Below are 72089 nucleotides of genomic sequence, written 5' to 3' on the forward strand. Positions count from 1 at the left end.
TCACACGCATTTATTTTACTAAAAATAGCAAAAACTGGTAGAACAAGCAAATGGGTTCCAAACAAAAAGAGAGGAAAAAAAAGGACAACATTTATGAATCTGCACGTTATGTGTGATTTAAAATTATTAAAATGGAACTCTTCCTTAACATATCTTAATATCTTTACTTCCAAATTTAAGTGAAGTACTTGTAGTTGATAGAAAATTGCCAAAAATAGCACTTTATTTCAAAAATAAACACAGAGATTTATTCATAACAAGCTCATTTGTATGATGTATACACAAGAATAGTTCTATGAAACAGGTCTAAACAACATGTCTAACCAAACAACAAAAACCCCACTTAACGAAAAAAGAGCTAAGAACTAATAATGGCAATGCAAATAGTTTTTTTTTTTTTGGAAAAAAAAGAACATAAAATCAACAAAAAAGGACACCCAACAACAACAGCAACAACAACCACAACCCAGTGAGTTCCCACAAGTGGGTTCGGAGAGGTAGAGTCTACGCAAACCTTACTCCTACCCAGAGGGCAGAGTAGAGGGACTATTTCGAAAGAACCTCGGCTCAAGAAAAAAAAGACACAACCGTGAACGATAAATGAGCTAAAATTTTAAGAAAGGTAATAAAAATGGAATTCTTGGAAATCAGAAAACTCAAAAAAAAGCTACCTTTAGAGAAAGAAGAAGAAGAAGCTGTTCCGTACACTTAATTTGTGGGTGTTTTTGAAAACTCACAGATTCAAGAAAAAACACACAAATTTAAAAAAGAAGAATATTGAAACTGATCAAGATACAACAAACCCCAGTTAACAAAAAAATGAGCTAACAACATATAGGAATCATGACAATGTGGAAATGAAGTTTTTGAAAGAAACAGCAAAAAAAACGAAAACCCATAAACAAAAATTAGCTAAAAAAGAGGAATGTAAATATGCAGTTCTTGTAAATAAAAAAAAAAACTACCTTTTTCAGACGGAGAAGAGTGATATTCAGTTCCGTACACTTTTATGGGGCTGTTTTTTAAAACTTACAGTCAAGAAAAGCAACAATAAATAAATAAAAACACAACCCCATAAACAAAAAATGAGCTAAAACCTGGAATGTCGTAATAAAAATGCAGTTCTTGGAAATCAAAAAGAACTTTAAAAGAGCTACCTTTTTCAGAAGAACTGAAGAAGATTGATATTCTGTTCCGTACACTTTATGTTTTTTTTTTTTCTTTTCAAAACTCACTCTCTCAACCAAATAGGTATGACAATATGATAATTGAGTTTTTAAGAAACAACATAAAATTTTTAGGTAAACAACATCTCATAAACAAAAAATGAGCTAAAAAATGGGAATGTAGTGATAAAAATGCAGTTCTTGAAAACAAAATAAAAACCCTCAAAAACAAAAAAAACTAGTACCTTTTTCAGAAGGAGAAGAAGAAGTGGGTGTGTATGATGATTGAAGAAGGTTTTTCAGAGTGAAATTCAGTTCCGTACACTTTTATGGGGCTGTTTTTTTTTTTTTTTGTGAAAAATTATTACACTGAAGAAAGAAAAGCAACAAAAGAAAAACTCTGAAAATGAAATCTGTAATATTATGGGTAACAGCTGGGTCAGGATTTTGATTCTTTTGTTCAGTACTGCTACTCATCAATGGGGTGTGTGTGTGTGTGTAGGTGCGAAAGGCGTGAGACTGAAAATATTGTTATTTGCTTTTTGTATTTCGGTTTCACATAATAATAATACATCCAAAAATAGGACTGCTGATAAGGACGGTTACGTTCTGGAGCTGACCTCATCTTAAAACAGAAAGGGATCAGTTTTATTGGTCTTCTTTTTCCACTCTTTTTCTCTCTCACTTGCAGTTATTTTCCTATGCAACAACAACAATACAACAACAATCGAGTATAATCTTACTTAGTGGGATCTGGGGAGGGTAGTGTGTACACAGACCTTACTCATCTCACTTAGTGGGGTCTGGGGAGGGTAGTGTGTACGCAGACCTTACCCCTACCCTGAGGTAGAGAGGCTGTTTCCAAATAGACCCCCGGTAGGCTGTTTCCAAATAAACCCCCGGCATCCTTCCCTCCAAGAACTTCTCACATTGCTCTAGAGAGGCTTTTTCCAAATAGAAACCCGACGTCCTTCCCTCCAAGAACTTCTCACTTTGCTCTTAGGGAGACTCGAACTCACAACCTCTTGGTTGGAAGTGGAGGTTGCTTATCATCATAGCAACCCCTCTTGTCTAGTTATTTTCCTATGCATAGACTTATTATTATTAGTGGTCATTTGGACATAAGAATTGTAAAATTACAGGAAAAAATAAAAATGGTATTTGAAAATTAGAATTGTATTTGAATATAAATACAATTTTGGGTTGTTTTTGAATGTTTGTGAGTAATTTGAAGTGAAATCTTTGAAAACAACTTTTTGGAGTGAAACTTCTAAGATTTTATGGCAAAATATTGATTTCGGAAAAAAATACTCCCTCCGTTTCAATTTATGTGAACTTGTTTGACTGGGCACGGAGTTTAAGAAAAAAATGAAGACTTTTGGAATTTGTGGTCCTAAACAAGTCCAAATGGGGCCCAGAGTATTTGTGTGGTTATAAAAGCTTTTCATTAAGGGTAGAGTTGTAAGTTTAAGCTAAATTGTTACCAAATTTAGAAAGGGTTCATTCTTTTTGGAACGGACCAAAAAAGAAATAGGTTCACATAAACTGGAATAGAGGGAGTAATTTTTTTTTTGATAAAAAGTGAAAAAATGTGTATGGCCAAACGACCCATAATTATTATCATTTGTTTGGGAAGTAGCCAAGTAGGGAGAGGAATGGAAATATACAAGTTTTTTCTTATCTTGTGTGTGGTTTTGCATTAGAAATAAAGTTGGAATTACTTTTCTGTTCACCAAACTTATTACTACTAATATGGTCTAGCAATATTTGGCCAAAGTAGGAAAAAAAAAAGTATTTACGATCAAGGGACGTGGTGGGCGGATAAAACTTCTCTCCCCGTAATTATAGGTCTTGAGATAGAATTAGGGATGGCAATGGAGCGGTGCGTATTTGAAGCTGAGGCAGGGCGGGCTGGGGGAGCTCTAATGCGGGGCAAGTTGGAATATGAAGAATGTTAAGTGGGGCGAGGGCGGGGCGGGACGGGACGGGTCAAAGATTTCAATCTTTTTTGGGTATTCATGAGCTCATTGTTTTTCGTATCTAATGAAGCCAGCCATGTATTATCTCCATTAAACTGATTTTTTAGTTCCTTACACTTTGTCTAATAATATTGTCACATAAGCAGAGGCGGACCTATATTGTGGGTTGAGGGATCACGGGACCCCGTTACTTTCGGTAAAAATATTTTATATATATGTCCATATATATGGGACCCGTTAAATATTTAAGTTGTGCTCCCAAACATAAGAAGGCGGATAGAGAAGTGGTTTCGTTGGTCATTTAAGTTCGCTCCTTGCCTAGATGTCGTGGGTTCGAAACCACTTCTGTCTTTATATATATATATATATATATATATATATATATATATATATATATATATATATACTAGTATCTATAAACGTGCGAATGCGCGGACACTAATCATGTCAAATATTTAAGTTATTTGGATTGTATGTAAATAATCTTAAAATTTACACTTTCTCAGTATATATAGTTAATCATTGGATGTTAAGTACATAAAAAAAATTAATCATTTCTTTTATTTCTTTTTATACCATTCTTGCTGGTATCATTGGATGCTAAAAATAGTCAGGAAGCAAAATAATAACTCATATTTATGGAAAAACAATCAAATGTTGAGACAGTGAATGATTCTTTTGATAAGACTTAACTCTTTTACTACTACTTAAACTCTATTTGGTGTGTTGATATCTCTTAAAAAATATTTCTTTCTTAAAATTTCAGTTTCTAAAATATTATTTTTCAATAATAGTTATTTTTATAATAATGTAATTGAAAATATTATTCTTAATTCAAAACTCATTTTAATTGGCTATCTAAAAATATAAAAAATTCTTTAGCTAGTGAATTTTTTTTACTCCATTTTGATATTTGACATTAACCATATTAAATATCTGAGTTATTTGAATTATATGTAAATAACCTTACCATTTAAACCTTCTAAATAATTATAAATAATCATCACATATTAATTAAGAAATACTACATGAAAAAAAGGCTAACATTTTCTCAATTCTCGTAATGATAATTTTATTTTTGCACTATTCTCATAGGTGTCTTTGAAACCTAAAAATAGTCACAAAGTGAAATAATAACTTATATTTATGGCAAAGTACAAAGGTTGACACGATATAAACGATTATTTGATTACGACGTGACTCTTATGCTATGACTTGAACTCTTATTTGTTATGATATTATCTTTCAAAAAATATTGCTTTTTTGAAATTTTAATTTCTAAAATTTTATATATATTATAATAATGATTATCTTTATAATGATGCAAGTGAAAATATTATCCTTAATTTAAAATTCACTTTAATCGGCTATCTAAAATTTAAATGATTCTTTGGCGGGATTTATTTCAGTATAACTCCACTTTAAGTTTATTGATATCTCTAGCTCCAGAATTTGAATTTTTAATACCCTATATATACAAAAATTTTGTTCTTTGAATCATTAAATGTTAAATTAGTTGATTATATTATAAAATATTGCATATATTGTCTTAAAATTATCAAGTAGTTTATTTTTCGACATCGTGCTTGGCTTAACCTCAATGCAAACTACTCAAATTGCATTCCAATTCAAATTCGAATATCATATCAGTTTGTTAGTAATAGTGATTTTTTAAAAAAGACACATAATGTAAATTAAAAAAAATATTCTAAGATATCCTTATCTTATAATCTATGTATTTGAGTTGAAAAATATATATTTGAAATCAATGCGATTAACTTTCAAATTTTTTATACTCAACAAAGATGAAACATAAGAAGAAATTTGTTGTCATCTTTTATTTCTGGTTTTTAGATCTTTCTAATATTTTTTTTAACATTTATTTTCTTTTATTTTATTTTTTATGTCATTATTTATTTTGTTACAAAAAATTAATTTATTTCACTATAAAAGGATGAGCTTTAATAAAAATTGTCTACATATGAACTTTAATTATATTTTTAGTCTTTGGTTGAAATTATTTCATATTTTTCTTTTGGCTTTATCTAATCAGCCTAAATAGGTGCTCACCCGACCTCCTAAATTAAAAAAATTAAATGATGTGTAATTTATATATAATCTATATATAATATGTGTATAACCGTGTGTTGTCGGTATATCATCTATTTATATTAGCTATAAAAAGTAAACAATAAATATGGCCGGAAATTATGTAAATATTCCATAAGATTTCGATTTTTTGAGTTTATACATGATATAACTTCTATTATAATAATTTTAAAACCCTCTACTAATGTTCAAAAATATCTTTATCTTTTTATTATCTTTGAATTAAAAAAGTAAAGAGTTTTTTCGAAATAATTTTTTTACATTTAAAAAAAAAATATTTCACGTCATACGAATATTATCTTTATATATACTTTTTGTTACACTTAAAAGTCACTATTGAAACTATTAATTAGAAACTAATTTCCCTCTTGTTGAGTTTGAAAAAAAAAACCTTTCACACAATCTAATGATTCAAAACTAATATTCTTCAATGAAAAAAATATTAAACCCTTGCAATATTGGTTTGACTATAGCTAAATGAAGGGGTTTCAGCTTATACCCTTCAATTTCTTGAATGTGCTAAATTGAAATTAATGATAGCAATTATATAACCAAAGTTTTGTTATTTGTTTGATGTCCATTGTGCAAATTAAGGACTTCGACTATATATAGCCAAGGAAGGCTTTATGTCAAAGGGGGGGATTTCTCCCTTCTCTCGAAAAGAGGAAGACACAAGAGTTCATTTCTTGTACCCAAAAATCAAAAGGAAACATTGTAATTCTCTTTCCTCGTCTATTGACGAGGAAGACCATGTTGAATCTTAATAAGATTGTTCATACTTCCTTCATCCCATATGCAATCATCACTATTAAATTTTTCGGTCTGGATTTAATTAAGTTTGACTACGATTTACCCTTTCATCTTTGATTGAGTTGTTCAAAAGGGTTTTAACATCTTTTGAGTCAAACATTAACTTCATATGTATTTCATTTTTCCCCCTTGAAACAGAAAAATAAAACCGCGCAAGATACTAAAATTTGAAACATGTTAAATTTGCTTGTTTTGATAAATAACAAAGTGAAAAGAAAAAAAAAACTTATGTGGTGCGATGTAGGGCGGGGCAGAGGAGGTCAAAAATTTTGTGGGTAAGCTCAACCCGCCCCGCACCTGCCCCATTGCCACTCCTAGATAGAGTCTCGGGATTAATGGAGAAATTTTTGATACAGAATAATCTCTTTTTAATGCCTTATACGGAGCGAATTCGAATTAGTTGAACCAATGAATATTAGACATAGGATGATAAGCCAAAAAAAAAATGAAGTTAAACATTGAAAAATTACTATTAGTAGTATTTATTTGAGATAGTTTTGTTTGGAATATAGTTTTGTTTGGAATATGTTGAAAAGAGAGGAAAATAATACTTTAGCATGAAAACTTAAGGAAGAAATAAGTTGTTTCTTTCATTGTTTGGTTTGAGTCAAAAATGAAGTGGAAATAAAAAATTATTTTGAAAGGATAAAAGTGTAAGAAGTTTGGAATTGTTTTTTTATGGCTAATAACTCTGTGTTCAATATTTGTAATTATTAATCATCTTCAATGATCAAACAGGAGTTTAATTATGATTAGCTGAGGCATGCTATGATTATTAATTTATTACTTAGATAACTGTAAGAATTAAGATTATGTTGATCTCATAAAAACTGTAACGGAATCAGATCATTAAACAAAAAGATTAGTGTAATAGAATCATATCACAAAAGAACATAACATTTTTTCAGGCACAATTCGTAAAAATAACAGTATCAAGTCTCGACAATTATTAGAACAAAATATTTAAAATAAGGATTTTCTTTTTAATACTTTCTGCATTTTTCTTCTTCACTAATGTTCCTAGCCAATTTCGAAGCCAAGGAAAATTAGGGAAAATGATATTGTATAGCTGCTGTAAGAATAATAGCCGAAAAACTGTATAAATTTTATATATATATATATATATACACAACACACACAAAAATTATACAAGTTTTATACACTTTTTCGGCTACCAAATGTAAATAGTTTCTGGCGCGGGCTAAAAGTGATAATACCCTAAGAAATTATACAAGGCGATTCAACAACATAAATATACCAAAAAATTTGTTTTTTTAATCTATTTACACAATATACTCCCTCTGTTCACTTTTACTTGGCACGTTTTGATTTTTCATGCCCCTTAAGAAATAATAAATGAAGTGCATAATTTACCATGATACTCATATTAATTGATGCATATTTTATTGGATTTGAGAAAATAATTTAAAATGACTAATAAATATTGTGGGTATAACAATAAAAAAAAAATTGTTTTCTCGTGATATGCGTAAAGTGACAAGTAAAAATGAAAATCTATTTTTAGTATACATGCCAAGTAAAAGTGAAAGGAGGGATTAATTTCTTTTTGATACAAATATATAGTCTAAAACTACCTATACAAATCAATTAATTCAAGTTGAATGCCTAAGGTTTATTTTCTGAATATCTTAAGTACTGTCTAAGACAGATCTTCACTATATGCAACAAAACTTTCTTTAGAAGAAAAAGAAGAAATTTATATTAAGCATACAATTGAAGTTTGTATTATATGAATAAAAACAGATTTTTCAATGCCTACTACTTTCAATACTATTTCATTTCCTCTGATTCTTTGAAAAGAATCTAAGGACAATATAAAACAGAACCCTGTAAAAAACAGCCCATCCCAACATTACATATATTTTTTCCCATTTCTTGCTTGAATCTTGTGAAATATTAAGTGATTTCAAGATTCCAAAACCAGTTACATCTCTTCCAAAAGGATCTTTTCCGAACGAATCTATCGTTTGATATTGATTCATGAGTAGCCCTTCATATGGATAAGTCATTGTTGAAATGTAATTCATCCATTTCCAGTATTGTGGCATGTCATGGCTATTCAAGAAATAGCCACAAAACAAGAAGAATAGCGCGGTGAAAGCAATAACAGCTGCATATCCTAATATGTAGTTTGGTACCACTGAGCTCACGAATATAACGAATGAGTTCGTGGAGAGTAGTGACATGAATAGAACTATCAAGAAATAGATGAATGGCCCTCGGAGCGATAGAGCAAACCAGACAATCACTGCATAAACTGCAGCCTGGAGAGCTAGGAATGGAAGGTAAGTAATTAGACCTGCAACATTATGTACAAAACTTATTAGGACTAAGTTTTACTTGATTCATAACAAAAGACATGTACTTATAATTAGTAACATGAGATAAGAGGGGGTTGCTCAGACGATCATCACCCTCCACCTATAACCCCAGGGTTGTGGGTTCGAGTCACCAAAGGAGCAGTTGCTCAATTGCTCATTTGGTAACTCGAAGGGGAGGGGAATCAAGAAAAATAAAACACTAATTACTAACATGGAGTAATAAGATCAAGAAAAGATTTTAGACCTGCAATTGTGTAGGAAGAGGCCCTATACTTATTGTGAGAGGTCTCGCGAATGAAGACAAATCGTTCTTGAATGAAAGCAGGAACAGCATCATTGGACGAGAAGAAAAAGAGTGTACATGTAAAGATGAAGAAACTGAGGCGACTTGTGATCCCTTGAATGTTGTCTTTAGGATGCAGAAACATAGTGGCCATCATTATTCCCATAGCTGTTAGCACGACGAGCCTGGAGAGGAATAGTTCAGGGGTACGCCTGATGTTTATAAAGTTGCGTCTCATTAGAATCCATGTCTCTGAGAAGAAGGAATTCGCAAACTTTGGCCCGAGATCATGGATAGAATGATTGTTATGGGGTGTAAGATCATTGGGTGTTAAATAGTCATTTTCATTGACAGTGTAGTCACTACTATGAGGAGTTGGAGTACTCTGAACAATCTCAACAGAATAAGCATAGCATCCTGGAGAAGAACTGCACAAACATTCAAATGGTCAGTCGGATTTAACAATGAAATTTTTCTTTTAAGAATTTCATGTATTTTAACCTGTTGTACTATGTTATTTTTCTTCAGGGGCGAAGCTACATTGTCTGTCAATCGACCACTCTTTGTCGAAAAAATTACAATGTATATATAGGTAAAAATATAAGGTTTTATGAGTATATAACATATATTGAATACCCTTTGTGGGGAAACTTTCTTCAGTTCTTTCAAGTTTGGCCGCCCTTAAAAAAATGCATGGCTTCGTCACTGTCTATCTTATCTTCTTGGTTATTAGTAGCACTTATTATGAATGGTTACATGTAATTATCTTTCAGATGACATAATAGTATATAGATTACTAACTTGAAAGATTTTTATAGTATGATTTAGAAGTGAAGTGAATGTTTTTACCCCATAATACTTGGGCTTTTAGGATGATTGCGGCGAGCTGGTGAAAATACTAGAGATTTTAGAACACCACTTTGACTGGCAGTCCAGGACTTAGATGTATTCCAGGGACTCCTTACACTGTGATCAAATCCTGTGTCATCTTGTGCACTGGTTTGCAAGCGAAGACGTTTGCTCGCCTTGTCACGACCCTGTGCCTCCACGGCCTGATGTTTAGCACGGTGTGATGGCCGGGCAGGTGATGGAGCTGGCATAGTGGAAGCTGATATCTCGTGTGCTGCACCTATCGGTGGAGGTTTCATACCAGTAAGTGCAAATGCAGCTACTGCTTCTACTCCAAGCTCGGATTGATCATATTCTTGAATTACATCAATCAGGTGTTCTATCGAGCTTTCGTTCTTAGGCACTTTTCGCCCCATCCTGACAAGATGGAGAGATACATCATTTGGCGCTCCCTGATACATGAGTTGTCCGCGAGCCAGGATGATGAGATGATCAAGAAGCAATTGAATCCGGTATGAAGGTTGATGAATTGTTAGTATCACAGTGCTTCCAGCTCGGGCTATATCGTGCACTTTCTCAATTACACTATGAGCGCTAGTCGAATCAAGACCTGAAGTTGGCTCATCCAAGAATAGCAATGAAGGTCCATGTATAATGTCCACCCCGATTGACACCCTACGACGTTCTCCACCAGATACTCCTCGAGTCCCTTCATCACCTATGTAAGTGTTTCTAGTTGACTGCCATAAAATAAATGATCAAAACCACACAAAGGTTTAGACTTAAGAAATTTCAGAGTCAAACAAATACAGTATAGTGGGATCTGGGGAGGGTAGTGTGTACGTAGCCCTATTCCTACCTTGTGGAGATAGAGAGGTTGTTTCCAATAACCCTTAGCTCAGAGAATCATAAGCACCACATTAATGAAGAGAAAAACAAGAAGCGCAACAGTGAGAATCCATGTAAAAGCAGCATAAATAACAACCAGATAGTAAGATGACCGAAATAAAGAAACGACACGTAGTCATAAAAACTTAATACCTACACAATACCAAAGTACGTACTAATACTACCGGTATGACAAGCAGAACACTAAACGAACTAATCCCCTACCCTAATCCTCGACGTTCATACCTTCCTATCAAAGGTCACATCGTCAGTCCTGAACAAAAAATGTTGAATCTTGATTGTTGGTCTATTGAACTATGTCTATACATGTATATAACATTAGAGAATGAGTTGTTGTCGACTTACAGATAATCCAAGTTGCTCGATTAGCTTCTCAACGCGATCCTGTTTTTCGGACATTGAGAGTGACCCCAACCTAAAATCAGCAGCAAACATGAATGTTTCATAAACAGTAAGCATTGGAAAAAGTCTATCTTCTTGCATTATATAAGCTGAACTTCCTTTGATCAAACTTGGACTCATATCTACACCACCCATAGAAACTTTACCCTTAAGACTTCCACTTGCAATTCTACCAGCCAATCCATCTAAAAGTGTAGATTTTCCAGCACCACTTGGTCCCATAACTGCTGTAATACATCCTTTTGGTGCATATCCTGTTATTTGGTGCAATAAATCTACTTCTTGACTTAACCATTTCCCATCTTCATCTTTGATCCTTTTTGTCACCGTGTATGTTAGGCTCGTGAACTCGAGCCCGCCTGTGTAATTTACCGGCTTCCCTATGTCCACAACATGTCCCATCGTATATACTGACAGTGCATAAAACTTAAGCTCGCCTATGTAATATAAGGCCGACTTATCGGGGTTAGCCAACAAAATTGGATGATTTGTAGGGGAATTATAAGCATGAGGTTGAGAAATAGGAGGCATTAACAAAGCTAAGACAATGACATTTAGCATTGAGTAGTCCGTTTTGTAAGTTGTTTTGTTCAATAAAGAGAAAATATTTTCTTGTTTGCTTCATCCTTTATTTTCAACTTTGTGTTTGTCTTATTTTGATCCATTTGCATTTTTTCCCCTGAATATTACCATTTTAAATTTTAGATGTTTTATTGATTGTATAATTTGTCTAGAGATACTCTTTTCCTCCAAAGTTAGTCTATTAGGGTGTCTCAATAGTTAAATCTGTTAAATTTTAACAACGATTTGATCACTTCCTTTTTATAAACGAAAATCTCCTATGACTTATTAGCTTATGATTTAAAACTCGGTGAATAACACGATAGCCCTCTACCAAAACGTTTTTAATACTTGCTACTTCTCACCAACATAAATGTCAGATAAATTCGGTCCATCACAATTTTAATTATTAAAAAGAAATACTAGGCGATACATAATCGGCGAAACGTGATAGTGAACATTGTATTCCAGTTAAATCATAACATATGCTAATCTATACAAAAGGAGCCGGGTGTAGGGGGTAGCATAACATTTAGCTACTAGACAAATCCATAATTTGGTTGAAATTCTAGGTTTTATCTGTTTGTGGTTTGAAAGAGAAAAATAGCAGTCATTAGGGGTGTGTTTGGTTATCCGAAAAATGTTTTCCAATTTTTTCATATTTGGTTGGCTTAAATGTTTTGAAAAACATTTTCCTCTTCAGCTCATTTTCCTCCAATTGAAGGAAAATGATTTCCTATCAAGAGAAGGAAAAATATTTTCCAAAATTCTTTCTCAATCTTCCTCACCCTATTACCATCCCACCAACCCCCAACCCCATAACCCCCACCCCACCCCTACCCCACACCAACGCCTAACCCTCCCCCCTCCTCGCCTACCCCCACTCCACCCTTACCCTAAATAAAAATATTGTTAATAATACTTTCTTTTCATGTTATAGATAGATTTTTTTTTTCATTTCAACAAATGAGTTTTTTTAGTGATATAAAAAGCTTTTTTTTTTTCATTTTATCCAAAAGAAATACTTTCTTTTCATGTAGAAAAAGTATTTTTTTTTCATTTCAATAAAAAAGTATTCTCTTTTCATGATTAAAAAAAGTATTTTTTTTACTTTCAACAAAATGAGTATTTTCTTTACATGTTGTAGAAAAAGTATTTTCTTTTCATGATGTAGAAAAAGTATTTTCTTTTATTTCAATAAAATGAGTACTTTATTTTCATGTTGTAGAAAGAGTACTTTGTTTTTCAACCAAAAAAAAAGAGTATTTTCTTTTTAGTTATAGAGCACAAATTTTAACGTTATTTTTGCGTAAAAAAGTAAAGCACACATTAATTTCTTTGGGTTTGTGTGAATTTTTAGAGACTTGGGGGAAGGATGGGTGAGGAGAGTAGCATAAAAAAAGTATTTTCTACTCTCTAACTAAACAATAGAAGATATTTTTTGAAAAAAAATTTTCCACTCACTAATCAAACAAGGGAAAAATAAGTGATAAAATCACTCATTCTCCATAAAAATATTTTCGAGAATTCTTTGTACCAAACACACCCTAGAAGTGCAATGGAATGGTTGAAATCCTTCCACCTTTGAACCAGAGTGAGCCTACTTGACTCGAATCCTTCGTATCATACTCGATTGATAGTCCTTCCTGGTTTGCTTCCGTCTTTGCACTTTGCTACTTATCCCTATAATAGGCAAAATTGATTTGTCACATCAGCTTGATTTTTGTTGATTGATTGGAAGATGTTAATATGATATCTTGAGAAAAACACCAAATATTCACTTTTATTGCCTGTTTGGCCAAACTTATTTTTGGTCAAAAGTATTTTTGTTTCTAAAGTTAAGGTGTTGGTCAAGCTTTTAGAAGAAAAAAAAGTACTTCTGGGTAGAAACATAAACAATTTTTGAGAAACAGAAAAATAGTTTCTCCCCAAAAGTATTTTTGAGAAAAATATACTTGAAAATACTTTTTAAAAGCTTGGCCAAATACTAATTATTGTTCAACAGTGCTTTTTAAATTAATAAGCTAAACACAAATTGTTTCTCACCAAATACTTTTCATTTTGCAAAAAAATATTTTTCAAAATAAGCTGATTTTAGAAGTTTGGCCAAATAGGCTATTATAATTTTTTTTAAAAACAAATAGGCCAAGTCCAGTAAAAATTGCACGGGGCGCCCTATTTGGTCGCCCCCATTTAACCTATACCCATTTTTTTTTAAACTTTTAACTTGTACCCACTTTTTAAATAACTTCAGCCCCCTTTTTCCTCCTCCTTCTCCTCCTTCGTTTTCTGCCATTTTTGAGTTGCCAACACACTCCACTTCAACTGCACCTCTTTTGTCAGTGTTTAGAAACGCAAAGGTACGGTTTAGGATTTTAAGGTGAGTTGTTTGTAATTATGTAGATATAATGCTATAATATAAAAATTTAAATTAAGGATAAATCGAATTCAACTGACAATGAATTGGAGTTTGGTTGAAGAGTGAAGAAAATGAAGAGAGAGAGAATGGACATATGGTTTATGCTTGTTTGATGCGTTTGAGACAAAGACCAAATTGAATGTGGAGTTGAAGTTCGACAGTTACAAAACAAAAACTTCAGTTCTAGAGCTGAAGTTCGATAGTTACAAAACAAAAACTTCAACTCTAGAGCTGAAGTTTGCCAGTTACAAAATAAAACTTCAGCTCTAGAGCTGAAGTTCGCGAGTTACAAAACAAAACTTCAGCTCTAGAGCTGAAGTTCGCCAGTTACAAAAACAAAAACTTCAGCTCTAGAGCTGAAGTTCGCCAGTTACAAAATAAAAACGCCAGTTACAAAAACAAAAATTTCAGCAAATAGAGAACAAAACTTCAGTTACTATGCTTAAGTTTAGCAATTACAAACAAAAACTTCAGCACACTTGCTACTTCAGGCCCGTCTACTAGAATGTTGAAGTTTTGCGTGATTGTCTTTGCTACTTCAGCCCCGTATGCTTGAAGTTATGCGAAAAAACGGGTACGCTTGCAATTTTTTTTGCAAAGGAGGCGCAAGTTAAAACGTGACACAAAAAGTAGGTATAGATGCAAATGCCCCAACTTGGTAGTAGCAAAAGCCTGATCTTTAGCCCATGTATGATATCAAACGTGCCTTTCGGCCCAATTCGAAAACCAACTTTTAGCTTTACAAAATACGAAATAAAATTTATATTTACAATAACTCAAAGTATTATTTCATTTTAAAACTAGGGAGGGCATATCCTTTAGTGGACTTTGTGTGACGGAACTCGGATTAATTGAATTAATAATATATAAATGGTTTTACCAGACAAAAAGAAATATTACAATGAAGTAAGGATCGCGATCATTTTAGACCGATAACTAAAGAAAAAAAAGGCAAAATTTATATTATCTATAAATAATAAATACATCTATATGTAAATTTGATCGATATTTTTGCCTATTCAATATCAAAACCCGACTTGATTTATTTGTTAGTTTCTCTTCAATACCCTTATATTCGTTTTAACCAAAAATGTAAAAAAACTTGTTTTAAAAGTATTTTATATATATATATATATATATATATATATATATATATATATATATATATACACACACACGTCTTAGGTACGCTCTTTGCGCGTATTTCCTATGTCAATAAGTAAATTATTTTTGAAAAATCGCATAAGTAATATTATGTTTGAGTTATAAAATTAAAATAAAAAGTATATTTTGTAAATATATGTTCATAGACTATATTTAGTTAGCTCTATAAAGGATAAAATCCTGCCACATGAAAGTCCTCGGCTTTTTTATAGAAATACCTTGTGAAAATTATCGGAAATAAATAATTCAAAAATATACTTTTATCGTGATAATTTGTAAAATAATACAAATTGATTAATTAAATCTTTTGATCTTTTATAGATATAAGAATTATGAGGTTGGCCTATAGCTCCTAAAATAATCAATAAGAGTGACAATATAAATTCTAAAAATGACTTAATGTTGAGTTAATATTTTATAACAAATAATTTAATGTAGAAAAAATATAGGGGGGGGGTGTTATTTTGGAATATTTACGAAAAAGAAAAAAAAAATTAATGGCAACTCATTTGTAATACATGCTATACATTTTTTTCCCGCATTATTGTAAATTTTGGCCTTTAAAATTTTCATACTATACATAACTTTTAGATGGTCAAAATGAATTAAAGTTATAGATAGTTAAAACATGGACTACACTTTTATAATAAAAGTATTTTTTTAAAAAATCTAATTATTTAAATTCACGTACATAATATTTAACTTGGAAGAAATGCGTATGGAACTTTTGCTTTATCGAGTATATGTGTGTGCCTAATTGTATGCCTACATACAATAAGCAAATATATCATACGAATTGTTTGATTTATGTAAGGTAAAGTTTTAATAGATTTAAAGTTCTAAATATTAGCATTTCCTACCTAATTTAATAAGACAAGATTTAATAATCAAAATTTTAATTGACTTTTGAAGTCTTAAATATTAAAAAATTAGCTTAAATTATGTTGTGAAAATTTTAAGGGATAAAAAAGAAGAATCAAATTTCGCTAAGGGATTTGAACTTTTAATCTATATCTATCTATACTATATTAAAAGCACGAAGGCCCTTAACAAAATGTCGTTCGTCTTTTTTACCCTTTAAAATATAGAGTTCACATTAGACAAAATAGTAATTTACGTATTTCATTAATATTTAGAAATAATCATTTAATTAATTCTCCTATAATTTAGGAATAGCTATTTAATTATTCTCCTATTATTAACCGTCTAGAAAAGGTAATAAAATTTTGCCTAATTTTTTTCCTATTCGTTCTACTCCCTACGTATGTTGGAGTAGTTTATAGCTTTAAGGTTTTGGAGACCTTTTTTGTAGTTAAAAATTCTGCCTAGCCTAAATTTCGCCCCTATGTCGGAGTATTGAATGCGTTTATTTTTGGCTAATATCTTTTGGTTAGGAGACTTTATTATTTGGTAAAATTCACGTTATGTGCGTTGTATGTGCACCTAATCTCTATATGTAAGTATACTTACTAAAAGTTATATTCGAGTATAAAATAAAAAATTTAAATTTTTGAAATTGATGTATATTCAACTTTTCAGTTTTAGCAAAAATACATAACTTTTAGAGATCTAAGAGCATTTCTAAAAAAATTGAAAAGTTATTTTCAAGTTCATTTTAATAGGCAGAATGCAATATTTTATATATATATATCAACTATTATAAAAGCACAAAGCCTCATAGTGAAATATTAATAAACCTTTTTACCCTTAAAATAAATTTCAAATAGGATAACATTGGCATTTAATTATTTTTCATAATAATTATAATTTTAAATCAATTATAATATTATGATAAAATTATTAACCTAATTGTCCATTTTTATTGATTACTACGTAAAGAATCATAATATTCATGGTTATTAAGACAAAAGCAATATTCATAAGATATTCTAATTTCAAATTACTAATAAATTCTTTTGTATACGTTAACTTAATTTGTTACTTAAATAAATGTTATTAGAAAAGGTCATGAATAAATGAATAAAATTCTTTGTATGTGTGTTAAGTTCATGATCAATATTTATCATTTTCAAGAACTCAAACTTTTACTTTATATTATTTTTGTGACTAAAACCATGTTTGAATGTTATTTATATATTTAAAAAATATAATTCTCATCAATATAGGGTACACACGTAACGCGTGTGTGTGTGTGTGTGTGTGTGTGTGTATATATATATATATATATATATATATATATATATATATATATATATATATATATATATATATATATATAATGAGAGAAATCTTGAAGTTTTACCTCCTTTGTATCTCTTCCTGTATTGCCTTTGATCCGACGGGCTGGCTTTCGTGATTTGGCGGGATCTCCGTGGGTCCAGAACCGATCAGGCAGGTCCATAAAAAAAAATCAAACCAAGTAAGTCGATTTTCAAATATTAGAACCAAACCATACCAATTAAGTCGGTTTTTCTCGATTCGCTTTATGTCGGTTTTTCGATTTTTCCTGTTATTTGTCAGTTTTTTCTTAAATATAAGACATACGCTATCAAACACATATTCCGACGGCCACATTTTCAATGTAACACTATCGAATCAATTGCCCTTTGAGAAATCTATTATTTATCAAAATATATTGATGATAATGAAATCAAATAGTGATGAATAATTTAAGGACTCAATTAAAATATGTTATTTTTAACACGAAATGGATTCTTACACTAAACAAAAGAAAACTACAAATCAAACTAGAATGTAAAGGTAAAGAACTATATTAAAAGTGCAAACTATTAACATTTACCATAAATTTTTTGAAATTTTGTATAACAATATACATATATATAGGTGTAATAATAAATTTGAAATAGCTACTCATATAGTCGGTTTGGTTCGGTCTTTTTCTGATTAAAACCAAAACCAAACCAAATTTGATGAGTTTTTAAAATTCAAAACTAAAACCAAACCAAACCAAAAAGTATCGATTTTTTTGCTCGATTTGGTTTGGTTTTCGGTTTAATTCGATTTTTCGGATTTTTATGAACACCCCTAGACGAAATCTTGTTTTACTATGAAAAAAAAAACAAAAGGGAAAATCTTGCTTTCCCTCCAAAGTAGGAGGAGATTAATTTAATCCAAGTCATGCTTCATTCTACACCGTTGATTGACTAAAACATCAAACGGCTGAAACTCACGATCCGCGTCATCCCAAAGTAACTAATCAATAGCTCGCCCCAACTTGTTATATAACAAATCTGTTTACGCCATTTCCTTCACATAATTCGAACTCAAAATCCCTCCCATTTCCTACAATTTTTGCTAATCTCCTCTTAAAATGGCACCAAAGGCTGAGAAAAAACCAGCTGCCGAGAAATCATCAAAGGCCGGGAAGAAACTTCCCAAGGACGGCGCCGCCGCCGCAGCCGCAGCCGGAGACAAGAAGAAGAAGAGGTCAAAGAAGTCAATTGAGACTTACAAGATCTACATTTTCAAGGTGCTGAAACAGGTTCACCCTGATATCGGAATTTCAAGCAAAGCCATGGGTATCATGAACAGTTTCATCAACGACATTTTTGAGAAGCTTGCTCAGGAATCTTCTAGACTTGCTAGGTACAATAAGAAGCCGACTATTACTTCACGGGAAATTCAAACCGCCGTCCGATTGGTCCTTCCCGGTGAATTGGCTAAACATGCTGTTTCTGAGGGTACTAAGGCTGTTACCAAATTCACTAGCTCTTGAAATTTGGTAGGTTTTTGCTCTGTTTTTATCTTTTGGTTTCTGTTGCGTTTATGAGTTCAATTAGAGTTTGGTGATGTATAGAAGAAAATTTGGCTAACTTTTGGTGTAATATTTTACAGTTCTGCATCTGTAACCAAAATTGGTAGTTATGCTAATTTTTGCATTAAGATTGTTTGAGTAAATTAATTGGTATGGTTAGACTTGTATCACTGGTTAGTGGCTATAAAATGATGATACTTATGTGTTCTCATTCAAATCCAATTGTAATCTATATATTACTCCCTTCGGTTCAAAATAAGTGATTTTTGGATGTTTTCACACAGATTAAGAAATCCACCTTTTAGCATTAATTAACGATGAAATTGGCGATATTAACCTTTACTATCTCAATAAACACTCCTTAACACACTCCTTAAAAAAATAATTAATTCATTCTTGAAATTTGGAAAAATCACTTATTTTGGACCACAAGAAAAAGGCTAAAAAATCTCTTATTTTGGACCGGAGGGAGTATTAAAATGAGAGAAAAAAGCCCTCTCGTTAAGCCACATGGTACAAATAGTTATTGGTTATTGTTTTTGAATTTAAATAAAAAATAAAAAAATATGTATTTTCTATTATATTATAAAAAAGTAGCACATAAAAATTTAAACAAAGTAGTATGTTATTAATAAAAATTTCTATTAATAATGCAACAATACTAAATACTTGGATAATACAATAAAGAAATATATAGAAAAAAAAAGTTATTCGATGCATATATAAGACTCATTAATTTAATAGAGATTTTATTTATTAAATTTTAGATAATATTATTGAGAACAATTGGATAAAATTTAAAATAAAAATTATTTCAAGAGTAATACAATATATATCTTCTATTATATTATAAAAAGAAAATAGTAGACAAAAATATTAAACAAATAATATGCTAATAAATTTTTTTATTAACAATACAATAATATTAAATGTTGGATAATACAATAAAAAACAAAAAAAATTATTCGATGAGTATATAAGTCCCTTTAATTTAATAAGGATTTTATTAATAGGTATTGAATTCGTTAGTTTTACAATTAGATACTTTGGTGCAGAGGCGGATGTAGTGAACAACTAACGAGTTCAACTGAACCCATAACTTTTAACATGGTGTAAAAATTTATATGTAAAAATTCATTAAAATTGCAAAAATATTGGATATGAACTCATAACTTTTAAAATATAATGAGTTCAATGCTAAAAACTTTAAAAGTTAAACCTATAGTATTTAAATCCTGGATCCGCCTCTACTTCGGTGCTGTCTTAGATAATTGCAATCTGTCTGCTATAAGTGTGTTTCATTCCGTGCCTTCTCACAAACACAAAATAACATGTACGAAGCTTGATGAACAAGAAACAACAACAACAACAACAACAACAACAACAACCCAGTGTAATCCCACAAGTGGGGTCTGGGGAGGGTAATATGTACGCAGACCTTACCTCTACCCCGAGGGGCAGAGAGGCTGTTTCCAGGAGACCCTCGGCTCAAAGAGGCAACAAGAGACACTATATTAGTACTATCAATAGACTCATAATAAAACAACATAAAATACCATAAAATCCATAACCTAACATAAATGCCATAAAAAATAAAGTAACAGCAATATAAGAGATATAAGAAATACGAGAAAGATATAAGGTATTAATACACAGCAGATAAAGCCCATCATCAGTAGTTGATCAATAGCATCCTAAGACTAACTTCTAACTGGCTAGTCTCACTCTAGTGCGTTGTAAAAAAGACATCATAATTTCCCCTAACCTATAACCTTAATGCTCGATCTCCACAATTCCCTGTTTAGGGCCATGTAACGATGTTAAAATCTCGTTCTTCTAAACCTCACAATGACATATAATTTTTGCTCCCAATAAGATCGGTGACGGAGGTAGATTAATTTTAATATTTCGAAATAGCACCAGAAATACAAGCTTATAGTCCGTTTTACTAAAGAACAAAGAAATCAATCATAGCGACAAATTAATTTGAGACTTACTGTAAATTAAAACTAGTATTAGTACCCGCGCGATGCGCGAACATTGTTAGAGTATTTAGCCAAGCTTCTTTTGAGGTAACAATATTTTTTTTCTAAAATTAAGGTGTTTGACCAAGCTTTTGGAAAGAAAATGATTTTAAGGAGAAGCAAAAGCAAATTAAAATAATGTAGTTTACCATCAATTGCAACAACTTATAGTTACACTATTTAGGCATCAAAGAAAATGATGCTCCTGTAAAATTTTTTGTCAAAAAATGATATTACGTTATTGTTGGAGAAATCAAATAAATTTTAGTTAATTGCTTTATAAGATATTCTTAAACATTTTTACTTATAAGTGTAATACTGCATTCATAATTTTAAAAGAACATTACGTTTATTATGAAATTTTTGTTTAAAATAATATCCTTTAACATTATTATTCATGCTTTTCATAAAATTGTTTATCTTTCAATTTAAAATAATTCTTTTTATATTTCCGTACAAATTCGAAAACTTTATATATTGAAAGTGTTAAGTTTACTAATTGAAAACTTTTGTTTAAATAATATCTTCACCATTATTCTCACTGTTTTTTAAGAAGATGTTTATCTTTTAATTCAACATAATTATTTTTATATTTCAAGAGCCAGTTTGGATGGGTTTGTTTTAAGTGACTTTTAAGCCAAAAGTCATAAGTTAGGAATTCTAGTTTTTGGCTTATTTTTATCATTTTAGCTTAAAAATAAATGCTTAAAAGTACTTTTTTACTTTGTCCAAACGCTACAAAATGATTTAAAAGCTATTTTGGCTTAAACGAACTTAAAATAAGCGAATCCAAACGGGTTCCAATTCAATTCAAAATCTTCATCTATAGATTCAAATATTTATCTTTTAATTCAAATTTAATTTTATTACATAGTCTAACAGATATTATCTCAAAATTATCAAGTGGCTTTTTATTAGCTTGCCACTTGGTATTATATATATATATAATATTTTTAGAAGATTTTTTCTAATTCTAGTATATTTTATTTCTAAATATTATTGGACTTTACCCTAAATTTTATTAGATTTTGTCCTAAAAGTGCCATGTGGCTTAATATTGTTGTCCACTACTCTATTTTATATATCATAAATACATATATTTTTGTTACAACTATACTCCAGATATACCAAAGAAATAATAGCTTTTGTTATTTGCAAAAGTAGAGAAGTGCATAAGAAGTTTTGAAGATAAGCAATGAGAATTAATCCATAATAAAGACGAAGTGCAACTGAATTCGATATCCTTTTTAGGTATGCTTACCATTTCAAGTCATGTTCTTTTGAGGCATATACTAATGAGAAAATGACTCAGAAATAAACACCTCCTTCCTTAACTTTCTTAGTCAAAGATATGGCTACATTTAAATAGCAAAACATTTGAAAACAAAAAGAATATCAATAAAGTTCTAAGTACAACAACAACAACAAAAAATTGAATGAAAATTTAGAATAATAACATATAAAGGTTAATTTTTTTTTCCAAAGTATCATAAATAAGAAAGAAAAAGAGAATGCACAAACGGGAAAGGTAATACAGAAGAGTTTGCACAACTTTTAGATGGATCTGACCTGCTTTCTCATTTCTAGAAAGAAGAGTATATATACATGAGTTTAAGCTCATACTCCCTATAATTTCTCCTAAGAATATTCTCAAAATATCATATTCCTATAATATCTTATAGAATATCACATCTCTAACAAATATAGATACACAATATACAGTTACTATATTTATACATTTAAAAAATTTGCTTAATAAAAAGAGATACAACTCTCTAGTTTCAACAATGAAGCACAAATAAAAATTTATAAGGCCAACTAAATTTCTTTTTATAGAATCATAATGCTTCTTTATTCCTCTTTAGTTTAGCTCATCAAATAATGAATGCATAGAGGAAACACATGAACTTAATTGTCTAATAAAAAATCCACCATGGTTAAACTAAAGTATGTCATTTAATAAATAAATTATCAATGCAAAGCAAATTAAAACAAAGAGAAGAAGAAAAAAATAGACGTCTTTCATTCCTTTCTGTAGCATTATTTATACAAGTGTATTGTTGTGCATTTGAAATTTAAATACTCTTTGCCATATAATATTATTCCAAATATGAAAATATAAATCAAGAATATCTATACAATTTCCCAACAGATATTTTTTCTAATTATTAATTTGATGTTCCTTGTCAAAAAAAATACCTATAGTAATTATATTGTACACAAATCAGGTTAGATACATCAAAGCTTGTACTACTCTCTATTGCAATATTTATTTTCCAAATAAACAATTATTATTTAAACTCAAAGGAATGTGTAAGCTACAAAATTAAAATTTTGATTGATTCTTTGTCAAAAAAAGAAGAAGAGATATGCCATAATTGAATTATACACAAAAGTTTAACTAAAGATACACAATAATTATATTATATACAAATAAGATCAGATACAAAGCTTGTACTAAATAAATAATTATTGTTGCAAATAAAAAAGAATATGTAATATACTAAACATATATTTCAATTGATTCCTTGTCCAAAAAAAAGAAGAGATCTACCATGATTGAATTATACACAAAAGGCTAGCTGAATTATACTATTCTATATTAATTTAGAATATAAATCTATGAGTGGATCAATATATAGATATAGATACAAAATTACACATAAATATAAATATTGACATATAGATTAGATTTGTCTAAGATCTATTTATATTATGTATAAGATTCATTCAACTACTTCCATTAATTATGTTTCTATTTATAATTCATAATTATTAGTGTTGTCTTAAAATTGCCAAGTGGCTTCATTTTAATTTGCCACTTGGCTTAACCTCCTGCTTCACTACTCTCCTTTTAATATAAAATAGATATCTTTTTTTTTCTTCCTATTTTTGGAAGATCAATAAGTACATTTTCTGAATGCGCCTTACTTTTCCTATCATTGATTATTCAATTGGCGAGTTTGAATTATTGTCTATAATGTTTAATTTAATGGGTTATAGCTATTGAACTTTATCTGTTGTACTAGTATTAAAACCCGCACAATGCGCAGATGGTACTTTTGAATATTAATATGATAATATTGTTCTTATTGTTCTTAATTATTTGCTCACTCCAATGCTCTTAAGTATGGTAAATTTACTACATAAATTCAGAAATATGATCAAGGATGAATTTAAAAGATAGCCATCTCAAACTCAAAAACCACATGGTTTCTAATCGTACACTTTAGGAACCTTTTTCCCAGATTCCTAAACTGGACTGTTGTGGCATAAAGGCTGGTGTATTTGATAGGTTTATAGCTCTATTTTAAAAGGCAGAATTGGACTCGATCGGGGATCGCCCTGGGGCGGAGCACACGCAAAATGCCCCTGGGTTTATGTGTGGGGCTTAGTTCCGTGAGACTTACGCCTCGGCTGTCGGGGCTTACGCCCAGGACACGCCCAACGCCCAGCGTACTGGGTTCGCCTAGTAGAACTTTATGCAATTGTGCGTAACTAACCTTGTCAATCCTCAAATTTTCTTAATAAATCTTGACTATTCAAAATTACTTTTTATTAATCATAAATCATTAAGTTGAGAACATTTTATGTCATAATTAAAACAAAAATTATTGCACGTTATCCACTAAGACTGCTATGATTGTAAATTTTAAATATTTTTTATTTAAAAGTATTTATTTATTAACTTTTGTTATGTCTTTATTATATAATAGTCCATAATTTTTTTGTAATTATTTTCCTAATTTTTTTCACGTTTACGAGAAACAATACTTATTAATTTAATAGCTCAATATTAGCTAGTAACTATATACAAGTAATTAGTTATCATGGTATAGTATGGTGAATTATGTGTCACCTTATTAACTTGTTGAAACTTAAAAATAAATGATGCCAGAGAATTATATTTAAATTGTGAATTATGTTTTTATATAAATTTTCTTTCAAATAGAAAGCATATTAAATAAAAGGAGTATTTAAAAAAAATCAAATTATAACATCAAAATTCTTTCAAGATTCATTACTCCTTAAGAGATACATATAAAATTTTGCGTCGAATACATTACTTTAGTGAGGCTATTGACTCGAATCCGAATTAGTCGCGGCAATGGGCTTCGTATCACACACGATTGATAGTCCCTCTTGGTTTGCTTCAGTCTTTGCACTTTGCTACTTTTCCCTATAACTAGTCTTAGGGTACGCGCTTTGCGCGTGTATACTATATTCGTGAATATACGATTTTGAGAAAATCTCTCTCTATCTTTCTTATATATACCACATAATATATTTGAGTTGTAAATACAAATTAGAAAAAGTAATTTGTCATCACATAAGTCCTCAAATGCCTTACTATTATTTTTTCTCGTTTGTCTCCGCCAATGTTGAGTTAATATTTTACAAGAAGTAATGTATAAAAAATATAGGGAGTTACCATTCTTTATAGTGAATGATGAAAAATTACAACTCATTTAGAATACATTTTGTCTTCTAAATAGTTATAATTTTATCCAATAAAAAATTATTTTTAAAGGGTAAAATATCTATCTAATATTTTACTTTGGATCATCATATTTGCAGAATTATTAGTGTTATTGAATCTTGTCGATCACGTCTCTTTTATCTCTCGTTTAAACTCTAAAAATTTTCACTATAAGTTTCAGATTATTAATGATAATAAAATTATCATGTAACTTAAGAGTTATATTAGTTAATTCTCTTTTTCAACAAATCTTCTTATTCACTATTTTCTTTCATGGGTTTGGGAAGGATATACTTTTAAAGACCTTGAGGTTTAACCTTTACATCACTAAAATTAGGAAGTATACTAACTTTTCATCACCAAACATTATAAAGAACATTCATAAGCATTATGAAATTAGAAGATGAAGAGAAAATCGAGTGGTTGGTATAAATGGGGCAACTTGGTAAGTAATATATTTTAGAAATATTTATAAAGTTCAAAATATTGGGCTAGAGATCTATATATATATTTTGAGTTGCTACATATTAGTAGTTTTTACTTAGTTAAAATATAGAAAGCATTAATGATCAACCTATTTTTAAAAATTTCAAACTCTTAAATATTAGGATTTCAAATTCCTAAATATTAGAAAATAACCTAAATAACAATTTAGTCCATTATGAAATCAACAAATAAAAGCGAATGATATTATATTCAAATGATAATTTCTTACTTATTCTTTATTGACTTTGTTATTTTTGGTTTCTTTGTTCGCCGTTATATCCAAACTCATTTTTCTCATTTGAACTGATGATATAATAATTTTGATTGAATTTTTCAACTTAAAGAGAAGATAATATATCTTGATATTCTCGATTATTCTTTGATCCAAAGAAAAATTATTAAAATGTGTGCAACTTAGTTTGGAGATATTCAATATTCACGATTGTTATTAGATCTTGATAAATAAGAAATTGAATTTAAATTTTTTCTTTTCTTCTTAGGATATGAATTTCACTAAAGATTATTTTACGCCATTCAGATAAGAAAATAAGTTATATAAGTTAAAATTTTGTTTGATGTTGAATTTCTAAATATTAGAACTCCCTCAGAATCCAAATAAATAAAGATTAATAGCAAAATGTTAGTTAATTTTAAAGTTTTAATGTTATAAATATAATTTGAATGATATAATATCTGACATAAAATATAACTTACATGTTATCCATCATTATTGATTAAAAGATTTATATTAAAAATAGCAAATTTATAAGTCAACTTAAACTCGTTGTGCACATGTAAAAGTTTGGATTAACATTGAAAAATGCTAATGATTCCTACAAAAATTAAAACGAAGGCAGAAACTTGCAAAAGTCTTTTGTTATAATTCCAAAAGTGTTAAAACTTGTAAACATGAAAGAGTCAAATTTGAGGAAAATTGTTACACGATTTAAATAAGGAAAAAATATTTATAAGTAAAATTTTACTCAATTTAGATTCCTAAATATTAGGAGTTTTAAGATACCTTAAAGAAAAAATATTTAATAAATAAAGTTTAGCTTATCTTAAAGTCCTATATATTATATAAATAATTAAACTACAATTACAGTTTTGTCCAATGTAAAGCTTATTTTTAAAGGGTAAAAAAAGCGAACGACATTTCACTAAGGGCATTTGTGCTTTTAATATAGTACTAGTATCTATAAACGTGCGTTGCACGTTAATAATGACACATGATAGTTTAAATATTTATTTATATGAAGGAACAATAAAATTTAATTAATAATTATATTATAATAATACAACAATTATCTAAATGCCAAAAAAATTGTTACATTAGCATACTACGTGAATTCATAATAATACAACAATCAATGTGCTTCTAAATATGTATATATAATTATTTAATAATATTTAAATAAAAGAAAGTGACTTTTGGACATTTACGAAACGTCCTGTTAAGGAGACTCTTGGGCTTTTCACAAACGGAGTGTACTGACATTGCGTAGTGTAAATTTATTTCTTTATATAGGAATTTCAATAGTAACAAACATTGATTTTTTTTTAAAAAAAATAAAAGAATAAAATCTAATTCATAAAGGTAATAGGATTCCTAATATGTGATATTGTGTCATAAAACTAATAGGATTATAAGGCTAATGTCTAGAATTCCAATTATGTTCTTTTATTGTGAGTTACTATACTTAATATTATAAAGTTATTTTTGTAATCCAACATTTTATTCATGCTTTTATAATAATACTAGTCTCTATGTACGTGCGTTGCACGTAAATATTTAATCAATTAAAGGGTAGCTTGGTGCACAAGGCGTCCCGCATTCATGCAAGGTCTAGGGAATGACCGCACCTCAATGGGTGTGACGTAGACAACTTGCCGTAATGCAAGCATTATTTTTTATAAAAGATGTATATATGGCTTGTTGTAAAGCAATTAATGTGGCAAAAATAAAAAAAGTTAAATGCAAAAAATCATTGTCATTACATGAAAAAAATCAAACATCGTCTAAACTTGCATATATAATCAACTTAATTATGTTAGATAGTATTTATATTTATTGATAGTGTAGAAATATGCAATATGCTCATATCTTATTTAATATATTTATTTTATTTAAAAACATGCAATGATCAAGTAATATTAAATTTTAGGTAGGACAAAATTATATACAAAGATAAATTAATCTTGGATATTTAAAGGCAACCTCGCGGAAGATTTTTTTATTTATTAATAAAGTAGCATTTTTTAAGAAGGAATTAAATTGTGTTTAAAGTAAGAAAATACATTCCTAAAATTCCTAACCCAAACTGAATAAAAAGCTTTTAAAAGCATCCCTAAATTTCTAACACAACTAAAAAGGAAAATATATTTTTAAGAAGGAATCAAATATTTTCAATTCCGAGAATTCGTAATGTAAATAAAAGAGGAAATTACCTTCTTAAGAAAGAATCAATTGTGTTCCATTCCTAAGAACATAACAAATAAAGAAAAGCAAATATTTGCACCTAAATATAAATAACAAAAATTACTTAAATAAAAATAATAATAAAATGACAAAGGACTATGATTAGCAGCATCAATGGAAAGAAAGTTTTAGATAACAGGATATAACAAAAATACTTAAATTTTACTTGCCTTCAAAGACCATAAATATAAGGAATTCCATTAGCGATTGTTACTATTTTATCCCGGATGTAATGAAGCTTAATTTAATTTCTTAAGGTTAAAAGAGTCGATCAATATTTCAAGAATATTTTTGTCGTTCAATATTTAACGTACAATATTCGTGTTTTTATAATAATATAAATAGATAGATAGATATAGATAGGCAAAATTGATTTGTTACATAAAGCTTGATTTTTGTTGATTGATTGGAAGATGTTAATATGAAATCGTGAGAAAAATACCAAACGTTCAGTTTTATAGCCTGTTTGGCCAAAAGTTTTTTCTTCTTCTAATGTTAAGGTGATGGTGATGTTTTTAGAAGGAAAAAAAATATATTTTTGAGTAGAAGCAGAAATAATTTTTGAGAAGCAGAAAAAAATAGTTTCTACCCCAAAAGTACTTTTACGAAAAATATTTTTGAAAAAAATATACTTAAAAATACTTTTTAAAAGCTTGGCCAAATACTAATTATTGTTCAAAAATACTTTTTAAATTAATTAGCTAAATACAAACTGTTTTTTTTATTATCAAAAATACATTTTTACGAAAATACTTTTCAAAATAAGTTGACCGTAGAAGTTTTGCCAAATAGGCTATTAGACTGAAGGCTATTCCATCAATCCCTAAGACTTGTTACTAGCAAAAGCCTGATCTTTAGCCCATGTATGATATCAAGCGTGCCTTTCGGCCCAATTCGAGAACCAACTTTTGGCTTTACAAAATACGAAATAAAATTTATAGTAAAAATAGCACGTGCTAGCTAGTTTTCGAATTGGTCATTCAAAAATAGTCAGTATTTACAAAGTTATTAAAAAATAGCTACTATTTTGCTGCAACACGGAAGGTTCCGGCTTAATATACTGGAGATCGGTTGACATGTATATGAACTTCCAGAATATTATGCTGGAACTCCCAACACGCGAAAAGTTCCAGTATAATATACTGGAGATTGTAGGTATATTATGCTGGACCAGCAGTATACTTATGCTGGAACTCCAGTATAATATACTGGAGTATTTTTTTGGATTTTGAACAGTATTTTGGTTCAGATTTATCTTTACATGAAAAGTGATTAAAATACGATTACTTTTGAAACTGTGGCTATTTTTGAATGAACACTTGTAAATCTGGCTAATTTTGAATTTATTCCAAATTTATATTTACAATAACTCAAAGTACTATTTCATTTTAAAATATATCAACAAAATCTTCACATAATATATACAACCTCCAGAAAAACCAACAAAATTAGACTCTTTGGGGATCTCAATTTTTTATAATTAAAGATTTTTAAATGTGAAAAATTCTATATCTAAAAAATATATATTTGATTCCCCAAATAGTAATTAATTTATTAATTTTAAACATAATATTCTCCTGAAGGCTGAAGCATATCCTTGTCTTGGTCAACCAAGGCTGATAATGTGCATACCTCAGTGGTTGACTTCTATAGTGAAATCATCTATAACAGAACATTCTTGACTTCTTACAAATGATGTCCAAATTTTGGGTATTAAATAATGAAAACGAAATTTAAAAAAAAAGAAGAAAGGGTAAGCTAATATTCTGGAAGCAGCTAGCTTTGCTATAAAAATAAAGGTACAAAATTTTTGGTTAAAAAAAAAGACCGTCAACTTTATAAAACTGATAGTGATGAAAACGTGGGGCAGTTGTATCTATACCCGTTTTTTGTACCACATTTTAACCTGTGCCCGCTTTGCAAAAACATTGCAAGCGTACCCGCTTTTTCGCATAACTTCAGCATACGGGACTGAAGTAACAAAGGCAATCACGCAAAACTTCAGCATTCTAGTAGCCGGGCCTGAAGTTCAGCTCTAGAGCTGAAGTTTTTGTGTTGTAAATGGGAAACTTCAGCTCTAGAGCTGAAGTTTTTTACCACCTATTAATATTCAGCTCTAGAGCTGAAGTTTCCAGTTACAACACAAAAACTTCAGCTCTAGAGCTGAAGTTTTTGTGTTGTAAATGGGAGACTTCAGTTATTGGAGGTGCTAGGATCGTCAAATATCATGCTTCGGAGAATCATATGGACGTCATTTAAGCAACATGTATTACATACAATAAATTCTTGGATATTAGCTACCTTTGAGATCGAGGATTTAAGAACTACAGAAACAGACTAAAAGATGACAGTTGGTTGACATGACATTAACAGAGGGTTGGGAACACATAATCATAAAAGATGACTGTTGCAATGAGGAGTGCCTGCAAATCTCTTCTAGAATAGATTAGAGTTTTCTTGTGGCTTTATAATTCCATCCATGCTATTGAGTAGCTATGACCTATAGGCCGGTGAAAACCTTGTACTCTTTACGTTCATTATATTGGGGGTGAGGTTGTGACGGTGATGGAGAAGGAGGAGGAAAAATGGAGCTGAAGTTATTTAAGAAGTGAGTACAAGTTAAAAAGTTTTTTAAAAAATGGGTATAGGTTAAATGGGGGCGACCAAATAAGGCGTCCCGTTTGAAAAAGATATGCACATATTGTAACCAAATTGATAAACGTTTGAAAAAGATGAAGATCGAAAAAAATTGCTTTGATAAGATTTTGAAAATATTAGAAAGGATCCAAAATCCTCAACAACCAACAACATTTGCATAGATAGGCATAGAAGAAAAAGTATTGAAATTATTGGCTTCATTTAATGAATTTTTTTGGTTTTTTCTCCATTATAGTAATATTACTACTACTCCTCTTTTGCTATAAAATATGGATTTGAAAGCAAATTTACTCACTTCCAACATAGTTTTATTACCCAAAAAATGAAGCTAAAGAATTGTATTCTCCCTTTGTTTTTCCTTCTTCTTCTCATATCCTATTCTGTAATTGCTACTGAAACATCCAAAGATGAAAAGAAGAAGGGTATAGAGTAACTTTTCATATATTTCTATTATTATGATATAGAAGTTTTGTGTTTTAAATATTTACCTCATTTTTCTTTCGCATGAACAAAAATAATTACTACGTAGTATATATCTTACTCTTCTATATAATTTCTGATCTTCTCTTCTTTACTAGTTACTAGAATAAATTGTAAGATCTTTATTCACTTGAAAAATATAGTAATTAAAAAGAGTTTCTTATTATGTGAACCCGATATAGTTACGCCCTTACTTAAAATGCAAGTTATAATAGCACTTTTGACTGAACTAGGTGCCTAAGTAAAAGGGCAGAGATCACTTTTAGCCCACGGTGAAAATTATTTATAACTAGTACATAGCCGCAAAAATATATATATATACTCCCTCCGTTTCAATTTATGCGAACCTATTTCCTTATTTGAAAATAATTTACCTTTATGCAATGATTTATAGCCACACAAAATATATGTGTCTCATTTTACACCACAAGTTTTCTCTCTTTTCTTAAACTCCGTGCCCAGTCAAATGAGTTCACATAAATTGAAACGGAGGGAGTATATATATATATATACGAAAAATATATTTTTCGGCTATTATTTTGAGAGTGACTATACAATATCATTTTCTTAAATAAATAGGGCTTCAACTCTTTGGACGTTTATCATGTGCTAGTGTTAATCTTCATTCTATTTTCATAATATGATAAGCTTTTACTTCATACATATATATATATATATATATATATATATATATATATATATATATATATACACTTTATCTTCATGGATATCTTTTCATCATATTAGCATAATATGTGCAAGAAGCTATTTACAATTTTACTATTGGTGGATTCGCAAAGTTCATCTAAATTAGTGTATATTACTAATTTTCGCATATAAAGCGTTCATGAATTATAAAATTTATCATTATTGCAGCTAATGAAGTGAAAGAAACAACCAAAAAGGAGGAGCCAAAGGAAACGGATCAGTACGGAGGCCGAGGCCGTTGTAGATATGGCTGCTGTGGTGGCCGCTATGGCTGTCGTAGGTGTTGCACGTCCGGTAAGAATTTAATTTACATACATCATTTTAGTTTCTCCGGTTATCAATCAATATAATTATAAAAATTCTCTTTAATTGTTTAATTAATTTTAACTTATCTAATTGTAATATTTTTTTATATTGTGAGTACAAGAGATTTCAGTCCATTATTTATTGATGGAGCTATTAAAGAGGGACAACTTAATTAGTTAATGATATTTTACTCAATTTGAAAAAAGTAGAATATTGTCTTTTTATATATATAACTACAGTACCTTATAGGACTATCTTTACACGAATAGCAATCGATTTTTTTTCCAGTATATATTTTATGCATTGATTATATAGGGCACAGACATATTATATATGTATTGTTATACATATGTCGGTTATTTTTAATTTAATCGATTGTGCAGTTATTTAGGTTAATTCTTCTTCTTTCATCTCTTTAAATTACGAGCACAATTTAAAATCCATGTTTGTTTCATTAAAAACTTCAATATTCTATTTCCCTTATCCGTACTGTTGCAGCTAATGAAAAAGTGGAAGAAATAAACAGCGAGGAGCCAAAGGAAACAGACCAATACGGGGCCGGAGGCCGTTGTCGATATGGCTGCTGCGGTGGTTACGGCCGCTATGGTTGCCGGAGATGTTGCACACCTCGTAAATTTCATACTTGAGCCTATTTATAGAATTCCTATAGTACATTTAATAATGGGAAAATGATATCAAAATAATATCCAGAAAAATGTATATTCTTGTATATTTTTTGTATATATACATTCTGCATATTATATACAAAAATCATACAAATTTTATACACTTTTCGGCTATCGAATGTACATAATTTCTGGGCGCGGGCTAAAAGTGAAAAAAACCCTTTAATAATGTGCAAATCTTAGTTGATAATTTAAAGTAGAGTCTTAACTTCTATACGTAAAAGAATTTTTAGACAATTAGTTAGGTCGAAAATAATATAAGTACAATGTAACTGTACTTAATAAGTGGAACTAGTTATCTAAAAGGTCAAATAGTAACATGTTACGACATTTTAAATTATACTAATAGTGTGAAAATTATATTTGCAGAAGATGCTGTAGTTGCGGAAAAAGATGATCATGCAGTGGCTGGTAACAGAGATGACGGTTATGGTTACGGCTATGGTGGACAAGGTGGTTACGGCTATGGCTGGGGAGGCGGCGGCTATGGTGGACGTGGCGGTGGCAGCTGGGGAGGACGTGGAGGCGGCGGCTGGGGAGGTGGCGGCTGCCGATATGGTTGCTGTGGACACAGTAGATATGGAGGCTGTAGGTGTTGTTACTCAGCTGCAGAAGCAAAAGCCTTAGATGAAAATGAAGTCCAGCCTTAAAGTTTTCAAGACTATGTTGGAATAAAAGAAGAAGCATCCATGTAGTTAATGTTATATAGTATATAGGAAATAAATAAATAAATATGAAAGTTTATGTATGAATAATATGGATGCATATATGGGGGTTTTAATGTATGTTTCTTCCACTACTTTTGCCTTAATTAGGGTTAGATCCCTAATGGCATTGTGATTGAGAACTCAAGTTTGCAGTGATATTGTAAATTTGATATTTTCTACTGTTGTGAATGTGACTTAATTTCGTTTGTTTAGTTACCTGTTTACATTGGGTTGATTTTCTTGTCCTTTACATTCGAATTTATACAAAACTGAAACATACAAATTACATAAGATCTTAATCGTTGATGCAAGCTTAATTACTTACTTATTGCTAAGCAATTTTTGGATAAAGGTACACCCTCTTCTAACCTTCCATCTTATTTGGCCCCCCTCCTTTTTATAACTATTACTCCTTTCGTTCCAATTGATGTGAATCCTTTTTAGTTCCTTCTCTTGGATCTATCATATACTTTTTTAAAATGCCATAATAATGTCACCCTTATCACCCCTCAAAGCACCACCCAAACCAGCTTTCCCATCTTCCTTGTTAAAGCTACCATCTGTGTTTAGCTTGAAGGCACCTTGCTCTGGTTTTTCCCAATAGACAACAGTAGTTCTTGGAATTGGATGCATCCTTGTTTGAGTTTCACAGAATCTGATCCAAGCCATTGTAAGATTACAATTTGGATAAGCTTTCTTGATTGCTGCCTTCACGATCCAACTGACCTGTTGCTTCAATTTGTACATGCTAAACTTTTTCTGATTTCCGTACCTGCAAGCATAGAGTATCTTTGTAGCAATATCTTCTTAGAGTATCTTTTCTTTGACGATGTTATAGGAAATAGGAGAATGTTATGGTGTTATGTATACATATAAATAGGGCTCATTGTAACATACAATAATATTCACATATCCAGAAGATGAAAGTAGCCGAGATGAGGATGTTGAGATGGATGTGCGGGCACACTAAATTGGATAAGATAAGGAATGAAGTTATTAGGGAGAAGGTGGGTGTTGCTCCCGTGGATGACAAAATGCGAGAAGCGAGGCTTAGGTGGTTTGGACACGTGCGGAGGAGAACCATAGATTCCCCGGTTAGGAGGTGCGAGCGGTTGGCTTGGGCAGGTACGAGAAGAGGTAGATGGCGGCCTAAGAAGAATTGAGGCGAGGTGATCAGGCAAGACATGACGCGGCTCGAGATTTTTGAGGACATGGCTCTTGATAGGAAAGCGTGGAGGTCGAGCATTAGGGTTGTAGGCTAGGGGGTAGTTCATAGTTTTTCCCTCTTTGTACCGGGTAGTCTGATAGAGTTTTGCTTATGTCTGGTAGCGGTATATGTTATGTTCACACTGTTTTGTTATTTTGCATATGATTATATTATTGCACTCCCTTTCACTTATTTGGTCTAGTTTAAGATATTATTATCACTTCTTTTGCTTCTTTTGTTGTAACCTATCTCTTCTTTCGTTTCTTTTCTGAAATTATTATCTCTTCTGTTGAGCCGAGGGTCTCCCGGAAATAGCCTCTCTACCCTTCCGGGGTAGGGATAAGGTTTGCGTACATCTTACCCTCCCCAGACCCCACTAGTGAGATTTTACTGGGTATGTTGTTGTTGTACCTGCAAGCATAATATTATTTCCACAATACCCACCATATAACTATAGGAGTAATATGTAGCACCAATTTATGAACATCATTAACAGAGCTAGTTTGCCACCAAATGTCTAACATATATCTAATAGGATGGGTTGATAACTAATGCCAAGAGGGTCCCCAAAAAGTTCTCTATACATAACTAGCAGCTCTTCCTTTCATGAAAACATGATGCATAGTTTCATTATTCCAAATAATACAACAGTTACACCTAGAAACTAGAGGCTTACCAAACTTAGCAATAATGTCATCAAATGGAAGTTTACCTCTCCATAATCTCCAAACTAAAAAAGACATTTTCAAAGGGATACAAGAATGCCATTCCTTACTCAAAAATTGATGCTTTGGTCTAGAAATTCTTACCAAGTCCCATGCAGCATACTTAGACAATACCTTGGCTCTGATACCAATTGTTGCGGAAGCCAAATGTATATAGTGTGAATAAGTCACAACTACTATACCAAAAATTATGACAGCCACCAAATAATAAATAAGACAATAAAGCAACAATAAAGGGAACACCAGAATTTACGAGGTTCGACTAATTTTGCCTACTCCTCGGACACAACCAATATTTTATTTCACTCCAAAAATACAAGTGAAATAATACTAAAGAGAGAAGATACAAATGCCTTAAACAGATGAGAAGGCAAATGAGAGGTACGTTTAAATCCTAAATATTAAGCCTTCTTTTATAGGGGGAAAATCCCCCCAACCCTCAAGAGCTCACCGATGTGGGACAAAAATTTGACATATAATTCAACAATCCCAGTAGGGTTTATCATCTTTGTTTTGGTCCCCAATCTGGATATTAAAGATGTGATGAATCATATATATGGTTTGGAATATAATCTTTTAGCTTGTTAATGTTCCATTTGCCATCAACTATGAACTTACTAACTAGAGTTTTAGAACTCCTGTTAGTGCCTGGAAACAAACCAGCTAAATGACCCTTCGAGGACCAATTATCCCACCAAAAATTATATGTACCTGAGTTGATTTGCCAGATGATGTGCCTGTCAGCAATATTCCTCACTTTTAGGACATGTTTCCCAGCGTGAGAATTGCCAGAGGCCCATAACTTAGTAACCATGTGAGATCTAATACAATATTTTTGTGTAACATAAGTTACCCATAAAGATGATGTGGACCTGATCCTCCACCACCTTTTATAGCCAACATGTTACTAATATCTTCCATCTTTCTAACACCAATGCCGCCTTCATTCATAGGGACACAAAGATTATTCCAAGAACTCCAATGGTAACTGTTTCTATCAACAGTATCGCCCCAAAAAAAATTAGCAAAAAGTTTTTTAATTAATTTGAAAGTCCCTTTAGGAGGAGACATAGCAGACAAAGTATAAATGGGTAAGGATTGTAGAACACTATTAATTAAAACAATTTTACCACCATAAGATAAAAGTTTTCCTTGCCATCCATTCAATCTTTTAACAATCTTGCAAATCAGATTATCAAAATATTCAATCTTTTTTCTACCCACATACAAAGGAAAACCTAGATAGTTGAAAGGAATATTCTTGTCCATGAAATTAGTACAGTTCCTAATTCTATTAATCCTATTAGCAGCAGTCTTAGGAGCAGTCAAAAAGAAACTCTTGTCTCTGTTAACCAATTAACCAGAACTCTTTTCATAATTCCTAAGCTGTTTCATAACTAGATTAATAGATTCAGAATTACTACTACAAAAAATAATAATATCATCTGCATAGGCCAAATGGTTGATTTTAGGAAGCCTATCAGCCATTGAGAAAGGGATGAACTTAGAAAGATGGTATAGTTTACTAAGAGATCTAGACAAAATCTCAGCAGCTATAATAAATAAAGAAGGTGAGAGTGGATCCCCTTGCTCGAGACCTTAAGAGGAAGAGAAAAAAATCATATCTAGAACCATTCACAATAATAGAATACCAAACATTGGAGATAAGATTATGAACCATACTAATCCAATTTTCAGAAAAATCAAATCTATTCAAGACAGACATAGTAAAAGGCCATGACATTCTATAATAAGCTTTAGCCATATCAAGCTTGATCATAATATTACCACCCTTATTCTTTTCAGGGATATTATGGATAATCTCTTAGACCAAGTAAAACATTTTCCAAAATCAACCCATCTTTAATAAAACCAAAGAAACAAGTTTATGTAGGAAAGGATTAAGTCTTAAAGATATATTTTTGGAAATGATCTTATTAGAAAAATTAGAGAGACTAATAGGCCTGAAATCAGAAAAGCAAGAGGGTATATCAATTTTAGGAATCAGAGCCAAACAAGTATGTGAGAAGAATTTAGTCAAACTTTTGGCTTTGAAGAACTCCAGCACAAATGCTACAATATCATCCTTGATGATATCCCAACAATTATGAAAAAAGCTCCCATTATGTTACATCCCGTACCTTAACATTAGGATTCGTCGAAGTAATAATATATGAGTTGGAAGGGATTAAGGTTATACATGAAGATATGGATGTAAGACCTTGTAAGTTTGAAGAATTTCCGAACTACTATATATTGGCTTGATATGTATTTTCTTTGAAGTAAACCATTTTCGGTAAAAGTTGATAGATACGATTTTATATGGTTGTGATAAGTTTTAAATTATATACATGACATTTAGGAGTTTATAAATGAAGTTTTATTTATTATAAGAGTAGATAGTATTTTATCATAAGAAAAATTATCCTTTTTCCATTTTGAGAATTTATAGTACAAAAAATTTCTTTATTGTAAAGATAAAAGTTATTTTCTTACAAGAAAAAAAGGTTATCTTTTTAAAATTTTAAGAATTAAGCGTACGAAAATTTGTACTCTTTACATGAGATTAGGACAATTAGAAGTTGAGAAATATATGTATTTTTACATGGATGTTTTAAATAATAGTGTATGTATTGATTTTATATGGTACCATATGAACATGATAGCAGGATATGTATAAAGTATATTAAAAATGAGTAGTATTTTAAGTAATTTAAGATAATACTTAATTATGTGGGTAATTGATTAATTGCTGGGTAACGGGGCATTACCTAATTAACTAATAAGTTTGGATAAAGATTAAAATCCCCGCCCCACCCCACGTGGTAGCCTTACCTTATGGGAATAGTGACTCTTAAAGTCATTATGTTATGTAGCAAGCTTAGAGATGTGATATTGATAAAGAACTTGTCGAGTTCTGACAAATGACCGAAGATTAGTATGTAAATGGTCAAGAGAACAACAATTTACTGAACTAGGAACTCTGGTATTGTTATATACCGCTCCTCGGCTGTGTTTTTCAACCATACAATGCCTTTATGAGCTTGCTCAAAATACCTCGGACAGATTTTGCTTTCAATCTCCATGGAGATGTCTAGATTCTTCTGCAAACTGATTGAAACTTATGTTTAGACAAAATTGTAAGTGATTGTTTCTTCCTTGATTGTGAGCTTTCTCTTAAAGATGCTAGAGTTTTATGTGCATAAGATATGCTTTGTAATACGAGGTTCATGAAAGAATATACTATATCTGTCACCTGAAGTGCATAGTGTTCGCGCTTTCATTAGCATTAAGCAGCCTTTTATATGGTGTAATGCGTGAAGCAAACTAGAGTATTAAACTCGCTAGCGCTCGTCCCTTGCTTGGTTCTCCCGTGAGGGAAGGTCTAGTATACAATTTTATTCTTCTTGATTGAAGCTCTATCTCTCATTCAGCCCTTCGCAAGCTTCCTTCAAAAGGGGAGTCCATAGGCGCGAATACTCGGATTGGACATGGAAACCCCCGCGGAGTTGAACACTGACTTCGGCCGGGAGATTGATAGAGACCATCCTTTGAGGTCTTGTATATCAGGCAGATAAGTTCCCTCCACCGTAGTGCAGGTTTTATAATTTCACAGGCCATGGCTATCAAGATGGAATTGTAATTGTTTGTACCGAGTGGATCGACAAATATGCATCATTTTATGATTTGATTAATAGAAGTTGATGCTGTATAGAAGTGAGTCTTGTAGTACCTTTATTTTCTAATGTAATTGGATGATTTTGTTTAGAATGAGAAAACCTTTCTTTCCATAAATGAATAGTGTTTTTGTGCCCATGGACAATACTTTGAAGCAGGATGTTATGATAACTCTTTAAATCATTAACTATTATAGATAATATAAACAGTATACCTATGTAGGAAGGTCTGTGTTGTATTGGAAGCTGGTATGTGAAAAAGAGTGGTCTAATCCATTGCTTTGGATTGATCCCCATGACAGAGCCGTGGCTCGGTTTTGGACTAAATATGTTTGACGATAAGGTATGTTAAGGTTATTCCTTCTTTCTTTTGGCACGATCTATACGATATGAACGAAACGAGAAAATGCACAACTTTCATAAATGACTCTATTCATAGAAGTATTAGAGGTACCTATGTTCTTGAATTCCCATGTGTTCTATTATTTTATCATCTGTTCATGGGTCTCAGAAAAATACGTGAGTTGAAAAAGTTTACTTCATAATATTAATCAGAGACATGATGGTCTTATGATGTACCAAGAGATTTTATTAACGTATTTCATATGCATTTCATGCATTTATACATGCATATTGATCCATGACCAGATGGAGTTATATATATATATATATATATATATATATATATATATATATATATATATATATATATATATATATATATATATATGGGATATGGGAAAGGTTATAGCGTTATATACGCACCACCACCTGATCAACTGGTATACGTTGATGATTTTTCCCACAATGGCCGAGATGATATGATGGGATGTCCTCAGAGGCTTGATGATGTTATGAGCACATGTACCTATGCACGACATGACATTCATACGCATATGCATGACACTATAAGTATTTCATGATTTACAGAGTTACCCAGACTTACAGGTAAGTAATTTACTCCATGTTTCTTCTAGGTCTTTTATATATTCATTTATGCGCCTTACATACTCAGTACATTATTCGTACTGACGTCCTTTTATTGGGGACACTGGATTCAGGCCTGCAGATATAGACAATCAGTTTGACGAGCCCTCATAGTAGACGAGGTCAGCATTCAGCGAAGGATCGGTAAAACTCCACCTCATTCGGAGTGTAGTCGAGTTTTATGAGTCATCGTGTCAGAATTTTGATACACACTTATGGGTAGGCCGATACCTTGTCCCATTTGATGTCAAACAATCATAGAGGCTTTGTAGACAGAGGTCCATTTTGTGCAGTATGTCAGAGGCCTTGACGACCCATATGTATTCATGTTTTAAGAACGATGGTTCATTAATATAATATTTGCCCACTTACAATTGTACATTATGAGTTGTAGCCATGTTGGCCCATGATAGTTATAAAAGGAATGAATGATTTACAAAGTGGTTAGCTCGGGCCACCACGATACCGGATGCTAGCCACGCCTCCCCAGGTTTGGGGCGTGACAAAGTGGTATCAGAGCAGTTCGTGTCCTAGGGAGTCTACAAAGCCATGCCTAGTAGAGTCTCACTTATGGGTGTGTTACGCGCCACATTTATAATTGAGAGGCTATAGGACATTTAGGAAATATTACCCTTATTTTGTTTCCAGATCATGCCTTAGAGTTGAGCCGTAAGAAGTCAGTATGATGTTTTCACCAAGTTTTGTATGCACTAGAGGTGCTGATATTACAATAGAACTTTAAGGCGTAATTTTCGCCTATGTGGAAGGAAGGTTATGAAAGAAACAGAAGATGCGATGCGAGGTTAAAAGGTAAGTAAGGTAAAGGTCAAGAAGTTATGAGATACTCAAGTACAAAAAAAGTTGTGAATAGTCGCGACTTCAGATATAGTTTGGATTCTAGTTTAATTTACAGAGGAAACCCTAGTGAATTTTTTGCAAATATTTAAGGGTTAATATTCGAGGACGGATGTTCTAAAGGGGAGAAGGATGTTATATCCCGTACCTTAACGTTAAGATTCGTCGAAGTAATAACATATGAGTTGGAAGGGATTAAGGTTATACATGAAGATATGGATGTAAGACCCTGTAAGTTTGAAGAATTTCCGAACTACTATATATTGGCTTGATAGGTATTTTCTTTGAAGTAAACCATTTTCGGTAAAAGTTGATAGATACGATTTTATATGGTTGTGATAAGTTTTAAATTATATACATGACATGTAGGAGTTTATAAATGAGGTTTTATTATTATAAGAGTATATAGTATTTTATCATAAGAAAAGTTATCCGTTTTCCGTTTTGAGAATTTATAATACAAAAAGAATTTCTTTATTGTAAAGATAAAAATTATTTTCTCACAAGAAAAGAAGGTTATCTTTTTAAACTTTTAAGAATTAAGCGTACGAAAATTTGTACTCTTTATATGAGATTAGGACAATTAGAAGTTGAGAAATATATATATTTTTACATGGATGTTTCAAATAATAGTATATGTATCTATTTATATTGTACCACATGACCATGATAGTAGGATATATATAAAGTATATTAAAAATGAGTAGTATTTTAAGTAATTTAAGATAATTCTTAATTATGTGGGTAATTGATTAATTACGGGGTAACAGGACATTACCTAATTATCTAATAAGTTTGGATAACGATTAAAATCCCCACCCCACACCCACGTGGCAGCCTTACCTTATGGGAATAGTGACGGTTAAAGTCAATATATTATGTGGCAAGCTTAGAGATATGATATTGATAAAGAACTTGTCGAGTTCTGACAAATGACCGAAGATTAGTATGTAAATGGTCAAGAGAACAACAATTTGCTTCGTGCAATGATGGGCCGGGCAGGGGACCTTCGCATTTGCGAAGTTCAGAGTCGCAAATATGACAAGAGTAGAGGCCGCAATTGCGAACACTGGTTCGCATTTGCAAAGGTAGCAGGCCGGGTCTATCTTAGTATTGGCAAAGCATGGGTCGCATTTGCGAGTTCGTATTTGTGAACCTGTCATCGCAAATGCGATAACTGCACCTGGTTAAATCTAACTTAGATGAGATTTTCTTCCTTTTTCAAACTCTCTCAAATCCTAAGCTCACTTAAGCGATTTTCCAAAGAAAGTTTCTTCCCCAAATCATAGGTAAACAACTTTTAACTCATTTCTTTCAATCTACTTCATCTTTTTACAAGATTTCATCATAAAATCTAGGGATTTTTATGGGAATCTGGGTGTTTTTAGGTGAAAATTGAGAATTTCAAAATTTGGGGATTTAGACCTCAATTGAGGTCGGATTCCAAAACCAATTGCATATCCGGGCTCGGGAATGAATGGGTAATCGAGTTTTGGTCCGAACTTCGGGTTTTGACCAAGCGGATACGGGGTCGATTTTTGGGTTCTTGGGGAAAATGTTGGTAAAACTATAATTAAGCATTGGGTGTGAGTTCTTTAGCATTTATTGATGTTATTAAGCTAATTATGACTAGATACAAGTGAATTGGAGGTGAAATATTGAGGGAAAGCGATAGTTGAGGCTTGATTCGTGGCCGTGGAATCGAGGTAAGTGTTTGGTCTAACCTTAGCTTGAGGGAATAAGAGTTGTGTCTTATTTGCTATGTGCTAGTATTGTGCACGACTTATAGGTGTGGTGACGAGTATCTATACGTTGGTGTCAAGCATGACCGTGAGTCTTAAATTGTGATCATTGTGATTCTTATTAAGTACTATCAATGCCTAAATTGATGATTATCCATGTTGAGTAAGACTTATGATCATTTTTTTGGTACTTATCCATTGTTGAGTATTGGTTCCAGTTGAGGTTCATTTTTTGAAGTTAATTGTTGGAACAAGATTGGTTATAATTGATTCCCTTGCCGGGACGTATTTATTTCTATTGTTGACTCCCTTGCCGGGATGTATTTATTCTTATTGTTGATTCCCTTGCCGGGATGTTTGTCGTTACCACTGTTTGGGTGAGGAAAGAGTGATAAAGCACGGAGGGTGATGCCGTGCACATTTACATTGATACTGATGCATATGGTAAGGAAAAGAGATAAAGCACGGAGGGTGATGTCGTGCACATTTCTAATATTCATATGGTGAGGATGAGTGATAAAGCATGAAGGGTGAAGCCGTGCACATTTTCATTATTGATTGCACGGTGAGAATTGAGAGTAAAAACACGAAGGGTGATGCTGTGCATTCATTGTCTGTTTGTTGTGATTACTTGTTGCTATTAGTTCAAGTGCCTTAATTGTTTCATTCCGTTATTTCTGTGTTTCCTTATGTTGATATCCCCCATAGCATGTTACCCCTCCCTGTTACTTCATGATTAGCTCTATTATTGTTATTCTGTTAGATATTGTTTAACTGCAGGTTATTTGTTTGTTGTGTCCTAGCCTTGTCACTACTTCGCCGAGGTTAGGCTCGACACTTACTCAGTACATGGGGTCGGTTGTACTGATACTACATTCTGCACTCTTTTGTGCAGATCCCGGTACTAGAGCGTACAAACCATAGTTAGAGGTTGCTGCCTTCAGTCCAACGGAAATCCGAGGTAGTCTTGCAAACGTCTGCAAGCCTTGGCGTCCCCTTCTATCCTGTTTCTTTCTGTTCTTACCTATTTTAGAGACATACATGTATTTTCTTTGTTCAAACCCTATTTGTAGTATTCGTAGATAGTCCGTGAGATTGTGACACCAGTTCTGGGTAAAAGTATTATTATTATGGATTTCGTATTGGTATTAGCTAAACTGTTAAATTCTGTTCTTCCGCATTTCTAATTCCGCTGTTTACTTCCATTAACTTGTAAATTATTAAAGATAAAGGTAAAAAGATAGAATAATTAATAACGTTGGCTTGCCTAGCGGGTTCAATGTTAGGTGTCATCACGGTTCCGACGGTGTGTAATTCGGGTCGTGACAATAACTCTTCTAAACCAGACTGTTTTCCAATCATCTTCATTAATCAAGTCAATAAAAACATTGTAATTATCATAGACTGCTATTTTTGCAGAACCCTTTAGCGTAATAAGCTCCTTAAATCTAGACCTAATCATGTCAATTTAGGGGAGAGGCTTGAGAAAACGACCCACAATTGTAAACTTAAAGGATTCAGCCATTATGCCGTAATAGTCTTTTGCCGTAATAGAAAGGGATATCGGTAAACTAGAAATTGGGCGATAAATACATGCTACAACATATCTACACACTGATAAATATTGTAAAATTTATTTATTATATTCTCAGTGCATATGAGTTAAACTCTTACGGGTAAGTCTACGTTTTAACAATCGTATAAATGGTAGAGTAAATGGCTGTGATAAGCTTTACTTTGAAATTGAAAAATTAAAGGAGGTTTGAATAAATAATAAAAAAATTGAAAAAGGAAAAGAATTGAAATTAGCCTTGAACAAGAACTTCATGGAGAGGCTAGGCCATAGAGGTCTGAACTCATTCTTAAGACTTTTGCCCTAGAAACGTTTATTGGAGATTCAAATTTCTTATTATACATGGAGTACAATATAAGGAAAGTAGATGAATAATCATCTGTGAAATAATCTTCACCAAAATAAAACATCTTAATTTTTTTTAACATTGAGGATAGATCGGAGCGACAAAGGATTGGATCTCAATGAAACGTGACAACAAAATATCTTAATATTGATAAAGTGTAGTAGATAGGCGAGGTGTAATTAACACTTCAATAGGATTTTTCTTAGGTGAAGTAATGCCTACGCCTTCTTTCATATCCAAAGACTCGTTTGATGGAGTGTTAAAATTGAAACCCTGGATCAAATGAGCAATTGAAAGGTATTCCACTTGCAATGCGTAAGTCATTGCGGGACAAGCTCGTCTCCCCGTCCCAAAAGGGATAAACTCGTAGTGTTGCCCGCGATAGTCAATTTTAGCATGAGTCGTCAAAAATCTTTCTGGATCGAATTTATCAGGATCTGACCATATTTTCGGATCTCGTTGTAGTTTCATAACATTTGGAAGTAGTACAGTCCCCTTAGGAATGTGGTACCTGCCTTAATAAAAATTATCAGATGTCACGTTGAAACGACTAACAAGTAAACTTGAACAATTATAATATGATAAGAAAATTAGGACAAAATTTTAACTGTACCCGTTGACAACGCAATCTTCCACGGATTCGTGTGGTACTGATAAAGGTGCAGGTGGATATAATCGCAATGCTTCCTTAACAATTGCTTGGAGGTACACCAAATTCTTAATATCACTCTCTTCTACCCATCTATCTTTACCAACAATGGTGTCAATCTCTTTTTGTGCTTTCTTCATCTCAAGTTTATTGTTTATCAATAACGCCATTACCCACTTTATGTGAAGAGCAAGCGTCTCTGTTGCGTCCAAGACCAATGACTATATATATGGAAAAATCAGAGAATATTTAAAAAGAATACGAAGAAGAAATTCAAATATTAAATTCATGATTATTCAAATCCTAGTATACGATTATTTAGGAAAGTGTTTTAAGTTTATATTTGCACTATCAGCTCATCTAAGTAATATAACTTATTTTCAAGATTACAAATTCCATATTTTATGAAAGTTTACTTGTAGATATTTTTTAAGTGACTTTATGTTGTATTTTTTTATGGTGTAAATAGCTTAAACACTAAAAAAAAACATATTAAAAAGTCATATAAATTTATTTTTTTAATTTATTAAGAAAAAAAGTTTAAAAAAGCTTGTTTATATCTATAGATCCTTTAATTTCTACATTTCTATTACACCTTATGAATATTAGATAGGAGTACTATTGTTAGTTATAGGTCAAAAAGACTTGATATATTTGTTAAACTCCGCCCAATCAACCATTGTCTCATTTATACGGTCAAACCCCTCTATAACACTATTGCTATATACCAATCATTCACTATAAATTAAGCCAAGTTTTTTATGGAAATAGTTTTCATGCTACGTTAGTAATATATATTCTCCGTAATAACATTTCACTATAATAGTCAAAAAATATCCGAAACAAATGAGACTGTTATAGAGAGGTTTAACTATGATATATATAATCGATCATCATTTGAATACTTATTATTATTAAAAAGAATCACATATGTACATTTTATATCATTTAAGGTTGGAATACCAAACTATATCAAGTAACTTATCATTTACTGTAGGTTACCAATGAATGCTTTATATAAATATTTTGTATATCATCGGTAAGTAAAATTTAAACTCTAAGAGGTAAAATCAGTAGCTAGCTTATAATCTTTTTAAAAAAAATTACCTACCACAACATATTATAATTAATACACTTAGAGATAATTAACTTACAAATATTGTTGCTTTGATGGTGGTGTTAGGAGAGTGAGTATCACCAAGATGTTCATTGCTTGTTTTTGAAAGCATAGAATCAATGAAATCTTCTTCATTTTCATCCAAAATCTCATTCCTTTCTCTCTTCTTAATATGTTCATCTAACCAACCTTGAAAAACAGTATCAATGTCCTTGAAAGTTTCCTTCACAACCTTAATATTCCCACTAAAATCCACCCATTTAAACAATGGAATAGGAAAAATATCATATAGCTCAAATTCCATGGCAATAACCATAAATTTTTGAAAAGCTATTTTGAGTATTTCTCCATGCCCATTATTATAACTCTTCCCAGCAATCATTTTCAAAATTATGTCGAACGACAATTTATCTATCCAATCAGTAAGATTTATCGTTGAATCACAATGATCATATAGTTCTTTAACATTTTTCTTGAACTATAGAAAACCTAATATGTTTGAATTTTTCGAGTCGATTGACTGAGAGAACTTCTTGATTGACTAGCTTTCGAATTTTTCTCCAATAAGGTCCATATTTGGCAATAAAAAGCATGGCATTGTTATAGCAAAGGTGATCACCGTATAGTAAGGCGGGGCGATTGGAGAAACGGATATCGTTGGTTGTGAAGCATTCTTTAATGGCTTCATAACTACTCACCACCAAGAAACGGCGAAACCCTAGCTTGTAAGTGAATACTGGACCATGTTTATCAGCTAAATCTCCGAGTTTTTGAGCTAAAGTACGGTCGTGATCGCCATCGTTTTTGAAATAAAAAAGATGGCCGATCACTGGCCACCCTCCTGGGATTTCTGGGGGTAGGGTTTTTGAGGATTTTCTAAAGTTCCATAGGAAATAGAATACAAATGCAAGGGTTACAAGTCCTGCTATTATGGCTTCTATGGGAGAAAGAAGAAGAAGAAGATGATGATGATACATTATATATTAAGAATTTTTCAAGAGTACTATGGGTATGAGATTTAGTATTTCTCAAGAGTACTATGTACAAGATCAAATATATAGTGATATTTTACAAATACTATATTCCCACTTGGATTTGTTCCAAGTGTTGACAATTGGTTTTAGTTTCATTCTCAACGATGCAAGCAACATATTCTTTTACATATAGTGATGCTTTTCAAATACTTTATTAAAAAGGGCAGCTCGATGCTCCAGGTATGCGCGGGGTTCAGAGAAGGGTCGGACCATAAAAGTCTATTATATGCAACCTTACCCTACGTTTTTGCAAGAGTCTGTTTTCACAGCTCGAACTCATGACCTCTTGATCACATGACAACAATTTTACCAATTATATCAAGACTCCCCTTCAAATACTTTATTAATTGTCACAGAAATACACTTTCCTTCGTAGATTGTGCAAGAGTTTTCAAAGGAGTTCATAATTCTTGGGTCACTTCAGATGCCTTAAAAGATTTTGGGTGGAAGCTCAGATTTTTTTTTTTTTCTACTTTAACACCATCTCCAACCCAACGCTATTTTTGACGCCAAACGCTTTTTGGCATAAGATTTAGTGTTTTGGTGCTCCAACCCAATACTATTTTGGTGTGTCAATCATCAACACCTTTACTATTCATCAATATTTTATTATATAACACTTTTAATTTAATATATTATAAATTTTGTAATTATTTATACTCCATCTGTTCCAGTTTATGTGAACCTATTTCCTTTTTGGTCCGTTCCAAAAAGAATAACCCTTTCTAAATTTGGTAACAATTTAGCTTAAACTTACAATTCTACCCTTAATGAGAAGCTTTTATAACTATACAAATAATCTGGGCCCATTTTTGACTTGTTTAGGATCAGATATTCCAAAAGTCCTTATTTTTTCTTAAACTCCATGCCCAATCGAACAAGTTCACATAAATTGGAACAGAGGGAGTACCTTTTATGTAATATCTTTGTAATATTAATTTTATATTTTAATTTTGGTGTATAATTTTTATTAATTACTTTTTGTATATTTTGTTTTTATATAAAATTATAAGTTAATTTTATTATAAGTTCTATGGTAATGTTCGTGCTTGTCTCACAATTTAATTCGTCTAGCCATAAACTCAGGTCCACTCCTTAGCTTGTTGAGTTTGATCTCTCTTCAATCTTCTCAAAGAAAATAAATAAATAAATTAATAAAGGAAAAAAGAGAATATATACAGTCCAACCTGCGGGGAGGTGCTCTCTCAACATATTCTTTCACATTAATTGCCACTTAGTTTTATTAATATTAAGGGTTGACAACTGGTATTTATTTCATTAATCGCAACAATGAAAACAGCATTTTTTTTATATGATATATATATATATATATATATATATATATATATATATATATATATATATATATATATATATATATATATATATATATATATATATATATATATATATATATATATATATATATATATATATATATATATATATATATATATATATATATATATATATATATATATATATATATATATATATATATATATATATATATATATATATATATATATATATATATATATATATATATATATATATATATATATATATATATATATATATATATATATATATATATATATATATATATATATATATATATATATATATATATAATTAGTCTTCTTTTTAAATTAGTCCCTCTCATAATTAGTCTTCTTTTTAAATTAGTCCCTCTCATAATTAGTCTTCTTTTTGTATTAATAATTCCAGCAAATATACATCCAATAGGAAATTATCTACCTGGGAAGAGAGGCAATATTCCGTAGTACCTTCTTTCTTTCTAATTGTGTAATACAGAATTAGTATGTCAATCTTAAACTCTTTTATAACACAATGACATTATATATGGACCAAGTTAGATGAGTAAACTCCCGTAATATCTTCAATAATTGTTGCAATTTGAGATTATGTAGTCATTATACTCACGATTTGGCTATTTGTGGCTATCGAATATAAATAATTTCGACCGCAAACTAAAAGTGATCTTTGCCCAACATTTTCTCCTCCAATTATATGCTTACTTCTTCTTCTGATCAATAAAAATAGCAAAGTTCAACGAATGAGATAATCTAATTTTCAACATTAGTTCAAATTGAAAGTACAAGAAGGGGTGAATTATAACTCTTTCTTTTCTTTTACGAGGTAGTTAACTGATTTTCTTGTTAGTCGACTGAATTCTTGATGCGAGATAGATATGGAGTAAGTACAATTTTTTTTTGCAGAAAGTAAATAACACCAGATATTTTATACTAGTTCAGGTTCAATGTGAATCCTACTCCAGTCCTCTTGGGTTGCAAGGGAGTTCTCTTCTGAGTATTTGAAATCTTTGGTTACAGGTGTGTTGATGTTGTTATAACCAACAACATCTTCACAATATATGTTCTCTTCTTGATTTTGATACAATGCCTCACTACTTGTAACGACCCGACCGGTTATTTTGAGATTTTGCACTTCGCTCGCCAGTTCTCAAGCATGTCTAGCCCCGTGTAAAGTATTATGACTTATGTAAATTATCGGTTTTGGTTTTCAGGTTAACCAGGATGAATTTTGAAGAACAGTCCTCAGTTTGAAGCTTAAAATTTGAAAGGTTTGACCAAGATTTGACTTATTAGTGTTTGATCCCAGATTGGAATTTTTATGATTTGGTTAGCTCCGTTAGGTAATTTGGGACTTAGGAGCGTGATCAAAATGTATTTTGAAGGTCAGTGGAAGGTTTAGGCTTGAATTGACGAAATTGGAATTTTGGCATTTTTCGGTTGATAGGTGAGATTTTGATATAAGGGTCGGAATGGAATTCCAGAGTAGTAGGTCCGTGGTGTCATTTGGGATGTGTGTGCAAAATTTCAGGTCATTCGGACGTGATTTGGCAGACTTTTTGATCGAAAGTGGAATTTGGATGTTTTTGGAATTCTTAGGCTTGAATCCGATGTGATTTTGGTGTTTTGATATTGTTTTGAGTGTTTCGAAGGTTGGAACAAGTTCAAATGAGGTTATGGGATATGTTGGCTTGTTTGGTTGAGGTCCCGAGGGCCTCAGATGAGTTTTGGGTGGTTAAACGGATCATTTTATGTTGGTGGAAATTGCAGAAATACTGTTGTTGGTGTTGCAGGTTTTTGACCTTCACGTTCGCGATGCATGTCCCGCGTTCGCGAAGGGTTAGGGTGTGAGGTTGTGGAGTTAGCCTTCGCGTTCGCGAAGGGCTGAGGTCAATTGCCACCGCGTTCGCGTAGAAGAAGAGGAATATATAGCTGGGTCCCCAAGGCAATTATTCTACGAGTTCGCGTAGTAGAGGTCGTGTTCGCGAAGAGTTGAGTCGGCTGTGTATCGCGTTTGCAAGAGGGTTCTTGCGTTCGCGTAGAAAGAATCCTGGTCAGTGAAGCTGTGTGCTTCGCGAACACGAGGGAGCTGCCGCGTTCGCGATGAAGAAAAATCTGGGCAGACAGTTTATATTTAAAAATCGAGGGTTTAAGTCCAATATCATAAAAGCCATCGGAGAGCTCGGGAGAAGGTGAAATTTGAGGGGATTTTCAGTGGAGTAATTGGTGTAAGTATTCTTCTCTCATATTTGGTTTAATTCCATGATTTAGTCTTGAATTTCATCATTTAATTTGAGAAATTAAAGTGGAAATTGGGAAAAAAGGAAGAAAAGTTTGAGAATTCTTTTGGGGATTTGAATGGGCAATTGAGGTCGGTTTTGATGAATTTGATATGGGTGGACTCGTGAGTGGATGATGATTCTATTGATGTGATTTTTATCGGATTCCGAGACGTGGGCCTAGTGGGGTCGGGTTTGAGCAATTTCGGAATTTTTGATGTAAATTGGATATTTTCGAGTGGGCTTTGTTCCCTTAGCATATTTTAATGATTATGTACTGATCTTGTTAGATTTGGAGCATCCGGAGGTCGATTTGAGAGGGCAAAGGCATCGCGGGCTAGAGTTTGGACTAGATAGAAGTAAGTAATGATTGTAAATGTCTGTCCTGAGGGTGTGAAACCCCAGACTTCACATCATTGTGCTACTTTGAGGTGACACGCACGCTAGATGACGGGCGTGGGGTCGTATACCATTGGGGATTGTGAGTTAATCCATCCCGAATGACTGTTTTACTGCTTATTTGATTGAAAACTGTTTGCTATTATCATGTTTTGGGCTGAATGCCATATTTGGGCCGTGTGCCAACTGTTTTGGACCCTTAGGGGATTTTTACTGCTATTTCCTCACTGTTTTGTTTTTTATACATGTACTCAATCATGCTATATTCTACTTTTTCATAACTCAGCCATATTTACTCTGTTTTAATACTTTAAAGGATATTTTGGTCTAAGCATCATATTTTACTGCGCCTGAGTGGCTTTTAGAGATTTCTGACTGAGTGAGGTCGAGGGCCTGTATTGTGAGGATACTTTTGGGTCGGGCTGCACGCCCCAGCAGTGATATACTGATTTATGATTATGAGGTCGAGGCCTGAGTTGTACACCACAAGGTGGCTTGGTATGAGGCCAAGAGCCTATTGATTATTCCATAATGTGGCTTGATATTACGCTTGGACAGTAAGGGGCCCCTCCCGGAGTCTGTACACCCCCAGTGAGCGCGGGTACCTAGTATAAGACGTGATATAGCCCGAGGGGCTGATGTTGTTCCATGTTCTTGCCCGGGGGCAGTTGTTTGATTCATATTGTTGCCCGAGGGGCTGGTTACGAGTGATTGTGAGGTAGCCCAAGGGGCTGGTTCTGTTGATATTATGCTTGAAGGGCAGTTTATGGTATATGTTTTGCCCGAGAGGCTGTTTTTGTTTCCATCCTTTTTACTCACTGTTTTATCACTCGTTTGAAACTATTGAAAGTTGTTTTAAAAGGGTTTTACGGAAACTGAGCTTGATTTATGAAATAAATGATTTCTATACTGCTTTGGAAAGGTACTGCATTTGCTGTAGTGTTACGCTGTGTTTACGTATTTTCTTACTGCTCTACTCCATCCACCTTGTGTGCAGATTCAGGTATTTCTGAACCCGGTAGCGGGTGTTGATTGCTTAGAGGCAGAGTCATCGGAGTTTAGCAAGGTAGCTGCCCGGCGTTCACATCACAGCTTTTCTCCCTCTTCTTTTCATTAGACTGTATTTAGTACATTTTTAGCCTTTTCATTGTATTCAGACCTTAGTAGATTCTCGTGACTTGTGACACCCCAATGTCGGTCTTGTATATTATTTCCGCACTATTTATGTAGACTAACATTATGAAATATTTGTTTAATTAAAGGCTTAAACTGATTCTTATTGATCAGTGTTTAAATTTGAGAGTTGTGTCGGGTAGCCTAGTTTCACGATAGGCACCATCACGACAGGGTCGGTTTTAAGGTCGTGACAAGTTGGTATAAGAGCCTAGGTTAGATAGGTCTCACGAGTCATGAGCAGGTTTAGTAGAGTCTTACGGATCGGTACGGAGACATCTGTACTTATCCTCGGGAGGCTGCAGAACCTTTAGGAAAAACTTCACATTCTTGAATTCTTATTATGCGTCCTTGATTCAGCTTGAAATGTAACCTTTTGAATTCCTTCCATGCGTTCGCATGCGCGCATGAGCGCTCAGTATCAGATGTGCATCGATGGCTTTTGATTCCCTGATCGAGGGGCGAGGTGTGATTTTCTGTGCGTTGATGTTGGGTCAATCTAGAGGACTTGAGGCTGGGTTTTGCCTGTAGCTTGAGCACCGAGGTGTTGATTGTGTGAGCATGTGTTTTTGAACTTATATGTTCGGTAGTATCCCTATTAGTGGGAGTGATGACCGGATAGCTACGTGACGAGTGTGATGTGACCGCGAGATGTGTTCGTATGAACGAGACAAGAAGGGTCTGCTTGGGGGTTGTAAGAACTATCCGGTGCTTGGTTTCCATCGTGATTTGATGCTTAGCCCGAGTTATGGGTGTGTTGAAGGACCTTTTTATGTTGCCTAGTTGGGAAGTGAAGTGGATTTCACGTTGTGATATGAGTTCGGACTCAGGAAGATTAAGTAACTGCGTAATGTTTATGACACCGGAAGGGTATAATGAGATGTTAGTTTAAGGCGAGGCAGGTGGGCTATCTCCTGCAGATTGTTCTGAAGTTTGTGTGATCCTTTATGTCGTTTATTGGAAGATCTCTGTTACCAGGGAAATATATGTGTTGCAATTTGAATTTGGGTCGCCTAAGAGAGTGGGCTTGACTATTATGAGGGTGAATGCAAGATTGCAAAAGGTTTAAAGTACTAGATGGACTGTGTTTCACGAGCTTATGAAGGATTGAGTTTAATCTCACTAAGGTATTATAGCAGTAATAGAGTATATGTATTATGAGTTATTGTGTGTTTTGATCTATGGATTTGAGACAAGTGGGAGAGTCTGTATTGATTAGTTGATTGCACGGTTATGTGCTATGCTGGTTCCAGTTTGAAGCATACTGGTGAATCAGTTATGGTTTACGGAGGTTGAGATCGAGGATGGATCGAGTAAGGAAATTTTGATAAAGGTCATGTTATGCCTTAAGGGGTGTGAGCACGTGATTTTTGCTTTAATGAAAACTACTCCAAAATAAATCAAAAAATAAAATAAATTTCTTTTACTGTATAATTTTTGAATTTTTGCGTGGTGTTAAATACTTGTGTTATGTCTGTAAGTGTTTACATTGTCATAATAAAATGAAAAATAAAATAAAATACATATTGCATGCATATAGGATTTAATTATGCATTTAAGAGATAATTTCAATAAAATCACAAAAAATATGCATTCGTTCTATTTTTAAATATGTTACTGTGTGATTAATGTTTTGACTATGTGTTAAATAGTTGTTATGAAATAATTAATATTTTTATGTAAGGTTAAAAATTGTTTTATAATTTTATTAGGATTTTTTTTAATAATAAAATCAGAAAATAAAATAAAATAGAATGGGAAAATTGGACCTGGATTTAAAATCCAGGCCCAAATCGAATTACCCTTCCACAGCCCAATTCCAACACTCCCAGGTCCGGTCCAATTCAAAGCCAGAACCAAACGACGTCGTTTGGTCACCTCTCATCAAGGGCCGTTGGATTAAATCCAATCAACAGTCAAGATCCCCTGCCCTTACCCGCAACCCATAACCCGACCCATTGACCCGATTCAGTCCGACCCCAACTTCAAACCAAACGACGTCGTTTGGTTTAGTGAATTAATCCTGGCCCTTCATCTTACTTGATCGGACGGACGATACAAATCCACCCCACCCCTATATAAATCCCAAGCCTTACCCCGGCCCCTAACTGAACACCCCCCTCCTACACTGTTCATCATCGTCCCCCAAACCCCCACTCCTAACCCTAGCCGCCCTAGGATTCCACCGCCTGAAATCCGGCGGCATCAACGTCGCCGGTCACCATCTTGACACCCCAGAACCCCCTGAACACCCTCTATCCGAATATGTTACCTGCTTGGTTCGAATCTCCCTGAAGGTTCTCGAATCTTCATTTGAAGATTTGAGCCAAGTTCATATCTAAACCTAACAGTCCCAAATCGACACCATAGCTTCCCCTAGTCACCCTGAGTATGGATCTATCGTTTGTTTGGTTCGAATCAGTTCGGAACTTCTCTAATCTTCTTTTGAAGATTCGGACCAAACAAGAACAAACTCAGATCCGTTTCAAACTAACACCAAATGACCCCTAGGCCTCCCTCACCCTTGTGTCATCTTTGGTTCCTTTCGAATCTGCCTAGAAGTGTTCGAATTTAGGATCCAAGAATCAGAAAACCCTAAAAATTTCAAGACATGGAATTTGCCTGAGTTAAATAGAAGATTGGGGTCTAATCGACCTTAGTCAAAATATTTTCAGTTGAAAATACTTCGACTAAGGTCTGTTTGATTTCAAACAAAGTCCAAATCCAAGTGGAGTTCGAGTCGGATTAAAATTGAAGATTCAAAGGTATTTTTTCTATTATTTTGTGTATTCTACGTGTGTTGTTGTTTGTCTTAATAGCTTGTTAATTTTTCATGATTTTATTTGATTAATTCTGTCACCTTTGTCTCATGCCCGTCTATATGGTCAAATATGAAACTGTTTCAGTTGGTTGTGATTGTTCATAATGTAAGTAATCGACTCGATTAAGTTCGTCGATTAGTTATATTATGAATTCTCACTTATGATAATGCTAATAAAAAACAGTCTGCTTCTATTGTTTTAGACCAATTATGGACAATTATTGTAGATAATCAGTTTAAATTAATACTCGTCAGTTAAATCACCCTTGTTTATATTTATATGAATCTGTCAAAATAAGTGTTGTATATATGTTATTGTCTGAACATTAAAGTTTCAGGGCATTGTCAGTATTGACAATGATCCTGTGTGTGTTTGATTTTGGTTCAATGTTAAATCCAGTCTGAATTGTTATGATAATTTCAGTAATATGTTGTTATGATGTTAATTCTGAAATCAGTGTAATATTGCTGTAATGTCCAGTTTGAATTCAAGTTTACAAAAGTTGGTCAAGTACAATTGTGTCATTTGATTTAGGAATTGGTTGTTAGCTGCTAAACAAGTTTAATTCAGATAACTTGGACAGTAATTACAGTAGGTCAGGAGTATTTCTGGGAATGAAACAGTGAAAAACAGGGTGTTAGTGCTATTGTATTATAATGTAATGTTAGTGGTTATAGTTTAAGATAATAAGGGGGAACAAGGGATAATGGAGCTGCTGAAAATCATGTTAGGATCACATAAAGTATTAAAAAGTAGTTTTTAATGGAAACTTTCTAATTTTTAAAGGGATAAAGGGTCCAGCCACCATGAAAAAGGTGCAACCAGCCCTGTATAAATACAGGAGCTTGGACAGCTTAAAAGGGACAGACCTTAGAGAATTTTAAGAGAGTTTTAAGAGGGAAAAGAGAGTTTTTCAGAAAAAAGAGAGCTTAGAGAGAGTTTAAAAACAGATTTTAAGAGGAGGAACAATCTGATTTAGAAAGGCAGTTTTGATTTTCTTCAAGTTATCTGTTTAAGAGAGGTCGATTTGCAAAACATTAGGAAATATATACAGAAGTACATTCCCAAATTGTGAAAAACAGAAAGAAAGAAATGTGGAATAGGAATCTGAAACAGGAAGAGAAAAGAAACTGAAAGCTGAAATGTTATCTTTCTAGAATCTGTTCGTTGTTTGCTTGTGATTATTGTTCAGTCCAAATCTGAAATTTTTCTCAAGTCTCTATCACTATTCATCTGGGTTAACGGGTCTTGTTCAGACTGCTGTGTTATCGGTATATTCTACTGATTTTGTTACTGCTGCAACTGCTGAAACTTGCTTCTTCTACCTCCATTTCCAGGTACATATCCTTTTAAATTCTATGTTGGAAAGAGATTCATTATGACGGATAAATGAAGATTGAATTGTAATACTATCTTTATTCATATGAGTTTCTTTAATTAAAAACTCAGTTTCGTTTCTGGATCAAATAAGTAGTATATGTTGATAGGATGACTGTAAGTTAAATATCTTTTATTGAAGACTGTATAAGTGTTGTAACAAGGTTAATTTTCTAAATTTTCATTAAAGTATAGTTGTGATTAAGATTGTCAAGATAGGAAACATGGCATAAAGTGGGCCATTATTTAAATTTTATGGTGTTGTTAGTTAAGTAAAGAGTAATGTAGAAATATCAAGAAAACTACATTACTAACTCTTATTGTTAAATAAGGTTTAGATGGTATTGATGGTATATGTTTATAAAGATAATAGATGTGTGTATAAACGTTGGTGAAAGGTGATATGATATAGCTTGTTACGATGTTAAAACGTTATGAATGATTACGAAATACAGTTAAGTTGCATGTAAGGTATTTTTATTGAAGTAACTTGTAACTCCTTTCCTATAAACTCGATGTCTATCTACCTTCATAAAACAAATTAACCAAAAAATTAGACCTATTAGATTAAAAGCAAGCATATAAGAATGAAAAGAGATGTACAAGCATAAATTGCCACACTTCATATCAATGGAAATTAGAAATAGAATTTGCATTAAGTAAATAATGAAAATTCTTGGAAAATATTTCCTTCCTTTATGAATCGTTCATTTTCAGTTTCATATGTAATTTATTCCTTGGCATATATATATATATATATGTCATATTTGTTTTAAAGATAGTATTAATCATATTTTTATTCTGTCCTTTGAATTTGAATAATTGGAATGAATATAATTTATATTCGGAAATTATAATCAATGGTCAACATTTAATAAATTGTGGATTCTTTTCCAAAAATTAAAGAGTATCTTAAAACGAGATTTCTCGTGATATAACAAACATTTTTGTGGAAATTCCATAATATCATTACAAATATGTTGCGCAATTAGGAATACGTTCGCGTACCCTGATTATACTTTTAAAAGCAAAATTTCGGATTATGCGTACGCGCAATTTCGAGCGATTATTTAATAAAAGGATTTTTCCAAAGGCGTTAAATCAATTTCATAAAAATCCGAGATGTACGGTTCACTATTCAAGAAAAACAATTATTCTTGATTCAACACAATCTCGAAAAAATGTGCTTAATAAATATATTGTCAAAAGTTATTGTGTACACGTGCGCGTGACACAATTCCGCATCTTTTTTTTAATTTATAACACGAATATACGTACGCGTAATTCGATTCAAAGAAGGGTTCTCAATCACAATAAGTATAAGCGGTAGTAAAATCAGATAACATCAATATATTTAATAAAATCAAGATAATTAAGCCAATAATAAAAACAGTTAAGCGACCGTGCTAGAACCACGGAATTCGGAAATGCCTAACACCTTCTTCCGGATTAACAGAATTCCCTACTCAGGATTTCTGGTTCGCAGAATAATAAACAGAGTCATATTCTCCTCGATTCAGGGATTGAAATTGGTGACTTGGGACGCCTTAAAATTCCCAGGTGGCGACTCTGAAAATAATTAAATAAATCCCGTTTCGACTGTCCTTTAATTGGAGAAAACTCCCCACGCGCCCCGCGGGCGCGGGAAAAAGGAGGTGCGACAGCTCTGGTGACTCTGCTGGGGAATAGAAGTGAACTGTAACCCAGAACCATTGGTTCAGGGTTTAAAGAATTCGAGCTTAAAATATCTGTGTTAATTGGCTTTATTTACTATGAGATTTTCAACTGTTTATATGCTAATATGCTAAATGTTGCTGTTTACCGCTTTAATATTATTTGAATTGTGAATATATACAACTGCTACGAAAACCCCCTTCTTTCTGAGTCTTCTGAATTTATGGTGTACACGTGCGCGTGACCCACCTTTCTGTTAAAGTCATACCAAATAAGACGGAGTTGGGACAAGTAACTAGGCCGGACAGACTTTCGTGCTCCCGGTACGTTGCCCCCGCTTCGGCTCAAACTGTCCGTTTGGGTAAGCCAAGTTTAGAACAATCAACCTAAGGTTTTACACTTAGAATAACTCAGCCATGTACCGGATCCCTAGTAGGAACGAATATTTGCATCATATGCATTTGGCCTTGGAGACTCAACACAGGGGTTGGGTCTGTCTAGGACAGGTGAACCCAAAATAAAAAGACCATCATGATGCATCCTACTTGTTACTTGTGCATTCATTTGCCTCGAACATGCTTGTTGACCAGCTTAAATAAAATCATGGTAAGAAGAAAGGAATAAAATGGGTTGTTTTAAATTTCGAAAAAAAGAGAAAAGGTTTTAAATCTTGAAATAAAGGTATTTAATAAATAAATAAAAAAAATTTCGAAAATTATTTTTTAGTATAAATTTTCAAAAATGAATTTTGACTTTATCAAAATTAAATTTCAGATACAAAATGAGCATCACACAAAGCCCTTCATCCACAAGTACGGAAGAATTTCTATGTCAGCTTCAAATGTGGTGGTATGATTTAGGCGAAGACGGTCAAAAATGGGTCGTCAAGCATTTGGGAAATCTCACAGACATTATGAAAGTTAAACCCCGTGATGATTTGATTGCGGCGTTAGTAACTTTCTGGGATCCTGTTCACAATGTTTTTCGTTTCTCTGACTTCGAGCTTACTCCTACATTAGAGGAGATAGCTGGATATACTGGTTTTGACGGAAGTTTAAGAAATCAAAGCTTGATATTCACAAAGGCTCCTTCAATACATCGATTCTTCGGTCTTTTGAACATCAGCAGTCAAATCAGGAAAAGCAATGTCATCAATGGATGTTGTTCCTTCAACTTTTTGTATTCAAGGTTCGGAAAGTCAGATGGGTTTGAAATTCATGAAAAAGGCCTTACTAATAAGCAAAACAAAGACACTTGGCAGATTCACCGTCGATTTGCTTTCATGGTGGCTTTTCTAGGAGTCATGGTCTTCCCAAATAAAGAGCGAACAATTGATATTCGCACCGCAAAAGTTGTGCAAATCCTTACCACCAAAGAAAATCACACCCTTGTCCCCATCATTCTATCAGATATTTATCGGGCTATGACTTTATGTAAATCAGGAGCAACGGTCTTCGAAGGATGCAAAATTTTGTTGCAAATGTGGTTGATGGAGCATCTCCAACAACAGCCCAAGATCATACAATATGGGTCAAAAAATGATAATTGCATCGAGAGCTATGAGGAAAGAACAAAAAATTATCAAGCTCCAGAAGGGATAGAAGCATGGGTATCTCATCTAAAGGCTTTAACGCAAATCGAATTGAATGGACTCTGGGATGGCTCCCGATGAGGGAAGTAATACATATGTCAACCTCAAATAGTTATCTACTACTATTGGGATTAAGAAGCATTCAGCCGTATGCACCACTAAGAGTCTTAAGGCAACTAGGGAGATATCAAATAGTTCCTGATGATGAAGATTTGAGTATGCAAGTAATCGAATTACACCCAGAAGCCACTATTCCCGAAGCTCTACTTCAGCAGATGTGGAATGGATGTCGATACTTGAAAAGTGATACTCAAGTCCCAGACACTACAAAGGGTGAGATGAATCCTGGATATGCAAGGTGGTTCGAAAAACGGTCTCGCGTGGATGATGTACCAGAACCTGAGCTGAAAAGGCCAACAAAAAGACCCCATGTTCAAAACTTCAATGATAAAATCCAAGAGCGGTTGATCTGGGGAGAAAAAGAAAAAGGGTACAAAGCAACTATCCATGCCCTAAAAGAAAATCTAAGAAGCCTCAGTCTGGAGAAAGATTTGCAAGAACAAGAAGCCGAAGGCGAGAAAAAGAGTCTAGCTTGTGAGAATGAAAATCTTCATGCTCGATTCCAAAAAATGAAAAGGATTTCTGAAACGCCAAAGAGGAGCTGGAAGGATCAAAAAACCATCGCCAATCTCTTTGAAAGAATGCAAGATTATGATTTCATTCTTGCGGAAAATGAAAGGGCATTGAGCAAAGCAAAAGAAAAGATCCAACAATTAAACGAAGAAGCCAGATCTAACAAGGAACGCCAAGATAGGCAATCCGAAAAAGACAAGGCACAATTCAATAAGGAAAAAGACTATTGGATGTGATCAGAAGACCAGCTTCGTGCACAACTAGAAGAGGCAAGAAGGTGCAACAGAGAACACCAACAAGCAGACCTCGACAGGGAAAGAGCGCAAGCAAGATTAGAGCAGGCCAGACTCCGAGCTTTGTTAGAATCAGCTCTAGATCGTGAGAACCGTGTCAGAGATATAGCCACCACTCGTCAGCAGCAATTGCAAGACCAAGACCAACGTCTCCAAGGTTTCAGGGCACAAATCCACGACCTGGCAGTCTTCACATCTCAAAGTTATGTAAACTGCCAAGGAATGGATTATGAAAGATTTACTGAGCATGCGCCCACTTTTGCTCGTCATCTAGCAATGGAGTTGGAAAGGATGTATCGTACGCTGGGAGGCCATCCGGGTCAAGCACCACATTGAGCAGATAATCCAATATTTGACAACAAAAATGGAAAGTGGGGCATGTTGTGAGATGTTATGAATTGTATCTTTTATTTAAGTGTGTGTGTTTTCAAGCCATTTTCTTAAAGTTTTCAAATGTAATTCCATCTTTGTGTAAAGAATAAAAATGATTGCTTTTGATCTGAACTACGCAAGGTCTGATTCATGTAAGAACATGATACGTAGGCAATCTCTCAGATTCGACCACCACGATAAAAGATATATATAATAAATAGAAATGAATAACAATAAAAATTTCAAGAAGGCTGGGACGACACAAGCAACCGAGCAAATGCATAATAGAAAGGGATTATTTGTCTAGGAGCATTGCATCTCAACGTGTGATTATATATGTGTTAAACTCTCAAAACTAACAAGTTTGTCCATTTTCAGAATTCAAGCAGTTAGTTTCTATAAAGAGTATACTGGCATATTATCACTATCACACAAGATCAAAAGGACCGATACCCGAAAGTATGTCTATCCCAGATATTGACACAGGTATGGAAATAGAAGAGATGGATGTCGGGAAAATGAAAGAAGAGATGTTTAAGCTCAAGCAGCAAATGGCTGAGATGTACCAAGCTTGGTCTACAGGACAGTTACCCCCATCTTACCCAAATAACCCTGCTCCATCAAAGACCCAAACTCAGGATAATATCACCACTGAATTATCCCCAAGTTTTCCCATTTATCAGCACTACCGAGGCACTACCTCTCAGACACCACAGTCTCCACCTCCAAAGCCAGTTCCGTACTTTCCTCCACCTATGACTCCTATTTTCGTAGCACCTCCCCCTGCTACATTTCACAAATCTCCTAGTGAGCCTACATTCCAGGCCCAGGACAACCAATATTACCCTCCGGAGCCCACCCTCAAAGCCTCCGAAATTCATTCAACCACCCCTCATTTTGATCTCCCAACCGAAATTGACAAGCCAGCCAAAAATGCTGAGCAAGAAGAGATGTTCAGGAAGGTCAAAAGTCTAGAACAATCGTTCCGAGACATGCGGGGATTAGGGGGGCAAGTCAGTGTAGCCTACAAAGATTTATGCTTATTCCCTAATGTACAATTGCCAGTTGGCTTCAAGATGCCCAAATTTGACTTATACAGCGGGCACGACGACCCAGTAGCCCACTTAAGGGGTTTCTGTAGCAAGATGCGAGGAGCTGGGGGAAAGGATGAATTATTAATGGCATACTTCAGTCAAAGTCTAAGCGGATCAGCTTTGGAGTGGTATACACGCCAGGACCATGGAAGATGGTACACCTGGGATGACCTGGCACAGGCATTCGCATACCATTTCCAATACAATATGGAAATCATCCCAGATCGATTATCTTTGACCAAATTTGAGAAGAAACACAATGAATGTTTCAGAGAGTATGGTTTTCGGTGGAGAGAACAGGCAGCAAGAGTAGATCCTCCTATGAAGGAGAGCGAAATGGTAGACTACTTCCTCCAAGCCTTGGAACCAACTTACTATGCCCACTTGGTTTCAGCGGTTGGAAAATCATTCAACGAAGTAGTAAAGATGGGAGGTATGGTGGAAGAAGGCCTCAAGACAAATAAAATCATGAGCTATTCAGCAATTAAGGCAACTACTCAAGCTATTCAAGGTGGGGTAGGAGGAATCGGAATAAAGAAGAGGGAGGAAGCAGCCGTAGTTGATTCAGGAATTTGGTCGGGACTCGGAGGTTCACCGCTTTACTATAATCAACAACGACCTCGCCCATCAGCTTACCACCATAATTCATCCCAAAACTACTATCACCCTTCAGAGCCTCATTTTTCCATTAACCATGCTCAAGCATATAATCAGCCGCCTGTTCACACCAATTGGCGTGCTCCTGTCACATCATATACTTACCCACGAGCCTATCCCGGACCAAGTTTCAGGCCTAGGCCATCATTCAGGGGAGAAAGGGAACAGAAAAAGAAAACTTACACTCCATTGGGAGAGTCTTACACTAGTCTGTTCCACAGGCCGAGACAGTTAGACATGCTGAGACCAATACAATCCAAACTACCCAATCCTCCACCAAAGAATCTGGATTACACCATTAGCTGTGAATATTGCTCCGGTGCACCAGGCCATGATACGGAGAAATGTTGGCATTTGAAAAATGCAATACAAGAGCTGATTGATACTAATAAAATCGAGGTTCAAACCCCCGAAGCTCCAAATATCAATAGAAATCCAATGCCAGCCCATCAAGAGGCTAATATGATAGAAATCATACAAGCTGATGGGAAGTCAAAGAAGCCGTCACAAACTGTCATGATGATCAAGTCTCATGAAACCAAGCCAGATAAGCAGTTAACAGAGGAGAAGCCGGTATCTAAGCAGAACAGAAATGGTGATGGACCATATATGATAATCAATGAGGCATCATCGAGCAAAATTGCCGCAAAACAAGAAAGGCCGAAAGTGGTAGTACCAGGGGTTGCTAACAAACACATTATATTTGTGGAAGGAGCCCGTACAGATCAGGTTATTATTGCACCTGTAATCCAGCTACCGGTCATCAACAACAAAGCCATCCCATGGAACTATGAACGGGTGACTGTAATGTACAAGGGCAAAGAAATCAAGGAAGAAGTGTGTGAGGTGCAAGGCTTGACTCGTTCGGGAAGATGTTTTACTCCCGAAGAGCTGAGAAAAACTAAAAACAATCCAATGCCAACAAAGAGAGCTGTGACGGAAGAAGAGGCGGAGGAGTTTTTAAGAAAAATGAAACTCCATGATTATTCTGTTGTGGATCAATTAAAGAAGACCCCCGCTCAAATTTCATTGTTGTCATTACTGATCCATTCAGAGGAACACCGTCTGGCGTTGATGAAAATCCTGAATGAAGCTCATGTTCCTGAAAAGATCTCTGTAAATCATTTGGGCAAAATAGCGAACAGAATCTTTGAGACAAACAGAATTACATTTGCTGATGATGAATTACCTGTGGAAGGTACCGAGCACAACAGAGCTCTTTACCTCCCCGTGAAATGTGAAAACTCCGTAGTAACCCGGGTATTAGTTGACAATGGGTCCAGTGCAAACATATGCCCTCTCTCCACTTTAAACAAATTAAAAATTAAAGAGGAGAGGATCCAGAAGAATAGTATCTGCGTACGAGGATTTGACAGTGGAAGCAGAGATTCATTTGGCGACATAGTGTTGGAACTAACTATAGGGCCAGTTGAATTCACAATGGAATTCCAAGTGTTGGACATATCTGTTTCTTACAACTTGTTATTGGGTCGACCATGGATCCATGCTGCTAAAGCAGTCCCGTCAACACTACATCAGGCTGTCAAGTTTGAATGGGATCATCAAGAAGTAGTCGTGTATGGAGAAGAAAGTTTAAATGCTCACAGCAGTACCATTGTACCGGTCGAGGGAACAGAAAATGACCAGGGACCATGGGTATACCAAGTGACAAACACAGTGTCGATAGAGAAAATTCCAGAAGGGAAATACCTTCCGAATCCAAGGATATCCTCTGCATCAGTCATGATAGCTTATGAAATGTTAAAGAATGGCTTTATACCCGGCAAAGGTCTGGGCTTATCTCTGCAAGGAATTGTACAACCAGTATCTCTCCCCGAGAACTGGGGAACATTCGGTTTAGGGTTCATACCCACCGCCAACGACGTAATAAGGGCCAGGAAGTTGAAACACCAAGCATGGGTTCTTCCAAAACCAGTACCACATCTGTCAAAGTCTTTTGTCAAGACCGGCGCTAAAAATCGCCCGATAACAACAATTCCTAAATCCCGGGTCAATCCTGAGAAGGAATTAATTGAAAGGTTCGAGAAATTGTTTAGTGATGTGAATATGTTGGAAAGCGGAGAAGGGTGTAGCAACGCAGAAGTTCAATTTGTTGGGCCAGAAACAAAGCTTAATAATTGGAAAGCCACTCCTCTCCCAATTCGAAAGGAGTCTTGGTAGTTTATTTTGATTTTCTTTCAGTTTGTTTGGGTTATTTCAAGGTTGTAATCCCAAAGTTTATTTTACAGTCGGTTTGAAGTGTGCAAAACCTTGTTATCTTTCGTCATCCAATAAAAAGCAGTTTCCTTTTTATTATCATTCCTAATAGCTTTCTTTTCTTTTTTCTTCTTTCTTGTACAGTTCCTTTTACGCTGGCTCTAGTGATATGGCATGCATGAGGAATCCTCAGCCCAGTCTTAAAAATCAATCTGGTTCCGAAATATTAATTCAAGAAATATATTGTGATTATGAATCAGAATATGATGAAGATGAGGTTTTTGAAGAGGTTAGTAAAGAGTTAATTCACTTTGAGGAAAAAATCAAACCTAACTTGAGTGATACCGAGGACGTCAATATAGGGGACACAAGTAATGTCCGGGAAACTAAAATAAGTGTCCATCTCGAACCAAAGATCCGAGAAGAGTTAATTAAAGCACTCATAGAATTCAAAGATGTTTTTGCATGGTCGTATGACGACATGCCGGGCTTGAGCACTGATTTAGTGGTCCACAAATTGCCCACCGATCCAACGGTGCCTCCTGTCAAGCAGAGGCTGAGAAAATTCAAGCCTGATATGAGTGTGAGAATTAAGGAAGAAATCACCAAACAATTGGAAGCAAAGGTCATTCGAGTCACTCGATATCCTGTTTGGTTGGCTAATGTCGTTCCTGTGCCAAAGAAAGATGGCAAAATTAGAGTATGCGTCGACTATCGCAATCTCAACAAAGCAAGTACAAAGGATAATTTCCCATTACCCAATATCCATATTTTGATCGACAATTGTGCCAAGCATGATATAGGGTCTTTCGTGGATTGTTATGCCGGGTATCATCAAATTCTAATGGATGAAGAAGATGCAGAAAAGACGGCATTCATCACACCATGGGGAACTTATTGCTACCGGGTAATGCCATTCGGTCTAAAGAACGCCGGAGCAACCTATATGAGAGCAATGACCACAGTGTTTCATGATATGATACACAAGGAAATTGAGGTGTACGTGGATGATGTGATCATAAAATCAAAACATCAGGCCGACCACGTTGGGGATTTGAGGAAGTTCTTCTTAAGACTTCGCAGGTACAACCTCAAGCTTAACCCTGCCAAATGCGCATTTGGAGTTCCATCCGGAAAGTTGCTGGGATTCATAGTCAGTCGACGAGGCATCGAGCTAGATCCGTCAAAGATTAAAGCCATCCAAGAACTGCCACCTCCAAAAAACAAAACTGAAGTAATGAGTTTGTTGGGGAGGTTAAATTATATCAGCAGGTTTATTGCTCAGCTCACAACAACCTGTGAGCCAATTTTCAAATTGTTAAAAAAGGATGCTGCAGTCAAATGGACCGATGAGTGTCAAGAAGCGTTCGATAAAATAAAAGGGTACTTGTCAAACCCACCCGTGTTGGTCCCGCCAGAGCCAGGAAGACCTTTGATTCTTTACTTGACGGTTTTGGAAAATTCATTTGGTTGTGTATTGGGGCAGTATGACCTCACTGGCAGAAAAGAACAGGCCATCTACTACCTTAGCAAGAAGTTCACAGCTTATGAGGTTAAGTATACTCATCTGGAAAAGACATGTTGCGCCCTAACATGGGTAGCTCAAAAATTGAAACACTATTTGTCATCCTACACTACTTATCTCATTTCTCGGTTGGATCCATTGAAATACATTTTTCAAAAGCCTATGCCAACGGGAAGACTTGCAAAGTGGCAGATATTGCTCACGGAATTCGACATCATCTATGTGACTCGAACTGCAATGAAGGCTCAAGCACTGGCCGATCATTTAGCCGAAAACCCGGTCGATGAGGAATATGAGCCATTGAAGACTTATTTTCCTGATGAAGAAACAATGCATATCGACGAGGTGGAACAAATGGAAAAACCTGGCTGGAAACTTTTCTTTGATGGAGCCGCTAACATGAAAGGAGTCGGAAATCTTAGTCATGGGAGATTCGGATCTTTTGGTACATCAAATTCAAGGAGAATGGGAAACCCGAGACTTGAAGCTCATCCCATACCGGCAATGTCTACATGATCTTTGTCAATGGTTTCAATAAGTGGAATTCCAACATATTCCAAGAATCCATAATGAGGTTGCCGATGCATTGGCTACCCTAGCATCAATGTTGCACCATCCGGACAAAGCTTATGTAGATCCAATACATATTCAAGTCCACGATCAACACGCTTATTGCAATATGGTTGAAGAAGAATTTGATGGTGAACCATGGTTCCACGACATCAAGGAGTATATCAGAATGGGGATATATCCCACACAAGCCACAGGAGATCAAAAGAGGACCATTAGGCGATTAGCAAATGGTTTCTTCTTGAGCGGAGGAGTGTTGTATAAAAGAACACCAGATCTTGGATTATTAAGATGCATAGATGCCAGACAAGCTACAGCTGTCATGTCTGAAGTACATTCAGGAGTTTGCGGACCCCACATGAGTGGATATGTGTTGGCAAAGAAAATCCTCCGAGCTGGTTACTATTGGCTTACCATGGAGCGAGATTGTATCAGTTTTGTACGCAAGTGTCATCAATGCCAAATACACGGAGATTTGATTCATTCTCCACCATCCGAGTTGCACACAATGTCGGCACCATGGCCATTTGTTGCCTGGGGCATGGATGTGATTGGACCAATTGAGCCGGCAACATCCAATGGGCACAGGTTCATTCTGGTAGCTATTGATTATTTTACCAAATGGGTTGAGGCTAAGACATTCAAATCAGTGACCAAGAAAGCTGTGGTCGATTTTGTCCACTCAAATATCATATGTCGATTCGGAATCCCGAAGGTGATCATCACAGATAACGGTGCTAATCTTAATAGCAACCTAATGAAGGAAGTATGTCAACAGTTTAAGATTACACATCGCAACTCTACCCCATATCGGCCCAAGGCGAATGGAGCAGTAGAAGCAGCCAACAAAAACATAAAGAAGATACTTCGGAAAATGGTAGAAGGTTCAAAACAATGGCATGAAAAATTACCATTTGCATTATTGGGATACCGCACTACTGTTCGCACTTCAGTAGGAGCCACTCCTTATTTGTTGGTATATGGCACTGAAGCAGTAATTCCTGCAGAAGTTGAGATTCCTTCCCTTCGGATCATCGCCGAAGCAAAGATTGATGATGATGAATGGGTCAAAACCCGTCTAGAACAGTTAAACTTGATTGATGAAAAACGATTGACCGCAGTATGCCATGGTCAATTATATCAAAGAAGAATAGAAAGAGCATACAACAAAAAGGTACGTCCCCGGAAATTTGAAGTAGGTCAGCATGTGCTGAAACGTATTCTTCCGCATCAGGTCGAGGCAAAGGGCAAATTTGCCCCGAATTGGCAAGGACCATTCATTGTGACCAGAGTATTATCGAATGGTGCACTATGCTTAACAGACATTGAAGGCAAATGCATAGATATGGCGATCAATTCTGACGCGGTAAAGAGATATTATGCATAACTTTTTGAGTGTTTGTATTTAGCATTATTTCGAAGATTGGAATGACAAAGGCAATTTATTCTGCTATCCAAACACTATACCATTTGCTTCCCCTTTGAGCCATACTTGTTTCTTTCCTACCCTCTCTTGGAATCAATAATTAAAAAAAAAAGGTTTGAAAAAAATCATCACTATTATTTGGTGAACTACGTTTGACCTGATTCCTCAAAGAAGGATATGTAGGCGCTTCACGGCTCGGTCATAGGGTGCACAATATACATAAAATGTGCACAAAAAGAAACATCAAGCGACCCCAATCAAGGAACTGGGGCAAGAATTGTACTGGGAATAAGAAAAGATTCCAAGAGTTGTAATTTTAAACATATACCAAAATTGTTTAAGCTTTTCCATTTCTAACCCCATACCAGAAAGACCTTTCGACCAATCTTAGAAAAATGCTAAGTCAAGCAAATGAAGATGGTTCATAACATTCTGGTACAAACAAGAAAAGAAAGTAAAAACGAGAGAGTCTTATAGGTGAAAACCCAAACGGGCACCATAAGGCGACGGAAGTTGAGAGAAAAGCAAAAATGAGAGAGTCTTATTGGTGAAAACCTTCGTGGGCACCATAAGGCGAAAAGGAAGTGAGAAATGAACAAATAGGAAGGTTTATCGGTGAAAACTCTTTGAGACGTTACAAGCCCAACAGGTCTGTGAAATGAAAAATGAAGTTGGATTATGGAAATTTTGGGGAGATTGATTAAAAGAATGGGTTGATTAATCCGAAATGCATACCCTGATCATTGGTGCCAGTAACTCCAATCAGATAAGTTTTTATTCTTTCTCAAACAGTCATCCAAAATTGGATTTTTCTTTTCATTCTATAATTGTCGAAATCAACGTATTTCGTCACTAATAATCTTACTTTTCTAAAAGCTTTGAGATAAGTTTTATTCCAAACAAACAAGAAGGAATGTCAAGGTATGCTACCAAGATTCAAGGTTACAAAATACGGCCACAAAAGGTGGGAGATAAAAGATATGGGTGTAAGAAAGGTGAAATCAAAAGTGGATCAGCAAAGTCAGAAGGGACATATGATTACAGTTAAAAGGGTTCGAAAGAAAACATACAGAGGGGAATCCTATAGTCAAAGATCAATTACAAAGACAAAACAGTCTTTTCAACCATTCCGAGGCAACAAAGAGAAACGAAGAGAAGCATCACCATCGGCAAGAATACCCCAGTCAACCACCTTGTTTTAAACTAACGAAGTTTTCTTTGAAACAGGGGCAAATACAATATTTGTGTCAGGAAATACCTGATAAAGAATTAAAGAAGTCAGGCATCCACCTGGAGAATGAGGACAAAGAAAAGAAGAAGTCAGGCGTCCACCTGGAGAATGAGGACAAAGAAAAGAAGAAGTAAGGCATCCACCTGGAGAATGAGGATGAAGAATTTAAAAAGTCAGGCGTCCACCTGGAGAATGAGGATGAGAAAAGAAGAAGTCAGGCGTCCACCTGGAGAATGAGGATAAAGAAATTAAAGAAATCAGGCGTCCACCTGGAGAATGAGGATGAAGAATTGAAGAAGTCAGGCGTCCACCTGGAGAATGAGGATGGAAATTGAAGAAGTCAGGCGTCCACCTGGAGAATGAGGATAAAGAAATTGAAGAAGTCAGGCGTCCACCTGGAGAATGAGGATAAAGAACTGAAGAAGTCAGGCGTCCACCTGGAGAATGAGGATGAAAAATTGAAGAAGTCAGGCGTCCACCTGGAGAATGAGGACAGAGAATTAAAGAAGTCAGGCATCCACCTGGAGAATGAGGATGAAAGAACTGAAGAAGTCAGGCGTCCACCTGGAGAATAAGGATAAAGAAATTGAAGAAGTCAGGCGTCCACCTGGAGAATGAGGATAAAGAAATTGAAGAAATCAGGCGTCCACCTGGAGAATGAGGATGAAAATTGAAGAAGTCAGGCGTCCACCTGGAGAATGAGGATGAAGAAATTGAAGAAGTCAGGCGTCCACCAGGAGAATGAGGACAGAGAAATAAAGAAGTCAGGCGTCCACCTGGAGAATGAGGATAAAGAAATTGAAGAAATCAGGCGTCCACCTGGAGAATGAGGATGAGAATTAAAGAAGTCAGGCGTCCACCTGGAGAATGAGGACAAAGAATTGAAGAAGTCAGGCGTCCACCTGGAGAATGAGGACAGAGAATTAAAGAAGTCAGGCGTCCACCTGGAGAATGAGGATAAAGAAATTGAAGAAATCAGGCGTCCACCTGGAGAATGAGGATGAGAATTAAAGAAGTCAGGCGTCCACCTGGAGAATGAGGACAAAGAATTGAAGAAGTCAGGCGTCCACCTGGAGAATGAGGATGAGAATCGAAGAAGTCAGGCGTCCACCTGGAGAATGAGGATGAGAATTAAAGAAGTCAGGCGTCCACCTGGAGAATGAGGATGAAGAATTGAAGAAATCAGGCGTCCACCTGGAGAATGAGGATGAGAATTAAAGAAGTCAGGCGTCCACCTGGAGAATGAGGATGAGAAAAGAAGAAGTCAGGCGTCCACCTGGAGAATGAGGATGAAGAATTAAAGAAGTCAGGCGTCCACCTGGAGAATGAGGATGAGAATTAAAGAAGTCAGGCGTCCACCTGGAGAATGAGGATAAAGAAATTGAAGAAATCAGGCGTCCACCTGGAGAATGAGGATGAGAATTAAAGAAGTCAGGCGTCCACCTGGAGAATGAGGACAAAGAATTGAAGAAGTCAGGCGTCCACCTGGAGAATGAGGATGAGAATCGAAGAAGTCAGGCGTCCACCTGGAGAATGAGGATGAGAATTAAAGAAGTCAGGCGTCCACCTGGAGAATGAGGATAAAGAAAAGAAGAAGTCAGGCGTCCACCTGGAGAATGAGGATGAGAATTAAAGAAGTCAGGCGTCCACCTGGAGAATGAGGATGAGAAAAGAAGAAGTCAGGCGCCCACCTGGAGAATGAGGATGAAGAATTAAAGAAGTCAGGCGTCCACCTGGAGAATGAGGATGAGAATTAAAGAAGTC

At 33.9% G+C, this 72089-nt stretch overlaps 4 protein-coding genes and 1 pseudogene across 14 annotated transcripts in view; 2 read left to right on the forward strand and 3 right to left on the reverse strand.

The window, feature by feature from the left end:
- LOC107783352 (leucine-rich repeat receptor protein kinase MSP1-like) overlaps positions 1 to 1702 on the reverse strand; it is a 6978-nt gene extending 5276 nt beyond the window's left edge. For 2 of the 9 annotated variants that reach the window (XM_075256856.1, XM_075256852.1), the window contains exons 1-2: positions 1412 to 1702; positions 966 to 1028 (exon numbers count right to left, since the gene is read on the reverse strand). The gene's annotated coding sequence lies outside the window, so the exon portion shown is untranslated. The other 7 variants (XM_075256853.1, XM_016604323.2, XM_075256857.1 and 4 more) reach the window with 4 other exon arrangements.
- Positions 1703 to 7829: 6127 nt separating this feature from the next.
- On the reverse strand, positions 7830 to 11307 carry LOC107765457 (ABC transporter G family member STR2-like). 2 transcript variants are annotated; one of them, XM_075256859.1, is made up of 5 exons: positions 10793 to 11307; positions 10398 to 10430; positions 9539 to 10278; positions 8651 to 9117; positions 7830 to 8384 (listed from the first exon to the last, which is right to left on the reverse strand). In XM_075256859.1, the coding sequence occupies exons 1-5, from the start codon at positions 11249 to 11251 to the stop codon at positions 7861 to 7863; spliced, it is 2223 nt and encodes a 740-aa protein (XP_075112960.1). In that variant the 5' UTR covers positions 11252 to 11307; the 3' UTR covers positions 7830 to 7860. The 2 variants fall into 2 exon arrangements, with proteins under 2 accessions (XP_075112960.1, XP_016439626.2); XM_016584140.2 differs by lacking the exon at positions 10398 to 10430.
- Positions 11308 to 18214: 6907 nt separating this feature from the next.
- LOC107807323 (histone H2B) lies at positions 18215 to 18888 on the forward strand. The gene has a single exon (XM_016631680.2). It carries the CDS (start codon positions 18286 to 18288, stop codon positions 18688 to 18690), a length of 405 nt encoding a protein of 134 aa, XP_016487166.1. The 5' UTR covers positions 18215 to 18285; the 3' UTR covers positions 18691 to 18888.
- A 12242-nt stretch (positions 18889 to 31130) lies between these two features.
- On the forward strand, positions 31131 to 33955 carry LOC107807315 (uncharacterized). Of its 2 annotated transcripts, none has more exons than XM_016631671.2 (4): positions 31131 to 31278; positions 32213 to 32338; positions 32849 to 32980; positions 33406 to 33955. In XM_016631671.2, exons 1-4 carry the CDS (start codon positions 31179 to 31181, stop codon positions 33684 to 33686), a joined length of 639 nt encoding a protein of 212 aa, XP_016487157.2. In that variant the 5' UTR covers positions 31131 to 31178; the 3' UTR covers positions 33687 to 33955. The 2 variants fall into 2 exon arrangements, with proteins under 2 accessions (XP_016487157.2, XP_075112961.1); XM_075256860.1 differs by having other exon boundaries at positions 33409 to 33955.
- Positions 33956 to 44921: 10966 nt separating this feature from the next.
- On the reverse strand, positions 44922 to 47619 carry LOC107809464 (nicotine N-demethylase CYP82E4-like; annotated as a pseudogene).
- Between the last annotated feature and the right edge of the window lie 24470 nt (positions 47620 to 72089).

The sequence above is a fragment of the Nicotiana tabacum genome, chromosome 7, assembly GCF_000715075.1.
Source record: "Nicotiana tabacum cultivar K326 chromosome 7, ASM71507v2, whole genome shotgun sequence".
Classification (NCBI taxonomy): domain Eukaryota; kingdom Viridiplantae; phylum Streptophyta; class Magnoliopsida; order Solanales; family Solanaceae; genus Nicotiana; species Nicotiana tabacum.

Excerpts from the sequence above, each read along its gene's own strand:
- LOC107807315 (XM_016631671.2), top strand. The coding sequence starts at position 31,179 with ATGAAGCTAAAGAATTGTATTCTCCCTTTGTTTTTCCTTCTTCTTCTC. Across the intron at positions 32,339-32,848 it reads TCGTAGGTGTTGCACGTCCG|CTAATGAAAAAGTGGAAGAA; the intron begins GTAAGAATTTAA and ends GTACTGTTGCAG. Across the intron at positions 32,981-33,405 it reads CCGGAGATGTTGCACACCTC|AAGATGCTGTAGTTGCGGAA; the intron begins GTAAATTTCATA and ends TTATATTTGCAG.
- LOC107807323 (XM_016631680.2), top strand. The coding sequence starts at position 18,286 with ATGGCACCAAAGGCTGAGAAAAAACCAGCTGCCGAGAAATCATCAAAG.
- LOC107765457 (XM_075256859.1), bottom strand. The coding sequence starts at position 11,251 with ATGGGACATGTTGTGGACATAGGGAAGCCGGTAAATTACACAGGCGGG. Across the intron at positions 9,118-9,538 it reads AAAAGCCCAAGTATTATGGG|TTCTTCTCCAGGATGCTATG; the intron begins GTAAAAACATTC and ends ATGTTTGTGCAG. Across the intron at positions 8,385-8,650 it reads CTCTTCCTACACAATTGCAG|GTCTAATTACTTACCTTCCA; the intron begins GTCTAAAATCTT and ends ATAATGTTGCAG.